The following is a 72089-nucleotide window of genomic DNA, read 5'->3' as shown; positions in this document are numbered from 1 at the left end:
ATTACACATCCTCAACAATAATACTTCAACAAATTATATATCCGCAACAACAAGCTCAATATTGATCAATCATAAGTTCCGCAGAAAGGCAATCAGAAGATCAGCAAAACACGATATCAAGTTCACTAATGATAAGTATGTGCAATGCAATGGAATGCAATGTCCAGGATAATGATGCATGTCTGACCTAGTGATACGCACCCGCTGTCTCTCAGCCCGGGACCCATGGGGGACATCTCTGTCCATGCATCTGTCGCGGCACACGACACGACCCTCGATAATAGTAACCATCGCGGCGCGCGATACGTCCCTCAAAATATAGTATCCATCGCGGCGCGCGATACGTCCCTCGAAATGGTACATCCTCTTAAGTACCCATTCTTTCTCAATGCACATAACACTTGTCACAACCAATGCCTCAGAATAATGCAGATGGCAAGCTCACACAAATAATGAGGAGATGACCATTTTCATAACATCGCACAGTTCACAACCACACAAACATGAAGTTACATCAACAATGATTCAACAAGACTTCAACCCTTTCTCAACACAACACACATAAACAATTAATCACATTGCCTTTTGTTATCTCCATTCTTTTCATCATTAGAATTAATCAATGTGGGCAAGTCAACCTATCACCAATCCCCTTGCTTCCAAACATATACCACAAGGACATACACGCATTTCATATACTTAACAAGAGTTTAGAAATCCACTTGCCTCAATTTATCGAACAATCACTTCGGGACTTTAGCCTTCCTCCTTTGTTGCACTTCCAAATAAAATCCAGTCTATTCATATAATTAAACACTATAAGGTTTCGAAGTTAACAAAACACATATTGCACGTGTCTAGACTAAACCAAAAAAAAAGTCACGCAAATTTATATTTAAGTTCTTAAGTTTCAAGATTAGGATTAAATTTTAATTTTTTTTCAATATCATAAATCTTAGGACATTCACTTAATACCATATACCTAATACTTTATTATATTATTAATATATCAAAACTTAAATGATAATATGAAAATTATTAAAAGGATCTCAAATTGATCCCAATTTATATCACCCATATTTGACCACCAAAATAAAGATATTTCATGAAATACTTTTATACGGAAGACTTCTTGTATGTCTATTTGCCTCCCTTCCCTATAATTGTTTCATGATCATCAACAATTGGTCATAATTACTTAATGACTAAGGTGAAATTTATGCTAAATAACATATGAATACATGTATACAAAATTAAAAATTAGTTTCACATATTAGTGTAAATGATACACGTTTTAATCTAAAAATCTACTTCTAATTACATAAAAACTTAATAGAAAGGATGAAAATAATTACCTTGACGCCTTGAGATTAAAATTTTGATTTTTCTCCTCCTTTTCCCTTTTCTTTTCTCCCTTTCTTTTCTTTTCTTCTATGCGTTTTCTTTTTCTTTTCAAATCGTTCTTTTTTTTTCTCTCTCATAAGCCGTGCGGCTTTTAACAGTTTAGGGAACTTTGCCCTTTTTTTTATTCTATTCATTTATTTAATTAATTCCTTTTCTATTTTTTTCTATTTTTTTAATTATTTTTTGCAATAAAATAATATTTTATTAAATCTAAAATCATGTTACTCATTGTTACAAGTCATATAAATTATTTATAAAATCTACTAAAAAGGTTAATATAAAAATAATAGTTGTAATTTCTAAAACGATTAAGAGGGTCGTTCCACAATTCATCTTGATAACGCTGGTGAATTTACATATCAGACATTTATTGGTTATTGCTTATTCACTGAAGTAACGGTTGAACATCCCGTTGCACATGTTCATGCTCAAAATGGTCTAGAAGAGTCATTTATTAAACGTTTCCAATTGATAGCTATACCATTGTTGATGAGGACAAAATTGTCCGTTACAGTTTGTAGGCATACTATTTTGCATGCAACAACACCTGTGCACATAAGGCCAACTAGTTATCATGACATCTCCCCATTGCAAGTGCTTTTTGGTCAGGAGCCAAACATTTCTCATCTTAGAATCTTTGATTGTGCAGTATATGTTCCTATTACTCCAACACAACGCACAAAGATATGTCCCCAAAGAAGGTTGGGGATATATGTTAGGTATGAATCTCGTTCTATTATTAAATACTTGGAAACTAGAAATGAAGTTTCATTTTCGACAAGGTTTGTTGATTGTCATTTTGATGAATCGGTATACCCAACTTAAGGGGAGAAAAAAAGCAGTTGAGAAATGAAAAGATTGGAATTCACTTTATCTGCCTCATTTAGATCCTCGAACAAATCAATGTGAGCAAGAGGTTTAATAGATAATTCATTTGCAGAATATTGTAAAACAACTGCGAAAGTATTTTCTAACCTTCTATTGATTTCTAAATCATATATCCCAGCTGTTAATGCTCAATTTCGAATTGATGACCAATTGATTTCAAGGATAAAAATTCTCAAAAAAAAGAAAAGGAATAAATGATCAAGATGATCATAATATGGAGGCAATAGCTCATGAATAGCCCCGAGACATAATAAATGATGACACCACAGAGGAGGTTCATGTACCTACAAATAATGAGAATGAAAAAATCTCTATAAATTATGTTTTGACGAGAAAAAGGTGAAATCGAAATATTATTATGTTGGATAATATTTTTAACTATAATATTGCAATTGAAATAATGCAACAAAATAAGGACTTAGAACCACGATTTGTCAATGAATGTAGATAGAGAAATGATTGGTCAAAATGGAAAGAAGCAATTCAGACAAAATTGACTTTACTTGAAAAATGTGAAGTTTTTGGACCAATAATTCGAACACCTGAAGGTGTCAACCTAGTGGGCACAAATTGATTTTTATGCGAAAACGCAATGAAAATGATAAAGTCGTAAGATATAAAACACGACTTGTGGCACAAGAATTTTCGGAAAGGCCTGCCATTAATTATGAGGACACATATTGTTCTGTGGTAGATGCAATTACCTTCTGGTATATAATAAATATGGCAATTCATGAAAAGCTTGAAATGCATCTAATGGATGTTCTCACAGCCTATTTGTAAAGCTCACTAGACCATAATATTTTTATGAACATCCCTGAAGCACTTAAAGTGCCCGAAGCATATAAAATTCAAAAGAATGTTGTTTAACAAAGCTTCAAAAATCTTTATATGAATTGAAACTATCAAGGCGAATGTGGTATAATCGTCTTAGCGAATACTTGCTAAATGAAAGATATAAAATGACTCTACTTGTTTTTATATTTTTATACGAAGGTTAAAATCTAAATTTGTGATAATATTTGTTTATGTTGATGACTTGGACATTATTGGAACTTCTAAAGAGCTTTCAAAAGTCATTGAGTGTTTGAAAAAAGAATTTGAAATGAAAGATCTTTGTAATATAAAATTTTGTCCTGGCCTTTAGATTGAACATTTGACAAATGAAATATTTATCCACCAATCAACATATACTGAAACTGTTTTAAAGAGATTTTACATGAATACATCATATCCATTGAGTATTTCGATGGTTGTGAGATCTCTTAATATGAATAAAGATCCATTTTGACCTGAAGAAAAGGATGAAGAAATTCTTGGTGATAAAACATCATATCTCAGTGCTATTGGGGGACTAATGTACCTTTTCAACAATATTCAGTTAGATATTTATTTCACAGTAAGTTTATTGGCAAGATTTAGCTCATGTCCAACAAGAAGACATTGGAAATGTGTTAAGCATATATTCATATATCTTTAAGGAACAATTGATATGGAACTTTTGTGTTCTAATTCATCCAAGTTAGATTTGATAGGTTATGCAGAATATTTGTGGGATCCACATAAATCTAGATCTCAAACAGGATATTTATTCACATATGGAGGTACATCTATATCATGACGTTCGATGAAGCAAACAATAGTTGCAACTTTTTCAAATCATGCAGAGATAATAGACATTCATGAAGTCAGTCGAGAGTGTGTATGGTCGAGATCAATGAATCAATATATTTTGTAATTATGCGGTGTTTCTGTGTAAATAAAAACTCCAGTAATATTGTCTGAAGATAATGTTGTTTGCATAGCTCAATTGAAGGAAGGATAGAAAATGAGTGTAATCTTTTTCCTTCACTAGACTTTTTCCCACTGAATTTGTCCTAACAAGGTTTTAAAGAGACACATTATCTATGGATATCCAACGGGGAGTGTTATAAATGCATTAATGTGCATGTTTTGTGTAACTCTTTTGTGAAGTTCATGTATAAAATAAATGAACTCTATTTAATTGACGTAACTTTCAAATACATGTTGTACTATAAATAGCGATGATTATATTATAAAAGAGACAATAAAAAAGAAAGTACAAAAGTAAGAAATATGAAAGCATTCTCCCATATATTTTATCTATATATTTATTGTCTGAGATAATTTTATATTGCTAATATTTCACAAAAAATCTTTATTAATTAACCCTTTAAAAAAAGGTTACATGAATTTTTAAGAAAGGGATTTTTTTAATTATTTAATTAACTTAATAAAAGATGACAACTACTTTTAAGGTAAGAAAATATATTATTATTGTTCAATTAACGTGTATTAATTATCAAATAATTGACAGTATTAAATAATATTATGAGACTGATTTTTATTAGAAACTTTAATAATACATATACATAAATTGTACAATAATTAAAGTTGCAATTACATAATGTTACATAAAAAAGTACTATATATATATACACAAAATTATTCATAAAAGTAGGGTGTAAAAATTTAGCATGTATAAATAAACTTTGTAACGTATACATAAGAATATTACCTACAATGGAAAAGGATAAAAGAAAATACCCTTAAACTATCTGAAATAGCTTATATATGTACCCTTAAACTATATTTCTGGTCAACTACCCTTCCAATCAAACTATTGAGCCAAAAGTGCTCTTCTTATTAACGGAAGTTATTAAATGCCATGTGGACGCCACATGGATGTCACATGGCATGCAAATAAAAATCCACTGTCACATAGGCAAAAATAGAAAGAGTCAAACGTATCCTTAAACTATTTAAAATAGCTCATATATACCCTTATACTGTATTTCAACTCAAAACTACCCTTCTCGTCAAACTATTGAATCAAAAGTGATCTTCTTATTAACGGAAGTTGTTAAACGCCACATGGATGCCACATTGCACGCCAATAGGGTTCCACTACACATTGGCTAAATGCCTAAATCATAATTACTCGATTTCCCCTCAATTTATTATTTTTCATAAACAATTTCACATCTTCTCCCTTATTTTGTGGCTAGGATTTCATAGTATTCTTCGTCGCTGGGTTTGTAAATGGATATTTGTGGTTGTAGTTTAGTATATTTTTTTCCTTTTTCTATTGTGTTTACAACAACAAAAATCCACTTTGAAGCTGCGAAGAAAGTTACGAAATCTTAGACGCAAAATGAGGAGAAAGTTGTGAAATCCTAACTGTTATACTTTGAAATCGTAACATAATAAAATAAAAAAAATATTTTGGATCCAACAAACATGAATATCCATTTTGAAACTCATCCTCGAAGAAAGCTACGAAACCCTAGCCGCGAAATAAGGGGAAAATTGTGAAATCCTAACTATTATAATTTGAAACCGTTAAAATAATAAAATAAGAAAAAATATTTACTAACCTACAACCATCAATATCCACTTTGAAACCAAGCCACGAAGAAAACTATTAAATCCTAGCTAAGAAATAAGGGAGAACGAGTGAATCATTTCGGGAAAATAATGAAATAAGGGGGGGGGGGGAGTAATTATATTTCAGGGATTTAGTCTATGTGAAAGTGAAACCTTATTGGCAATGCAATGTGGCATCCACATGGCATTTAACAACTAATGTTAATAAGAAGGGTACTTTTGACCCAATAGTTTGACGGAAAGGGTAATTTTGAGCCAAAATATAGTTTAAGGGTAAATATGAGCTATTTTGGATAGTTTAAGGGTACTTTTGACCCTATTCTGTTTAGTCAACGTGGTAGTGGAATCCTATTGACATGCAATGTGGCATCCGTATGGCATTTAACAACTTCCGTTAATAAGAAGGATACTTTTGACCAATAGCATGACAGAAAGGATAGTTTTGAGCCGAAATATAGTTTAAGGGTAAATTTGAGCTATTTCGAATAGTTTAGGGGTATTTTGAGCCTTCTCCTTACCTATAATTATATCTATTAGTTATTATTATAATGAATACAAGAGCGAGATCAATATGATACATGTATAAATTAATTTTATTCATAAATTATACATATTATTTTGTTCAAGTATACAGTGATTGCACTATGTATACATTGATTCATATTCTTTCATGCATTCATTGATCTGTATTCACCTAATAAGTTTATATACTTTTATTCAAATTGAGATTGATATTCATTGATATACATGAATTGAGCCGTATTCATCGAAATCAATATTTCAATTTTCTTACAAGAATATTACTAAACCTTTCTTTCCCATGAAGTTGAAAATAATTTTTTTTGGTAACTTTAACTTTATTACCTGATATGTCAATTTGTACGAGATTAGGATTCTGGATATGGACAGGTTCCATTCTCAGTGTACTACTGAAACTCAAAATAAACTACTTATAATCTAGCCTAAGGATAAAAATTGAGATTCTTCACATATCCTGCTAATCTAGGAATCATGCTACCTCATGATGTATCTCTTCCTCTCCTGCCATATGTAGTATAATGTTGCTGCCAGTGCCATTCTGTAAACGTCTGCTTTGATAGACTTCTGTGTAGCATACCTTATGGCCCATTCCAATTCTTCATTCTAGCCTTCACACCCCTTAGCAATGAGTAGCCAGTTGAGCATTTTTTTCCACATTATTTCTGAGAAATTACAGGTGAAAAACAAGTGATGATGAGTCTCAACTTCATCCTTGCATAATGCACATACATCATCATCTATAATTCCAGTTACTTAATTTATACTTAGTGTACAACCTTCTATGTATAGCCGCAGATAATGCAAACACCCATTTAGGACTTCCGAGATTATTACAAGTCAATCTTCTCCATGACACCTTATTGTACTCCCTTTTAGCACCTGGTACATTTCCTTAATGCTAAAATTTGGTTTCTCCATGATCACACTTACCTGCAGGACCTTTTCTGTTAACCAATGACCTACTTTCAGTATTTTCTTCACCATCGATGATGCTTGCCTGATTTCAACTCCCCATGGATCCCTTCCCTTTAGCTAAAAGGTATGAAACCATACAATCCATAATTTATCTTTCTTCTTGCAGCGATTCCACAAATGTTTTAAGATAGCTTCTTTGTTCCATACATACATGTTTGTGATATTAAGTCCACCAGCAACCTTTGGCAAACACAGTGTTTCCCAAGCAATGAGTGTTTTCCCTTTACCTTGTTTTTCACCATTTCATAAAAACCTCCTACACATGGACTCTATTTTTTGTAGGACTTTCTTAGGCATTAGGAATATTTGTGACCAAAATCCTTGCATGGCCGAGAGGACACTATTCACCAGTTGAAGTCTTACTACATAGAATAAAAACTTAATTGTCCACGTATTGATTCTACCCATTATTTTATCTATGAGAGGTTGGCATTGACTTATGGATAGCTTTTTGGAACTCAAAGGCACCCAAGACATCTAAATGGAAGTTCTCCCTTACTAAAACTTGTGTGATGCAGTATTTCCTGTTGTACATCCTCTGACACTCCTCCAAACTAAACACAACTCTTTGTCTGATTAGTTATTAGTCCAGCCACTTTTGAGAATTGCTGGAAACATTCATACAATAAGGTGGTGGAAGCAATACCACCTCTGCTAAACAACAAGAGATCCTCAGCAAAGCTTAACTGTACAATCTGTTGTTTGTGACATCTAGGGTGATATTTGAAGTTTGTTTTGTCTTTTAGAGTCTTCAAAAGTCTGGTGAGGTAATCCATAGCAAGAACAAAAAGGTAAGTTGAAATGAGATCCCCTTATCTCACCCCTCTCTTTGCTTGTAATGCTGGACTAAGACTTCCATTTATCATAATTGAGTATGACACTGTCCTTACACAACTCATTACCCAACCTACAAACTTTGGTGGAATCCGCATACCTACTAGAACATCCTCCAAAAATTATCATTCCAAGGAATCATACGCCTTTTGCATATCAATTTTAAACATACATCTTGGAGAAACACCTTTCCTACAATATCCTTTGACCAATTCATGACTCATAATCACATTATCATGCAACATTCTACCAGGCACAAAAGCAGGCTGACTTGGGTGTACTAGATCTTCTATTACAGCCTGTAGTCTGTGTGAGCATTTTTTACATGATTTTATACATGGTGGTGCAACAAGATATAGGCCTATACTCCTTAATATAGGTAGGGTGTTTTACTTGAAGAATAAGTGTGACAACAGTCTTGTTCACAGGGCCATACATGCTATTTGTTTGGAAAAAGTGTAATATGACTGTAGTTACCTCTTCCTCTACGTCTTGCCAAAATTTTTTTTAAAAAAATAAGCATTAAAACCATCCTCACCTGGAGATTTAGAGTACCTTATACTATCCAGAGCTGCTTTGACTTCATTTGCTGTGAAAGGTAGAATAAGCTTGAGCTGCTGCATCTTGTTTAGTCTGTATCCAGCTTTGAACACATCTGTTGAGCAACTGGCATATGTGTTGTGTTCTGCCCCAACAACTTTTGGTATAATCCCACAACTTCTTATTTATTTCACCCATTTATCTAATGTTTGTGCCATCCTCTTTTGTTAGCATTGTGATTTGATTTTGTGCTTTCCTGTTCTTCATACTAACAAAAAAAAAAGTATTAACATCTCCTAGCTTGAGCAATTGTACTCTTGACTTCTATCTAGAAATGCTCTCCTCAATTTGTCTCCATTTGATTATTTCAGTTCTCATTTTTTTCTCCTCTTCAATCCTGACTTGATGCATTATGATTTCCCTCATGTCATTTTGCATAAACATAAGTCCCCCATTCTTTGCACTCTATCAACAACACCATTAAATTCCTTTGTGTTCAATTTTTGCATTTCTCTTCTTACCACTTTCAAGTTCTTCCAAATTCCTTTCAGACCATCACCTGTTATATGCCAGCCTGCTTGAACCTTTTCTTTGAATTTTTGTTGTTTAACTAAGCAATTGTAAAATCTGAATGGTCTTTTCTGAGTGTACTCTTGGTCCTCTAATATCAAACCCAATAGTGAGTCATCTGAAAATAACGGTTCCATGGCCATGACTTTTGTTGGAATTACATTCATCCATGCATCATTAACTATTGCTTCATCAATTTGACTATACACATGTTCATTTGTCCAGGTGTATTCCCTTCCTCCTAAATATAATTCTTCCAGGTTGCAATCCAGTATGCATTGTCTGAAATCCCTTGTCTCTGTGTATTATACTTGACTCCCAAATGGCCTATCTTCCTGAGTTAAAATTGAATTGAAGTCCCCCATAATCAACCAAAAGTTCACTTATAGTATTATTTAGATGTTTAATTGCAATCCACAAAGGTAATCTAGTGGCTATTGTGTGGAGACCATAGACTGTAGTGAATTGAAAATTGAATGTTATTGTTCTTAATCATCACTTGACCATGAATTTATTGAGTTGCATCTTCCTTCCTTGTAAAAGTAACTTCGTTTGGATTCCATATCACCCATATCCTCCTTATCACATTAGTACTATCATTTGTGCACCAATTCCATCCAGCATGTTTTTCCTAATGATAAAACTCATTTTCTCAGCTCTGACTCTATGTTCATAAATTACTATAAGATTAACTTTATTCCTTTTAATAAACCACTTCAACTTTTTGTGGTTAACCTATTGAATGAAGCCTCTTACATTTCATGTTACTATCATTGATCAAAAGGAGGTTTCATTGGTATCTCCCTGCATCCTCCACCTACTTCTCCACTTTGCTGTCCATTATTACAACCCTGCTCCCCTGTATCATTATTTTTAGCAACATATTTATGTCTTCGTATGGTACTTTTGTTATTTACAGTTTGCCAATCCCCTGCTCTTTTATTCCATCTTCATTTATTTGTGCCCTTTATTCTTGCATTTAGACAGTGTCCTACCCGATATCATTGATATTCTCCTTATCTCCTTTATTAACAGGAATCCATTCTTTTTTCTTACCTTGATTCACTTTTTTCTTTTGTATCTGTGCATCTGGCTTTTCCACAAAGGAGTGTCCTACTTGGAGACACTTCTGCAGAATATAGGCTTCCTTTCACACCATATTTGTTGTTATATAACTTTTTCTTTAGGATCATGCATATTAATCACTTTTGGCAATGGTCTTGTGATATCCACTTCAACTAGTATTCTAGCAAATGAAATCCTATTCACTTGGGATGTACATTTCATCTACATACAATGGCTTCCCCAGACTACTTCCAGTTTTACTCAGAACTACTGCATTTCAACGGTTAAGGGAAAGGTTTGGGACTTTTACCCATAGTGGAATGATGGTCAATATCTCCTCTTTGAAGTTAAATTCAGGCACCCACGGTTTCATTATAACTGCCCTTCACATTATGTAATGAGGCCCTAAACATAGTACCCTATCTCTCTCTCCTTCATTCACAAATATAATCACAAAGTAACCATCCTTATGATATAGTATTACAGGTTTGGTGGTGAAGGTACCATGTTCAAGTGTAAATCTATCCATAGCTCCAATCTATGGTGCACTTCCTACCTCATAAATAACAGTAGACGGAACCCATTTGTTATTGTCACTTGCCACATCCTCCACAACTTCCTCTCCATTAATGATTACAGGGGAGATATAGTTGAGGTTCATACCTTTTGTTGCCAATCGGTTGGTAGCAAATAGATTAGCTCAGGGTGTCGCTGGTGCCATCCCATTTAGCTCAAGCTTCCTCTGAGCTGTTGAGATTTCTTCTTGTGTTACTATTACATTGCCTCCCACCGGAGTTTTTACTTGCCCAGCTCTATTTCAACTTCCCTTAGCGATTCCGATTGAAACTTCTTCATGTGTTTGGAATTGGGGTTTTATAATCGTCCTCCTCTCAATTGAAGAAGTGCCTGCATTTGAACTACTCGCAATACCCTAAATTATTTCACCTCTCTATTTCGTTGAATCTCCCTGCGTGGTCGTCCCCTCCCTATTCTGGCGAAGTGCAAGTTAGTTCACACTAACGTGCGCCAAAAGAAGAAGAAGATTATTATTATTATAGGGTAGTATACTTTTTAAAAATTTTAAATATTATAACCTGAATTTTTGATAATTTTCTTTTAAAAAATTTAATTCCATAAACCACGAAATTTAAAAAATAACTAGGCAAGAAATGCTACAGAATTATATTAAAGTGTTGGGAATAAACCTGCAAAAAAATAATATTTATGGTAATAAAAGCAAAAAAAATGATACAAAAAAATACTGTTAATCCACGAGAATAAAAGAACAATAATGATACCAAGATTTTACGTGAAAACCCTCCTGAATAAGGAAAAAACCGCGACCCAAAAGGAGTAACAAATATCACTATAGTAAGGATTTTTACACTTGTAGGTTTGAGTAAAACTCTAGAGACCACTACACACTCAAAAGAAATAACCCTTTTTTGATTTTTTTCACCTCACTACAATATCGCTCACACTCTCTATTTTTCCTCACAGACTATTTCCTCTCTGATGCCTCACTCTACTTTTCTCTTCTTTATTTTTGGTGCATTTAAGAATGAAGAATGACCCTCCCTTTTATAGAGAACAAATGTAGTACCCTCCAAATGTGCTACAAAAGAAAAATAATTTTTTCTTCTTCTTCAAAGCTTACCAACATTTGACTTTTGAGGAAAGCTGAAAAATAAATCAGGACGTGTATATCCAAATCTGCCAACCTTTGAAATTGTGAGAATTTTTCAAAGTTTGGCACATGGGGATGGACCTCACAATCTCCCCCTCAAGACCTATTCATTTGAAGAAGGTATCTCTAAGTTTCTAGCTTGAGTGCATGCCCACAAGTTCTTTGCAGAGCTCGAAGTTGTCTCTTGATACCACCTTGGTCAGCATATCTGAAGGGTTTTCACTAGTAGGGATCTTCATAACCTACACAAATTCGTCCTCTATCTTTTCACGAATTCAGTGATCTCACGTCTATATCTTTCATCTTTGCATGATACATGGTTTTCTTACTCAAGTCTATTACACTTCGATTGTCACAACAAACGACATACTCCTTTTGATGCAATCCAAGTTCTTAAAGAAATCGCTTCAGCCATACCATCTCTTTGCCAACTTTAGTAGTTACAATATACTTTGTCTCTATTGTAGAGAGTGTGTGTGACACACTTCTGCAACTGTTATGATATTGCTCCCCTTGAAAATGTAAACAAATATCCACTAGTGGATTTTTCTGTCATCGAGGTCACCTGTCATATCAGCATCTGTATAGCCCTTCAAGATTGGATCAGATCCTTCAAAACACAAGTAGTCTCTTGTGGTACCTTTTAGGAACTTGAGTATCCACTTAACTGCCTCCTAGTGTTCTTTTCCAGGATTTTCATAGAATCTGCTCCAAAACACCTACTACATGAGCAATATCAGATTTTGTACACACCATTGCATACTTCAAACTCCCCACTGCTAAAGAATAAGAAACTTTGGTCATTCCCTCTTTCTTCTTTTTTGTGTAGGACACATATGTTTGCTCAACTTCGTATGAATCGCAAGAGGGGTGCTAACATATTTATCACTCTTCATGTTGAATAGTTCTAGTACATATCCAATGTAATTCCTTTGAGATAGCCAGAACTTTCTTTTAGTTCGTTCTCGAATAGTTTTCATCCTTAAAATTTGGTGTTAGGCCCAAGTCATTCATGTCAAATGACTAGACAAATCTCTCTTCAACCTTGCAATCATCTCTTTGTCTTTTCCTACAATTAACATGTCATCCACATACAATAACAAAATAATAAAATTATTGTGAGAAAATCTTTTAAAGTATACACATGGATCAGAATAGGTCTTTGTGTATATTTGACTTTTAATGAAAGAGTTAAATTTTTTGTACCATTGCCTTGGTGCTTGTTTCAACCCATAAAGACTCATATTAAATTTGCACACTACATATTTCTTTCCAGATACTTCAAATCCCTCTAGATGCTCCATATAAATCTCCTCTATCTCTATGAAGAAATGCAGTTTTTACGTCTAATTGCTCCACTTCAAGATCTAGGTTGGCTGCTAGGCTCAAAATAGTTCGAATAGAAGTCATTTTCACAACAGTTGAAAAGATTTCATCAAAATCAATGTATTTCTTTTGTCCAAAGCCTTTACAACCAATCGAGCTTTGTACCTAACCAATTTTCCATTTCCATCTTTCTTGAGTTTAAAAACTCACATGCACTTAAGTGGTGTTTCACCTTTTGGAAGTTCAACTAACTGGTTGTGCCATTTTTCTGTAGAGATTCCATCTCTTCTCGCATGACTTTCATCCGGCATCTCTTTCTGAATTAGACAACATCTTTTTAAGACTTTCTACCCTTTTACCATTGATGAAGACATAATCTGAGGAAGAGTACTTAGATGACTCTACCCTTGTCTTTCTAATCTCCTCATAGGTTGAGATTGTTCTTATTCTTCTAGGTAATCTACTTGCTCGGTATTATCACCATGTTGCTCTCCTTGCTCAATAATCTCATTAGGTTGCTCTTATTGTTTAGCAAATTCATCAATCATACTGTCTGCACTTATGGGATGGTTAGAAGAGGAAGGAATGATAACAAGATTAGGTACTATACAATTCATTATTTTTCCTTCTCGAATTAATCGTCAGCAGTTCCAACTTCACTTCCTGAGATACCGTGGTTTCACGGTATTATTAATACTTTTTCCTTAAAGTTTAGTGTGTCCAAAAGCCTTTTTGTGCTAATTTTTATATAAGTTTCTCTTTATTTTGCAGGAAATCTGTCCAAAGATGAATGCGGAGATTTTGAGCGAAGAAATGCAGAAGAGACAACCTACGGAGCTTATGACGGTCCGTTGTGCTTGTGACGGTCCGTAGGTGACAGCTTAGTGCAGCTGCTGAAGGAAGATGAGAAAGTCCGACCAAGTGTGGGGTTACGAAGCTTGTGACGGCCCGTCGTGTCTATGATGGTCCGTCCTGCATATTCGTCATGAAGTTCAGAGAAGTAATCCCAATACCCATATTCCAAGAGTTGAAGTGTTTTGGAACGAAGACCCTCGACGGACCGTTGTGCCTATGACGGTCCGTCATACTTGCCGTCGAGGGTAATAAAGAGAGCAGCAGAAGAAATTGCATAAGTATGGGACGACGAAGTCCATGACGGTCCGTCGTGACCACGACGATCCGTCGCGAGGTCCGTCGACCCAGCCGCGTCTTGGCAGATTTTCAACAAATAGAGTCCCTGTTTAATTCGGTTTTTATTTTTTATATAGTTCGAAAAACCTCGTTTTTGAGGTTAGACTCTGTTAGTTTAGACTCGGGATCATTTTTTAGACTCCGTATTGTTAGACATCATATTAGTAGACACTGTATTGTTAGACTTTTGATAATCATTAGACTTTTTGTGAGATTATTGATTACTTTGAGATTCTTGCAAGTGATTATTGGTGATTAATCAAGCAAACTTTCGAATTTTACTCTTTCTCATTGAAGTAAGTACATGAATTCTTATTTAATATATTTGAATATTGTGATTATGACTATGACTAACTAAACTCCATAACTAGGGTTGTGGGAACCATAGGCAAATAATGAGATAAAACCTAACTAAAATTATAATTCTAGAATAGTGTCTTGCATGTATTAATAATTCTTTCACTTATAACTCTTTTTAACGGATGCCAACGTTAGAACTCGCCTTAATGCTACTTGCCGGACAAAGGAGGTAGATAATAGGAAAAGAATTATCAACATAGATTTAGTGTATACTATCTAATAGGCTAGTATTGATTGGTACGAGGTAATAACTTAGTCAAATATCGAATACGATGCTCAATATGAGGTAAAGATAAGGGTTAGGATAGCAACACACGTAGCCGGTCCAAGGTGCGGAGTGAGATTTTCTAGATACCGGACCAAGGATTTAGAAATACATAACTTATCACTTTGCATGTAAGATACTAGGAAAGAATTGTTATTGTTAGAATTATCAAGTTATGAACTTGTGGGGAACACGTAAACCCTAGTTACTTTGATTAATTGATTAAAATCTAACATTCAAAGCTGTTAAATGTCTCTTTCAATTTAGGTAGTAATTTTCATTCATTTTGAATAGAAACCCCCCTTTTATTGTTTTTACTTTCCAAGGAAGTAAGTGACTAAACAAAAGTAATAATAGATTGAAGTTAAGTCTAGACTATTTTCCTCGTGGGAACGATCCCAACCTCACTAGTTGGGTTTTTTACTTGACACGACCGCTTTACTTCTTATTTGAGCGTATCAAATTGTGGCGCCGCTGCTGGGGAATATAGTTTTTAGATTAACTTGAACTTATTACTATAGTTTAGTTGATATTTTCTTGATTTTACTTTGTTTTATTGTTTTTGATTTTTTTAGAACTATCCTCCTTGTATGCCAAATACACGGAGAGAAAGAGAACACTTGTTTCCCTACGATCACGAATTAGAGCGTACACTACGTAATATGAATCGAAAGTTGGGAATAAATGATGATGATCCACCAGAACATCCCAGCTCCGGTTGATGTTCATGGTTAGTTGTTACCCGATGCTCAGGGTGAACACCAACAGATGGGACAAAATCCCACTCCACGGCCCCGGGCATACTACAGAGGCTATGATAACATAGCAGACTCCGATGGGCCACTGGTTTTGCCTCCTCTACCCACAGGCCATACTTTTGTGGTAACTAGTAGCCTGATGCAAATACTCACTGCTTGAGGTTTGTTTTCAGGGCTACCTTCTGAGGATCCACATGCCCATATAGCTAAGGTAAGGGCAGTGTGTAAAAGCTGTGTAGGGAGGGCTGATTTGGATTTAGATGTAATAGGGCTCAGAGTGTTTCCTCTCTCACTGACGGGAGAGGCTGCTATATGGTTCACTGAGCTCCTATACAACTCAATCTTCACTTGAGACCAACTAAGGGATGTTTTCTTAGCACGCTACTATCCGGTCTCCAAAAAACTAAACCACAAAGACAGAGTGAACAACTTTGTGGCACTACCAGGACAACCAGTTAGTAGTTCTTGGGATAGATTCACCTCATTCTTGAGAAGTTCTCCAAATCACCGTATAGATGATGAATCACTAAAGGAATACTTCTATCGGGGACAGGATGATGATAATAAAGCGGTGTTGGACACTATAGCAGGTGGATCTTATGGGGAGTGTCCTTATGTTGAGATTGTTGAAAAATTAGAGAAAATCTCCCGGAATAATAAAGCTTGGAGTACTAGGAAGTCTGATACAGGGAGAAACACCTTCGCAGTGCAGTCTACTCACAACCCAGCCAAAGATGAGATTCGTGAAGAAATGGCTCAGATGAGAACTGAGCTTGGGTTGGTACTAAAACATGTCACTGGGGGTGCAGAAAAGATAAATGCAGTCAACTACTTGTCTAAACCACAACCTCCTAATGATAAATGCTATTATGCGGAGGAAACTTATGCAGTAAATGAGCAGACGGGGGTTTCCGACCGAGCGCCCAAGGCTCAAATCATGATAACTGGTACCAAGGTCAAGGGAACCAAGGTCGGAACTACGGTAACTACAATCGTGAGGGTCATTATGTCCGAGATGGAAACTACAACCGCGACAACAACTTTAATAGGGGTAACTATTCTAATAGAAACGACAGGAATGGGCCCTATGCCCCTCCTCAAAATCGTAAAGTTACTCCTAGGGATAGTGGAGATAGTATGGCGCGAGTTGAGGATATGTTGCACAAAATGATGAGGAGGTTCGATTCTAGTGATGAGCACATTAAAGAGTTAACGTGTGATTTAGCTAGTATTGGGCAAAAAGTTGATACACATGCAATATCGATTAAGCAGATCGAGTTGCAAATGGCCCAATTATCTGCGACAGTGAACACACGGCAACCGGGCACTCTTCCTAGCAACACTGTCAAAAATCCAAAGAATGATGCGCACTGTATGGCAATCACTACTCGGGTTGGTAAACAAACCATTGACCCACCTATGCCGTCTACTGAGGAAAATGTGAGAAACGATAATGATAATGTGGTAAAGAGTAGTGGTGAAGCAGAGGAAAGTAATGGAAAAGATGCAGAAGTACCTATGAAGGTAATTCCCAAGCCTAGGCCACCACCACCCTTCCCTCAGAGATTAGTGAAAAAGACCGAGGATGGTAAATATCGGCGTTTCATAACAATGTTGAAGCAGCTTTCTATCAATGTCCCTTTGGTAGAATCTTTAGAACAAAGGCCCGGTTATGCCAAATTTATGAAAGATCTGGTCACCAAGAAAAGATCGGTCACTTTTTAGGATAATGATAGAATACAGTATTGTAGTGCTATTGCTATAAGATCTCTGGTCTAAAAGAAAGAACATCCGGGTTCGTTCACTATCCTTGTACAGTTGGGTCATTACATTTTGCGAAAGCATTTTGTGATCTGGGGTCAAGCATAAATCTCATACCCCTCTCGATTTACAAGAAGTTGGGTTTGGGGGATCCAAAACTCATTGCGATGCGGCTACTGATGGCTGATCGGACAGTGAAACGGCCTATAGGGATACTCCATGATGTGCTAGTAAAAGTGGAGTCATTCATCTTTCCGAATGATTTTGTTATTCTTGATTGTGAGGTCGATTTTGAAGTGCCTATTATTCTTGGGAGGCCATTCTTTGCTACAGGTAAAGCCTTAGTTGATATGGAGAAGGAACAGATGACATTTTGGTTGAATAATGAAGAAGCGACCTTCAACATTTGTAGGTTCATGAGGCTGAGTGGTGAGCTCCAATCGGTATCTGCCATATCCCACAAAGAAAAGATGAAGAAGGAAAATGAACAAAAAAGTGAAAAACAAGAGTTTATGGTTGGGGATTTTGTGCTTTTAGACAGTTCTGGGTCGCCTTGTCTTCCGGGCAAGCTCAAGTCCAAATAGACTGGCCCTTAATTGATTACCCAAGTATTCCCTCATGGAGCATTTGAGTTAAAAGCCAAGGAGAAAGTGCGGTTTGAGGTTAATAGAGAACGAATAAAACTCTATTTTGGGCATAAAGCATCGGGGAATAAAGTAATAGAGGCAAACCATCTTGATGAAGGTTGAGTAATCAAGTGTCCCCAGTCGTGCCGCGACATTAAATCAGGCGTTTGTTGGGAGGCAACCCAATACTTTTAGTTTTTTTAGTAATGGTAGCATTTTTCTACTAATGGGTTTTTAAATTTGCAGGCACATCACCAGGAAATTCTGCAGAAAGTTACTCTGCAGCAGTCACTGACGGATACATCGACGGACCGTTGCGCCTGTGACAGACCGTTGCGCCTGCGACGAACCTTCGTATGCCTCCATCGTACCAGGTACGTCTTTCTATTATTTTGAAACTAGGGCACACACGATGGTTCATCACAACTGATACGGACCATCGTTGGGGAGTCGTTGCGTCATTAATGAGTCGTACCCGACCCGACCCGTCTGGAGTATTTTCAAAATCAGACCGTTTAAACCCCCCAACCCCTCATTTCACCCCATTCCTTCATTATTCCTCCCATTTCCCTCTCTTTTCAACTTCCACATTCTCTCCCTCGATCATTGTTCCCCCAAATTCTCCAAAGCCCTAAAAGTTATAATCTACTAGTCGGAGTTGCTGTTGTAGGTGTCTTCCTGGTCACCGAGTACTTGTCCATCTTGTTTTTCTCCAATTCTAAGGTATGTGTCTCTAATTTCTACTCATTTATCTTGCATTTTTGTTTATTAATTAGTATTAGCTTAGTTCTTCGTCATATGTTCATTTCTTTTATATAAGATTCTGTCTAACCTGGGTTATAAATGTTCGAAATTGCCGTGTTTACAACCCTAGACATAGGTGCTTTTGCATTGCTAGTTTCCTAGGTAGTTGGGTTAGACAAATGTAGGTCCAAAACACTACAAGTTTGATTTGGGTTCATCATGGATGCATGGGGTACCCCCATTTCTGTCACTGATATACAGAACGAGACCCTGATGATGGACCGTCGTACCCACGATGGACTGTCGTAGGGTCCGTTCCAAAAGCCCTAGCACCTTGTTCCAACTGACACATGTGACGGATCGTCGTCTTTACGATGGTCTGTCCTGCACAACCGTCCTGGTTGTCAGAGACCCCGTTTCTCAGGTCTCTCTCCATTTCTCTAAGTGTCCTCAAATGGACGAGTACGACGGACCGTCATACCCACGACGGTCCGTCCTGCATGACCGTTATGACGGTCAGAGACCCCTCACCTAAGGGTCTCCATATTTTTTCAAATGTCCTCTGACAGACACCTACGACGGACCGTCGTACCTGTGATGGTCCGTTCTGCACATACCGTCATACTTATCAGAGACTCTCCTTCAGGGTTCTCCATATATTCATAGACTAAGTAAGACACGACAGACCCCATGACGGTCTGTCATAGTCACAATGAGCCGTCACCAGGCCCGTCGTGTGTCACTGTTACTATAGAAATGACATACTATTTTTAATTTTTTTTAGTATGGTTATGCTAGTCTTGTTTGCCACTACTCGTACTAATATTGATCCTTTACAGGTACTATCTACTATGGCACCCAAGCAAGATCGAATCTATGCACGCGGGTGATCGAAGTCTGTCGCCTTGTCTGCCTGCATGGTCATTGGCTTTGATGATGAGCGTGACCCCGAGTATGTGCCCCAAGGCACTTCCACCCCTTCCCGTGTTGCATATGCTCCCAGAGCCACACCCAAAAAGGTGGCCTCCCAGTCTTATAAGGAGCACACACTGACTGGCATACCCTCTGGGTCAGCCACAAATGAAGAAGGAGCGTCTGGCTCCTTAGGAGTATCGTGGTCAGAGGAAGCCCCCGGCTCCGCTGAGGTTCCCGCACCCGCCACCACTGCAGCGTCCGCCTCGTCTGATGAGGCTGACAGTTCAGAATTCACAGCAGGTTCACCAGCTCAGGCCCCCACCCCAGCCACTGACCAGCCCAACCGGTGGTGTGTCAACGGGCAATTTCAAGTCTACTCCGACGCCAATTCCTGACTGACAAAGGAGTTATGACTCGAACACTCACCTTGGAGTGGAGGGTCCTTACAGGGAGTCTCTCGACGATGCCTGAGATCCACAATCCCTTCACCAGGCATCGCCTGGAGTGGACAGCACGTCCGTTGGGACGTTACAGTGAAGAAATGGTCCGAGAGTTCTACACATCCTACGTAGCGACTCTCCGATCACAGATAGACAGGCGGGCTGCCCCCGCCAAACAGGCCCCACTGGAGAAGGTCCGAGTACGGGGCGTGCAGGTTGACATTTCCCTGCCTGCCATCCGTCGGTTTCTATACGGCGAGGGTGTTGATGCTACTCGGACCCCTCTCACTGCCGAGTTTGACTACCGCTGGCAGATTGTTAAAGATGGCCAGTTCCTGTACGAGCCATCGCTGAGAAAGACCACCAAGAGGTGGATGGCCCTGCACCTGCCAGTTGATGGAGAGGGTGCCGACTGGGTGACCGAGCCAAAGGGGGCCATCAAGAAGGCCAACCTCACTTTCACAGCAAAGTTCTTGTGGCTAATTGTCTGCCACTGTCTTTCTCCCACAGCCGCTGATAATATCGTTACATGGGATCAAGCAGTGTTGATGGCGGCGATGATAGTCGGGTTCGAGGTGGATTTTGCGTGGCTTCTACAGGCAGTCATGCACGAGAGGGCTTTCAAGGTCACTACTACTTACCCTTTCCCGTGCATGATCTTTTCTCTCTCCAGGTCCGCAGGTGTGCCTATATGGAACGTAGATTAGCTCAAGACCCCGCAAGGCACTGTTTACGTCGGCCTCATCAGAAATGAGGCCAATGAGTTGGCTCCACGCAGAGGGCCCCGTCCAGAGCTGTCCCCACTTGCTGATGATCTTACTGATACGGTAGCCCAGGCCCGCACGACTACACAGGTGGCGTCCACTAACACTACCCCAATCGATTCTATCATAGGTAGTAGCACTGCCCCGAGCTCCTCTCGCACAGTCCCTCTACCGGCGCGGTCCCGCTTGCTAGGGTCCAAAAATTAGAGGCGCAAATGGCTACGCTTCTGCATCATATACAGCCATGGATGTAGAAGTCTATTAATGAGTCAGAAGAGCGCCTAGAGCGGAAAATGGTCCAGTATATAGAGCGGAAGATCGCTGAGGTTCACCAGCGCTTGGACGCCTTTGAGTTGAGGGTGCTAGCACGGCCAGCTCCTCCGGTGGATGTGTCGATTCTTTAGGCTGCGGTCGACAGCCTTCGCACAGATATTGACACGATCTTAGAGTCTAGGGTGTCTGAGTCTGAGGCCCCTTTTGTCGAACCTGCTGAAGACACAGTGTTGGCGGCCCTATTCGCCACCTCAGAGATTCCACCACCTCCCCATCGAGAGCATGCCAAAAGGCGTAGGGGTCGAGAGTAGGACGAGGCGCAAGCACGGAAGAAGGAGCGCTGAGAGATGGAGGCTGCGAGGAGAGCCTCACTTGCTGAGGAGGAGGCGCACCAAATGAGAGCATCAGAGTTGGCGGCTGGGGCATCTAGCTCCCGAACTGTGGAGATAGCAGGAGGCACTACTGATAGTGCGGTTTTTGCTGAGGACACCACTGAGGGTGTCCAGATTGCAGAGGACGTGGGTTCCGGTGAACCGGACCCACCAGCTTGCTGATCGACAGCGCTTTGCGCCACAGGTTTATTTCACCTACCACTCTAGTATTTACATTTTTATGCATTGGGGACAATTGCATGTCTTTTTGTTGGGGGTGAGGTAAATGGAAAGTGAGTGTTAGGGTGAAGTCTGAGTAGCCCAATTCACTATCCTCTTTTGGGGTTTTCTTGCCTGTGTTCTTTTTCCCCAAAAGACTGATTACTTTTCCTGTTGAACCGGCATGTCTATATCTTTTGTACATAGTTTAATTCTGGAGCATGATGGCTAAAATGACATAGAGTTACACCATTGCATTACCCTAAGTCTAAAATTCGAACTAAGTGTCTGATAATCTGGTAGAGTGATGAGATGTCAAGTGAGTGTGAGGAAGATTTGAATAGTCCACTATTTGTACTGAGCTAGAACTTGCCTGGTTAGTCCTGCTAAAAGTAAGATGTAATAGACAATTAGGAAAGGATCATAGGCCCTTATTCAATATAGCCCATCTTTAGCCTAAATAAAAGAAACCAAATGAAATTTATCTTTCTTTGATCCAAATGATCTGAGCTTAAATTAGACCTTTCTTTTTCACCCCAACTGATATTTTCTGGGAATAATATGTTGGCCCTGGTCCCTCCTTGGGCATGTGCAGCTCAGCTTATGCCAAAAGCATAAGTTGAGGGTGGCTAATGCAGTAAACACCCTTCGTTATGGCCCTGACCCAACTTTGGGTATTGTGTACCTTGACTCATGGCAAAGCCATGGTTGAGGGTGGCTATTGTGAGGAATACTCTGGAAAGTAGGGTTGAAAGAACAAAGAGAGAGAAAGAAAAAAGTAAAATGACTCAAGAGTTAGTTGAAAGAAAAAGAAAAATATACAAGAAATACAAGCAAGAAAAGAAGAGAGTCATTTACACAAATGAAGAAAGAAAAGAAAATAGCAAGGTGAAAGAATATGAGAAACTGGGCGAGATAAAATGATAGAAAGTGGAAGGTTTAGCCGATATGTCAAGGAGGGCAAAAATTCACTAAAGTATACCTAAATATACCTACCTGACCCTGAGCCTATGTTACTAGCTAAGAAAGTCCTATCGTGATCCTAAGGGTTGTATAGCAAACTTAAGGCAGTGAAAATAAGGGCAAGCTTATGGCAATAGGTATGAATGAGTGTGACTTTGTTCTGAGAGCGAGTGTTGAAAATTAATCCTTATACTCAAACTGAAATCATTGTGTGAAAAATGAGGATTTTGTTTTAAAGTGAGGACACTAGTTGCAATACCGGAATTGTTAGCACCTCGGTCAGAAATTGAAGAGGATAGATTTAGTGCATGGTGAGTCTGTGTCATGTTCTGATCCCACATAATTCAAGCTTAATAGTGATAGCATGCATATATTTGATGAGATTAATCGAGATTGATAGTCAAATGATTGCAAAGGATGAAACATGGATACTATTGTACAAAGATTTTGTATTGAGTCATAGTGCGTCGCTTGAGGACAAACAACGAATTTAAGTTGAGGGTGTTGATATACCGTGGTTTCACGGTGTTATTAATACTTTTTCCTTAAAGTTTAGTGTATCCAAAAGCCTTTTTGTGCTAATTTTTATATAAGTTTCTCTTTATTTTGCAGGAAATCTGTCCAAAGATGAATGCGGAGGTTTTGAGAGAAGAAATGCAGAAGAGACCACCTACGGAGCTTATGACGGTCTGTCGTGCTTGTGACGGTCCGTAGGTGGCAGCATAGTGCAGCTGCTGAAGGAAGATGGAGAAGTCTGACCAAGTGTGGGGTTACGAAGCTTGTGACGGTCCATCGTGTCTATGATGGTCCGTCCTGCAGGTTCGTCATGAAGTTCAGAGAAGTAATCCCAGTACCCATATTTCAAGAGTTGAAGTGTTTTGGAACGAAGACCCTCGACGGACTGTTGTGCCTGTGGCGGTCCGTCATACTTGCCGTCGAGGGTAATAAAGAGAGCAGCAGAAGAAATTGCATAAGTATGGGACTACGGAGTCCATGACGGTCCGTCGTGACCACGACGATCCGTCGCGAGGTCCGTCGACCCAGCCGCGTCTTGGCAGATTTCCAGTAAATAGACTCCTTGTTTAATTAGGTTTTTATTTTTTATAAATAGTTCAAGAAACCTCATTTTTTAGGTTAGACTCTGTTAGGTTAGACTCGGGATCATTGTTAGACTCCGTATTGTTAGACATCACATTAGTAAACACTATATTGTTAGACTTTTGATAATCATTAGACTTTTTGTGAGATTATTGATTACTTTGAGATTCTTGCCAGTGATTATTGGTGATTAATCAAGCAAACTTTCGGATTTTTACAATTTCTCATTGAAGTAAGTACATGAATTCTTATTTAATATATTTGAATATTGTGATTATGACTATGAGTAACTAAACTCCATAACTAGGGTTGTGGGAACCATAGGCAAATAATGAGAAAAAACCTAACTAAAATAACAATTCTAGAATAGTTTCTTGCATGTATTAATTATTCTTTCGCTTAGAACTCTTTTAACGGATGACCAACGTTAGAACTCATCTTAATGCTACTTGCCGTACCAAGGAGGTAGATAATAGGAAAAGAATTATCAACATAGATTTAGTGTATACTATCTAATATTCTAGTATTGATTGGTACGAGGTATTAACTTAGTCAAATATCGAATACGATGCTTAATATGAGGTAAATATAAGGGTTAGGATAGCAACACACGTAGCCGGACCAAGGTGCGGACTGAGATTTTCTAGATGCCGGACCAAGGATTTAGAAATACATAACTTTTTACTTTGCATGCAAGATACTAGGAAAAAATTGTTATAGTTAGAATTATCAAGTTATGAACCTGTGGAGAACACGTAAACCCTAGTTCGATTAATTGATTAAAATCCAACATTCAAAGCTGTTAAGTGTCTCTTTCAATTTAGGTAGTTATTTTCATTCATTTAGAAATAGAAACCCCCCTTTTATTGTTTTTACTTTCCAAGGAAGTAAGTGACTAAACAAAAGTAATAATAGATTGAAGTTAAGTCTAGACTATTTTCCTCGTGGGAACGATCCCAACCTCACTAGTTGGGTTATTACTTGACACGACCACTTTACTTCTTATTTGAGAAGTAAGTTTGAGTGTATCACTTTCTCGGAAGATTACATCTCAGCTTCTGATGACCTTCTTCATTATAGGATCCCACTTTTTACACTTATGGGATGGTTAGAAGAACAAGAAATGATAATAATATTAGGGACTATACCATTCTTTTTTTGGGCCTTCTTGGATAGATCATGAGCAGTTACAACTTTACTTTCTCGGAAGATTACATCTCTGCTACTGTTGACCTTCTTCTTTATAGGATTCCACAGTCTGTTCCTGAACTCTTCATCTCTATATTCGATGAATATGCAAGGAACTGACTTATCATCTAGCTTGGTTCTCTGCGCCTTCGATACATATGCAAAAGTTTTACAGCCGAAGACCTTTAAGGCGAGTAAGACATTTCCTTGTTGGTCCAAACTCTCTCCGAAATGTTAAACTCCAATGGAACTGATGGACTACAATTGATAAGATAACATGTTATCTGAACTGCCTCACCCCATAATGACTTAGGTAATTTAGCCATTATGAGCATATTTCTCGTCTTCTCAACAATGGTGTGATTCATTCTCTCAGCTACACCATTGTGTTGTGGGGTTTCAGGAACTGTCTTTTCATGTCTGATTCTGTTGTTTGAATAGTACTCTTCAAATTCTCTTAAAGTGTACTCATCTCTATTGTTAGTTCGAAGAGATTTTAACTTCTGACTCGTCTCTCTTTCTATCAGAGCATGAAGCTTTTGAAATACTTGAAACACCTTATCTTTGGTTTTCAAGATATAAACACACAATTTTTGTGAAGCATCATCAATAAAGGTAACAAAGTATTTATAACTCTCATCGATTCTATCTCCATTATTTCACAAACATCAGAATATACCAAATCAACTATATTCAACTTTCTTTCAGATGATGTCTGAAAGGAGACTCTATGTTGCTTACCCAATAAGCAGTAGTTACAAGGTTTAATCGTTGCACCATGTAAAATGGTTGTTGCCAAATTATCGTAGGAAAATGACAACGAGTGTAGGAGCACTATGGATTTATCTTCCTCCTCGACCTTTACTCCGAGGTTTGCTAGCTGTGTGATTACTCCATTAATCACATTTAAATGGGACAAAAATTGTAGTTTCACCAATATGTAGGGTGTATAATTGCTTATTTAGGTATAATTTATTTGGCAGCGTTTTGGACATGTATAGATTTTCTAACTTTGTCCAAATGCCACATGCACTCTCTTCATCGATGATGTTATCAACCATATCATCTATTAAGTGCAATCTGATTGCACTAGCATCCTTTTCATCCATTTCTTTTCGATCCCCAAGTTTCGTGAATTCGGGCTTTTTGGATTTGTCGCCTAGTGCCTTGTGCAAATTCTGTTGGATGAGCAAGTCTCTCATCCTTCTCTGCCACATTGAGAATCCGCTATCACTATTGAATTTTGCTACCTCGTACTTTACTACAAATATTTTTTTGACTTAGTATTGTATGATAAGGTGCAAAAAATATTTCTGTAAATGAGCAGAACCTTTGCTCTGATACCGATTGTTATAAATAAACCCGTAACAAAAATAATATTTATGGTAATAAAAGCAATAAAAGTAGAACACAATAATACAATTAATCAACCAGAATAAAAGAGCAATAGTGACACCAAGCTTTTACGTAGAAAACCTCATGAATAAAGGAAAAATCACGACCCGAGGAAGCAACTGATATCACTATAGTAAGAATTTTTACACTTGTAGGTCTGATTAAAACTCCAAAGATCACTACACACTCAAAAGAAATAACCCTCTTTTGATTTTTCCACCTCACTATAATATCGCTCACACTTTCTATTTTTCCTCATAGACTATTTTCCTTTGTGATGTCTCACTCTTCTTTTCTCTTCTTTGTTTTTTGTGCATTTAAGAATGAAGAATGACCCTCCTTTTTATAGAGAACAAATGTAGTACCCTCCAAATGTGCTAGAAAAGAAAAACAATTTTTTTCTTCTTTATAGTTTACCAACATTTGACTTTTGGGAAAAGCTGAAAAATAAATCAGCACATGTATATCTAAATCTGCTAATCTTTGAAATTGTGAGAGTTGTTCAAAGTTTAGCCCATGGGGATGACCTCCAAAAAAAGAAATCTTTGAGGGGATCAATTGAAATACATATAAATTATCTGATTTGCATAAACGTAATGAATTAAGAAGAATAAGAGAAAATTTAGAAGAGAAGCAAATATACATTTGAAAAGGATATTAGGAAAAGAAAAGATGAATAACCTAAAATTTCATAAAAACAAAAAAAAATTAATTTCACAAATCATGAAATTCAACAATAAATTGGACAAATACAAAATTATATAGAAAATATGATTTTAAGAAGTATGCATGAATAAACATATTGTTATATGTAATTTTCATAACAGGGTGAATTAAGGAGAATAATTAAAAAGTTGAGAGAGAAACAAATATACGTATATGAAAAGAATTCTAGAAAGAGAAAAAAGAGACAAGTAATAGAAGAAGAACTCTATTTTAAAATGGTTAACAAATAAAAAAGAGAAATAAAATAGAAATAATAAAACAATATTTTTTTTCACACCAATCAAATGTATTCAGAGAAAAATAAAGAAAACAAACATACAATTTTTTAGAAGGAAAAAATAATTATTGAATGTCAAATAGATAAAACAAAGTTTTTTTTACTAAAAAATTAAAAAGGAGTTCTTTATTGCCAATTTAATCTACAGAAAAAGGTCAAAAATACCCTTGTTCTTTGAGAAATGGTTCATAAATATCCTCCATCCATCTTTGTATCCAAAAAATACCCTCAATGTTTATTTTTTGGATAAACTTACCCCTCAAACTAACAGAACTAAGGTCAAGTTTTGACTCTATTAAAAAGAGTCACATGGCAAATTCTAATTGCTTCACAAAATTTTAATTTCAAATAAAATATATATACCCTCCACTCAATTTTTAAGATCCAACCCACAAACTCATTTTAAGGAACCTAGCGGGTTCTGCATCTCTTTGAGTCTTTGTTCTTCCTTCAATCTATTGACTCATTAAAAATATACATGACAAATACTAAACTGTTGAACGTTATATTGCTGAAACATGAAGTCCTTGAAAATGACATTTCACAAATGTAGAATTCAACTATTACTTGACCAACATATAAAAGCAATTTCTTATCGCTAATTATTCAAAATCGCCATAAAAGCATAGTTATTCCCATAACATTTGGAAGAACAGATTCAACAAAAAAATCATCAAAAATAGTCATTTTTTATTTCTTACAAAATATTATAATAACTCAAACATCAAAATATAATTATATACATTATTGCTTTCATGAACCAGTAACCAGCGAAAAGTTCAACTTTTAAAGCCTATCCTTTTAGTTTTCAATTGAACTAAAAGAAGATGCAGAACTTACAAGAAGAGTTCTATGTACTTTAAAATGGATCAGTGGGTTTTTTTTTTTTTTTGCTTTTATTTTTTTGAAAAATATGATAAAGAAATGGCTCACAGTTTATTCAAAATTCTTATTAATAATATCCCTTTACTTCCCTCCCCCGTCCGGCATTTTTCATTTTTTAATTTTCCATAGTTTTTTCGCGAGAACCCAAAAATTCTTTGATCTCTAAAGTGGACGTCCTAAAAATTGAATGGGTGAGTTTTTATATAATCATTTTGAAATTAAATTTATAGATCAATTAGAAAATGTCACATCACTCTTTTTAATAGAGTCAAAACTTGACCTTACATCTGTTAGTTTGAGGGGTAAGTTTGATCCAATAGATAAACATTAGAGGTAACCCAAAGATGAAGGAGGGTATTTACTAGAGCCGTCAATATGGGCTAGGCTCGTTGGGCTGGGCTAAGCTAAGATTTTTGGAACCCATTTACGAAAATGGTTTTTTAGCCCAGCCTGAATAAGTCAGCTCATTTGGGGGGCTTGAGAAATATTGGTAGGGCTGGCCCGCGGGTCAATAAAAATTAATTTTAAAATATATTATAATATTAAAATTTAAATAAAAATTCAAAATCAAAATAATTAGGTTAATATTTCTTTTTAGATATTTATACTTTTAGTTGGAAAAAAAACTTAATAAATATTAAGGAAAACGCACAAGTACCTCCTAGACTATGACTAAAATTCCAGAGAAACACCTTAATTAAATTAAGGTCTTATTACCCCTGAACTTTTTTTTTGTAATTTTATACACCTTTTGTCTTGTGTGGCACTCTATGTGACTCCACTCAATTGAGGCGCGTCAGAAATATTTGGATGTCACGTAAGCTAAAGAGGTACACAAAATTATAAAAAAAAAATAATAATAAGTTCAGGGGGTTAATACGACCTTAGTAAGGTGTGTCTTTGGGATTTCGGTCATAGTCTAGGGGGTACTTGTGCATTTTCCCTAAATATTATAAAGATTATTATATTTGTGAAATCGATTAACAAGTAGTGACAAGGTCTAATTTGTTTCCATTAAGATTAAGACGTTTGAATTTGAATACACATTTAAATATTAAGATATGCATTAAGATCTAGATGTGTAAATCTGAATAAACATCTGAATATTAAAATATTGTCTCTAAATCTGAACACTAAATTATTGGGGCAATTTGTTTTCAATATCTGAATGCACATATGAAATTAAACGTTATATCAATTAAATATTATAAAAACCTTGTTAGTAAATAATTTTTTTCATATAAAATAATATTTTGAACATTTTTACCTTAACAAGGTAATATGATTTATCTTTTAAGAACTCAACATTAAGTTACATCATTAATATGACTATTTTTTGCACTCAAATACTTTGAGAATCTAATATAATGCAATTTAAAATAGTTTATATAGAGTAGTAAATATAGTTTAGGAAAATATTTTATTTTATTTTATTTTATTTTTTCATAGAAATTTTTTATTGTTATCGATCAAATAACTAATATTTTCTTATTTTTTAAAATCGTGTTAAATATTATATCATGGGAATACTTATCAATTCAAATATATTGATTAATTTAGAAAGTAAAAGATGTATATTAAGTTAAATATGAATAAAGGAAATTATAATGACAAACATGTAATTAATATTAATTAAATAAGAAAATATTTTTTATGAGTTATCGTGATTTAGTTGAATTAAGATAGGAGTCTTATTTTTTAGTCTGAATAGTGTTAAGGGTGTGTTACAGATTTGATTCATTTAAATATATCCAGACTCATTAAGAGGCTTATAAGAAAATAAAACAAACGAACTTAATGAATTGAATCTGAATAATTAAAATCCAGTTCTTAAAAACAAACACACTTAATGAGGCAAATTTGAATGATTAAGATTCAAACCCCATTAAGTGCAAACAAATGAGAACTAACATAATGTAATAATGTTTTGTTCATATTTATGATGATATTTTAAATTATAATTTATAATTTAATTTAATAATTATAAAAAAATATTTTTTAAAAAAAAGTGGGCTGGCCCGGCAAGCCTGTAGCCCACGTACTTGTGGGCTGGGCCGACCATTTTTTAGCCCACACAAAAAATTGGGTAGCCCGGCCTGGCCCCTAAAATATCAAAGTCTGTATGGATTAGCCCGGATGGGGTGGGCTAGCCCATATGTATAGCTCTATTATTTATGAACCATTTCTCAAAGGTAGGAGTATTTTTTTAACCCTTTTCTGTTTAATTTACAAATCGTACGATGTGGCAATTTATTTTTAAAAATATATGAAAAAATTACCTAACTACACATTCTTTCTTTCCATAATTTCTAAAATTCCCTACCATTTTAAAATATTTCAAAAATTCCTCTTTCCCTCTTTTTCTCTCATTTCCACATACATCATTTACATCCCTTACAAGCCAACATTTTTTTTTTCTATTTTTACGCCTAAAATCACTCCCACATATCAACAGTTACATCAATCACTCAATTTTTTAATTTCAAATCTATTCTCTCTCATGTTCATCAATTTCAAGTTCCTAAAGAGGTAAAACTAATTCTTCATCAGTTTTTTATTTTCAATTCTTTAGATTTCATTTTTTTTATTCAAAAAAATAACGTTTTAATTTACAATTTTCTTATACATATGAATTCTGCTCCATCTTTTTAGTATGATACCGTGTGTATTTTGTTTTGACGATGAAAACTTTCATGAAATAGATCTATTCAACTCATTATGATTCCGAAGATGATGATTGGGCTGAAAATAGATCCAAAAGCTTGTAGGATCTATTAACAATGAAGATGATAATATTTAGAAGACGAAATCGAAGAAGAATGAAACTTCATCTTTAAAGCGAATGTGGAAGACCCCCCAAAAAGGATAGAATTATTGCATTTGCGATGTGATGTATTTTTTTTAAGAAAATGATCTAAGATTAACAATCTTAGGAGGTTCGTTTCTGGATAATTGGTTATTTCTCTAAAAAATTTATTATTTTGAATTTAAATTTTAATGTATTTTAATTTTGATCTTAGTATGTATATTTTTTTTTAGTTTTTGGTTATAATTATAGTGGTTGTGGTATACAATACAAAATAAAATACTTTTAAAAATTATCTGATACAAATAAATTTTATAAATTTAAGTATCACACAATTTTATCATTCAAGAGGTCGTTTATTAAGTCAAGGATACGCTTTATATCTAACCACAAAAATATATATTTGAACATCTACCAATTACATAAATTAATGTATCGAATATACTATTTTATCTTCCTTTTATAAGTGATACTTAACATAAAGTTACAGTAAATATGGTGGTTCAAAATCATGATGTATCATATACAGTATTATTAAAATAAATATATATATTATATAAATATTTTATCATATTTATAAAATTTAATAGTTTAAAAGTGTTAGTAAATTATTTTCCAGCAAAAATGTACACAAAGTTGAACAAATTTTTATTTATTAATTTAACAGGAACACTTCACTTAATTGGAAGTTGAATGTATTTTTCTTAGAAGAATCTATCACTTTTCTTTGGGTGAGAAAGTACAAGATCGCGTGTTGTGACTTTCATGTCTATAACGTCCACAACGATTTCTGCTCATAGTTAGCTTAACACTTGAGTTTTTTTTTTTGGTGACCGTCAAAATATTCTTTTGTATCGAGATGGCAAGACAATTTCTTATCTGGTAATGGAACCATTGAATCTTTAAAAATTACTTATTTACCTTTCAAGGTAAACAACATAACATTCATCAGTTGGCTTATTGTTTTTATTAAGTATCAATTTGACTGATTTATAATATGTAGTAATTATGTATCTAGTATAATTTTACATTTTTATGTATCATATTAAAGCTTATTGTTTCTATTAAGTATCAATTTAACTGACCTATAATAATTAGAATTATGTATTAAGTACAATTTTACATTTTTATGTATCATATTAAAGCTTATTATTTATATTGAGTATCAACATTATTTTTTTTCAATTGCAGAATATCCGATATTTTATTATTAGTAGATACAAAATTTCAAAAAAAGATATAATGTATATGATATATCGTTGCTTCAAATGATACCTTTTTACATGTCATTTCTTTTAACTTTGGCACACATCACATTTATTGATACTATTACTCTATCCAATACAAAATTTACAAACAATTAAGTATCAGACACACAAATGTATACCAAACTAACTTTATCAAAAATTAAGAATCAAAAAATGTAACAGAGAACTGTAACCGTAACATTTTTTCATTTATCACATCATAAAATAGTAACCTAAAAGTACTTCATAAAGTATCTAATTTGAGAATTATTAGACATGAAGCAGAAAAGTACTTCTGAAAAGCAAGCATCAAGAATCTTTCGGGAAGAAAGTGTTTGCGACCCTTTTTTCACCTTCAGCACACACAAATTTCACCGGTTATTGCATCAAAATTTTGTATCTCTTTATCACTTTTATCTGATGTATCAATGCATAGTGAATACATAGCGAATCCTACCTCATGTTTCTACATTCCTATGTATAAAATTTCACCCCCATATCATTCTGAATATATAATGGAGACAAATTACCTTCAACAATATATCTGATCTTGATGTGTTTTTTTCAATTCATCAATACCCAATTCAGCTGCAATTGTTGAAATAAGATTTATGAATGAAATATTTTCTCCAACCACTATCACATCACTTCTGTATCGCTCGTATATAACATCACTTTTCTATAATCCAAAATGTCTATTTGAATCAAACTTTTAATGTTTTTCCGAAGAACGGGAAGAAAATTTCATAATTTGAAATTTAAAAATTATAATTGAGTTAGAGATTTATGACTGATTGGTTGAAGGAAGAAACGTACGCGTGATTTGTGAGAATCAATTAATTTCTGTTTTTAATCTCTTATTTAATGCTTAAACTGATAACAATAACTTAATAATTTTAGTATCCGAACAACACTAAAAAAAGAGATTTTTAGTAATTAATGAAATAGTATGTGATTTGCCTAATTTTTACATGGATCCAATAATCGAGATTAGGGCCCAAACTATCATAAGCGTGTCAATTGAGGAAGCCCAGCATGAGCACGTGCTTCAAATTTTGCGGTACGCGTCTCCCGGAAGGAGACTTAGACTTGCAATATCTGCAATCTGCAGATTTGTTGGAAAAAGTAAACAAATAATCTGCATAATATTATTGGAGCCCCATTATATTTGTTGATCAATGAGCAAGTAGACATTATTTTTTTTTATTTTTTTTGTTTAAAAGGAATGAAAGATCAATCTTGGAGATGGGTTTTGGGTTTGGTTTATATAATTACTGTTGCATCTATATGGATTGCTGCTAGTTTTGTTGTTCAATCTGTTGTCGATGCCGGTGTTTCACCTTTTCTTGTTACATATCTCTGCAATTCTTTGTTCATAGTATATATTCCCTTTATTGAAATTGTTCATTTTCTAGAGGATAAATATGGTACCGTGTTGTTTTGGCGAAACAACAAAGATAATACCTCTGATTCACCAGAATCAGAGGAGGTTGTTCTTCTGGATGAGACAAGCGAACAAATTATTGATGAAAATGTTGATATGGGTCTTGATGCAAAAGGGCGTTGGACACGCTCTAGAGTAGCAAAAGTTAGCTTGTTGATATGCCCTTTTTGGTTTCTAGCTCAGCTTACATTTAATCTATCACTCAAATATACAACTGTTACGGTAAGCATAACTATCCAATTTTTTTTAATCACATTTAGTTTGGTGATGTGTTGTATGTGTAATGTGGTTATGCTTTTTTTTTTTTTTTTTACAGTCGAATACCATCTTAAGCAGTTCCTCCAGCTTGTTTACTTTTTTGGTGTCTCTTGTATTCTTGGGAGAAGTTTTTACTTGGGTGAAGCTGTTCAGTGTTCTACTTTGTATGGGAGGAACAATCATTGTGAGCTTGGGTGACTCAAAATCAGGGTCTAGCAAAGTGGCTTTGAATCCCGTTCTTGGTGACATTCTTTCTCTTGTCTCAGCTGCTATGTATGCTGTTTATATAACCCTTATTCGTAAAAAGTTACCTGATGATGATGGGAAAAGTGGTCATGCTAGTATGGCACAGTTTCTTGGATATTTGGGTTTATTCAACATGCTCATATTCTTACCCATACCTCTTGTACTCAACTTTGCTAACCTTGAGCCATTTAACACGCTCACTTGGAAGCAACTTGGCTTGATAGTTGGTAAAGGTATTTACCTATCTATATCCTGTTTCTTCCCTTGCACATTTAAGTATTTATCGATTTGTGTGCATATTTTTATGGTGGGTCACTTTAGGGGCAAACCAAGTGAGCTTCGGCTAATTTGGGACAAACAAATAGCACAAATGACCCATAAAGCAACTTCTCTTTGTTTGATATGTAAATATAACCTGTCCAAATTCAGCAAAATCTGCTCATTTAAAAACCTTAATTTCAAGTAACTCTGCGGAAACCCAAGATAATCCTAGTTGGAGAGGTACGTAATACTCATGAGTTAGCTATATCTATGCTTGTAAAATGGAAATGCTACACCTAAGTACTTGGTCTGTTACTTGAGAGAAGTTCTTGAGGAACTACAAAGATGGTGAACTGAGGAAAAGGAGAAACATTATAGTATCTTGTTATTGGTTTGTGCACAAGGCATGAAAAATGTATGGACCATCTCTTGCAACATTGCGTCTTTACTTTAGGTATACGGGTCTAAGTTTAGTATATCTTAGACATAACTTAGAACGGTGATGGATGTTGTAGCAAGCTAGGAGGTGGAAATGTAAAGAGAAATAGAAAAGATGCTTAAGGTAAGGATTGTTCAAGACCATATAAAGAGACTACACATATCCTTACTTAATGTAGGACTTAAACACCCTATGTACGCCCATATTCGAATATCTGGAATGCTGATAACATACAATAGGGTCTCAGGCGCTCCGATTGGGTAATAAAACAGTAGGGATATGTCTGATCTGATACGACGTGGAGAAAAATAGACTTAGGACCTAGCTTAACCCCAACATCCAACTTAAGAGGTGAAGATTGTTTAAGATCATACAAAAAGACGACAACCAATACCCTCAAATGATGTTGACGTTAAGATAAAGCATGAAAGCTAAGAAGAGAGAAAGATGGCGTCTGTCAGTCTGTTATGCCTGTTCTGGACGATTTGGTGAGAGAACTATATTAGATATTTCGAGACACTAGAGAAGCCAATCTGTGAAGTCAAAACCAATATCTTTTTACAATATTTTTGCGTGAAGAAAATACTCCTTGTATAGATAGGTGGATAGAGTTTTTTTGAGAGTCCAATGTAAAATCTGCATGATTAGATGATACTGTCTTGGTGCGAGATTGAAAGAAAATGATTTTAACTTATGAAAGAAGATTTTGTTTCTATTTAATAAAAAGGAGAAAAACATAGGCCAGATACACATCGAGGACCCCTTGAAGTTTGAACTTGACTCTATTAATTCATTTGTACACCTAGTTTTTCATCGACATCTTAAACTAGGCCATTCCTGCAAATTCTTCTTCGTCTTCTTTCTTGCAAAACCTATAATGCTGTGTCTGATTCTTCTTTCTTATTTCAAACACCATAAATAGCTTTGTTTTCAAAATTATACCAGATTCAAATGCCATTTGCTTAAACTGTTACCAGATTTTTCTTCGTCTTTCTTATTTGCTCAAACCCATACCATAGTTTCTTCTTTGTCTTTGTTATTTATTCAAAGGCCATCTATATAAAACTTATTCTAGATGCAAACACCATGGATAGCCATTTTTGTAAAGAAGTGTTTAGGCTTTTGCAGTTGGAAAGAAACTTGATGTTATATGTCCCTAACTAAGCTGCTGGATGGTATAACAAAAACAAAAGTAAAAATGGATCCCTCTTTTTTACTCTACATTGCCGAGTTGAGAAGATGTCTGAGGTTCTAGGTTGAAGTAGGTTGTTCCATACAAGTCAGTTAGAAAGAACATATGACGATATATTTTTTAGGATAAGCTGCTGGAAGGAAAAAACAGTGGCAAAACTAAAATTGGAGGCCTCTTTTAAGGTAGTGGTGAGTTTCATTCACTCTAAGCCGACTCCTAGAATATGGTGCCCTTGGGGCTTTCTATTAATTTTTTTAACTGTGAACAACAAATTTTTAACTATATATGTTATGATTTATCGTGATTTCTTTTTTGTATTCTATCTGCATCTGATAATTGAGATTAGAAGAAGCGACAACTTGGAAGCGTAGATTTTAAGCTTCAGTGATGTAATGATGAGTCCTTCCTGTAGGAGCAAATTAAGTGACATGCCCTTAGATCACATCAGGTCAACTTTAAAAGAGATCCTTTATCAGCTAGTATTATGAGATATCATTTTTAGATGTTCATCAATCATCCAGTGCACAGGAATCATGTACCTTAAATACTTGAATTGTGAAAGTTAATCTTTACATTTCTTCGCTCCTCTCTATTTCTCCTTTTCTTCGGATGGGCTTTGGCCATATGGCCAGCTTTTGGTTTTTGCTACTTTATCTAGTTTGGGGCCGCATACTACATGTAGCTAACTTCAAATAACCACATTTAGGTATGTTTGATAATGTGCTGAGCGATTTACTGTGGGCCAAGGCTATTCTGTTGACCTCCACAACAGTAGCGACAGCAGGACTGACCATTCAGGTTCCTCTAGCAGCAATTGTGGATTCACTGACAGGAAATGCACCCCCCATCATGGATTACATTGGAGCTGCAGCTGTCATGGTTGGTTTTGCAGGCATTAACATCCCTTCAGATTCATGTTCAGTACCAAAAGAAGCAAGCATTGAACTAGAAAATGGGAAAATTCAGTCCACAGAACAGGATCACCTATCTCCCAGGTAGATTGGAGAGCTCTTTTTGCACCACAGCGCCACTAGTTCAGGTGTATCTTAGGTTAAACTAACTCTGTGCGGTCTTCCCTGTGCATGTTGTGACACCCAAATGTTCGGTCGGTACAGGTGTGTGCAGATAACAATTTGTATACTTTGAAATGTGTATAACACTTGATATCGGTTGATCTTTATTACATCTTATATTATTTTTGTAGCTGAAAGCTTTAAAATACTCTTGTTTGTTCAAACTAGAATGTATACCTAAACGAATCCTTTTCCTTTCCAATTTTTGAGTGACCAATAACCTGCCTCTCCATCCAACTCTCAAACATAAGTGCAAGGGGCGTTCAGAATTTGGTAAAAAATCGATTTATCAAACTAAATCGATATGAATTTTGGATTGTGATTTCAAAAAAAAATATAATTTAGTTTGCATTTCGGTTTTATAGAAGAAGATTTACCAAAAACACTGTTTTTATTTATACTGTGACATAATCACAAATTTAAATATTATTTACAAGTGTAACTCCTTTATCCATTTTTTAGTTCTTTAATTTTCAACATAGTTTGTACATGAGAGAACATGATATATCAAGTAACAATGTAACGATTCAAAAAAAAAAAGAATTATATAAATAAGAATAAATAGGTATTTAAGGGCATAATTGTCCTTTCACGTTTTAAATGAATAAATAAATAAATCAAAAACAGATTTGTATTTATTTATTTTAAATGTTATTTGACTAATTCTTGAATTAGTCTCCTAATCCCAATAGTCCTCTCTCTCTCACGCTTCTTTAACTCCCTCTCTCACGTTCTCCATCTTCCTCACATTATTTCTGCCAAAATATCAACAGTTTTCATGCTTGAAGAACTCACAAAAATTTTTTAAGCAAAAGAAAAAGTAATCAAAACGTCAAGGCTAAGAGAGGTTCGTCGAGAGAGGTATACGTTGAAGTGAATTGGGAGTGGTTTGGAGGAGTTTTCCAGGCAGCAACATTAAAGTTTGAACATCGATTAAGGTATGGGTTTCTCTTATGGAATTCTTTCTCCAAGAGTACTTTCTTTTGAATGTTTCTTAAACTCTTGAAACTAAGGTTGTTCCCCTTCGTATGTCCTTGTCCTTAGCTCCCTAACGAATTTGTAGGATGGGTATGTTGTGCTGCTAGATTTTTACATGAATGATGTGCTTAAATTAAATATGAATGTGTTTATGTGCGAAAAATCACGATAATGATCATTAAAATATGACCGGAAAAGTTGATGTATGGGTGTGTATAGGGCAGTGTTTTTAGGCATTGTTTTGGGGTGTATAAGTTGTATATTTATCATGTATTTTATGTGTGAAATGGGTGTACAATGTGATGTTCATTTTGACGAAGCGTAGTGAATTGAATGAACCATGAAATCTCCCTAAGAACTAATGTGAAACTTGATGAAAAAGTGCAAAAAAATAGTGGAATAAATTTCCAAAAACTTAGAAATAGGTTTAAAAAGAATCTGAAAATTTTTGGATGTCAAAGAAATAAAAAAAAAACGTTTTGAGGCCTGCAGGGATCGAACCCAGGACCTCCCTGCAGCTGCCTTAACAAAAAAAAAAAGATTAAAAAAGGGAATGCTAGGGGCGGGGATCGAACCCACGACCCCCATTCGCGAAAAGGAAAAAAAAGATTTAAAAGGGAATGCTGGGGGCGGGGATCGAACCCACGACCCCAGTTCGCGGAAAAAAAAAAGAATAAAAGGGGATGCGAGGTGTGGGGATCGAACCCACGACCTCAGAGTTGAAGGGAGGGGTACAAATATTAAGGGAATAAAGGTGAGGCTGTGGGGGTTCGAACCCACCACCTCACAGCCTCCATTCCCAGCGAAAATGGGTGAAAAATAAGGGGGCTGTGGGGGTTCGAACCCACAACCTCCCTATTCAAGCGAATTTAATTAAAAATAATAATAATAATAAATTAAAATTCTAATTAAAGTTGGAAAATTAGTTCTCTTATGTAAATATTGAGATTTAATTTAGAATTTTAATTAAAAATAGAATATTAATTCTTTTATGTAAATATTGAGATTTAAATTAGAATTCTAATCAAATTAGAAAATTAATTTTTCATGTAAATGATTGAAATTTAATTTAGAATTCTAATTAATATAGAAAATTTATTATGTCATGAAAATGTTGAGATTTAATTTAGAGTTCTAAATTTATGAATATTAGAACTAAAATCAATGAAAAATATAAATGATATCCAAATAATTCAAGATTTGGATTTCCGTGTCCAAACCTCCGTATTGATACATAACTCATACATGAGTAAATCATTCAAGGATAATGCCATCTACTTAGATCAAAAATTTAGATCTCGGTATATATATATATATACAAGATACATAAGTCTTGTGATACATAAGTCTTGTAACACATAATCTTAGGAAAATAAGAATCACTTAACGAATTATAAATGAAGCCCCATGGCTTGTATGTATAGGCACATAAGTTTAACATACGTTCAAAAATAAGTGAACCTAAAATATACGTAATGAAATGAAGAATGTGGTGACAACCATGATGTGAGGCTAATGTATATGATGAGAGCAATCTCAAATGAGCCTAAGTAAATGTTACCAATACGTACTTACCAATGTGAGTGTAAGATAATGAACAGACCAGTCTCTATGAACACTCTAATGAAAATATTGAGTTTAAAACACTTAATACTAATGATGAGATGAGAAATCATCTATTGAGCTATGATGTCCTCATACTAGAAGCCAACTTCTATGATGTATGAGTTGAATGTAATGGAACTTTATACCGAGCACCGATAGGCTAGCTATGAGTGGTGATGCCTTCTTTCGGGAAGGGCGGAGGTTCACGTAATTCTCATGAGATGAGACTGTCCGGCTTGCCGGGTATGGGTCTCCATACATCTCCTAGTCCTTGAACCTATATTGCCACTATAGGGATCTGGCGGGGTCAAATTCCCATATACGCTAGCATGTTATTGAATCGCTTTGGCCGGTGATTCCACCTCTTTTCAGTGTGGGGGAGACACTGGATTTCATGATGCTCACATGATCTATGTCGGGTAAAGTTAAAGTTCCTAATGAATGAATGAGGTCAGCCTCAAATGAATCATATAAAGAAATGAATGATACCGAAGGTGTTAGGATAGGATAATCAAGAGGTGAGCTAGATTCAGGCAATGACATTAGGTTATTCTTGATCATTGCACAGCAAACCCGATGAAAGTCTTAAACTACATCCTAGGCATAGCTGGTGTTCGCACTGGCCTATAAATGAATTGAAATGAAATATGTATGAATGAATGAAGCAGACTCTGTGTTTGCTAAAGAAGGCTCCCTAGTTGAGGTCCCATATGTTAAGCCCTCATTTTGGAAAGTCTTAAGGTTAAGTCTATGATAATAAGGTCTCATGGTATATGAATGAATAATATGAAAGAAACTATGTGTTATATGTTATGTGCTATGTGAAGATGTTATGTGTTGTGTGCAATACGATGATTATAATGTTGCATGTCACTCTCATGGCATAACTTTCCTAATCTCATTTTAGCAAGTCCACTGATTTGACTTCCAAACATCATGTTGTTAGGAAAGAGCTCTTCTTCCTCATGCATGTCCCTGGTGTGTGCTTGCATATACCCATACTTAGTACAAGTGTGTACTAATTCCATACAAACATATACTTTTAGGTGCAGGCACAGGTGGACGACAGAGCTACAGGTTCGTTGTTGCAGCTATCCGGACGTCAGCATTCATCCGGAGTTTGGTAGGTCCTTATGCTTTCGAGGATGCTACTGTTTTACATTCTAGCGTAGTTTTAGAGTTGAGCTAGTGGAGCATGTTCCACTAGCGTTTCTTTCCTGTTTTGGTTCAGACTTTGTATTGGTGCTATTTTGGACGATATACAATTAATACTTAATGAATTATTTCTTTCAGTTGCTTATCTCTTAAATATTAGAAGGTTGATGATGAACGATTACGAAATATTAAGAATATTTAGCAAGTATGATTGAAGAATCAAAAATTTCAAATTTTCCGCTAAAATTAACATATGTAAGGTAAGAATGACGTAAGTAGGCTTGTTTGCGACCTCTGAGAGGTCAACGACGCCGGTCACATCTGGGGTCTAGATTTCGATCGTGAAAAAGTTGGTATCAGAGCGCTAGGTTAAATTCCTAGAATAATGAGTTCACATCAACCACATTGAGTAGTTTCTAAGTCATGGTAGTGAAGTGCACCACTATCCTGGATTAGAGACTGCATGATGCGTAGGAAAAATTTCCCTTTTTCTGATCTTATCGTGCTTTTCTTAATGTTTGAATTCTTGGTGTTATGAACGTGTCTAACATCAATCTTGTTGTTTTTCAGAGAATGAACACTTGGAGGACTAAGGGTCGGAGGACGGGAGGAGCTGCAGCTAGGGGTACTTAGAATCCACCCCAGGCTCCAGCTGAAGGAGTGGCTATGCCAGTTAACCCAGCTGGGTTGACTGATGCGGAGGTGAGGGCATCTCTAGCCCAGATGGCACAGGTCATCATGATGCAAGCCCAAGCTATGACTGCCTAAGTCAACCGGCAGAATGTTCTGAGGGAAAACCCACCGGTTCGCAGCATGGCTGACAGACTGCGAGACTTCACGAGGATGAATCCTCCAATTTTCACAGGGGCTAAGACTTCGGAAGATCCTCAGGAATTTATAGACGAGTTGCATATGATCCTGGTGGCCATGGGGGCTACTAATATTGAGAAGGCTGAGCTGGCTTCCTACCAGCTCAAAGATGTTGCACAGAGTTGGTGCAAAATGTGGCGAGATAGCCGTGTCCTAGGAGGGGTGCCAGTCACCTGGGAGCTATTCAAGACATCATTTTTGGAAAGGTTCTTCCCTAGAGAGATGAAAGAGGCCAAGGTTGAGGAGTTCATCAACCTCAAGCTAGGATCTATGACTGTCAGGGAGTATTCCCTGAAGTTTGTGAAGCTATCAAGGTATGTACTTCCCTTAGTATTTGATAACAAGAATGATGAGAGTACTTAACTTTGTTGAAATTATCCAGGTATGCTACTCCCTTGGTTTCTACCAGCAGGGAGGAGATGAGCAGGTTCCTCACAGGAATCAATGGAGAACTGGAGGATGAGTGTCGGGCTGCGATGCTCCATGATAATATGGACCTTTCTAGATTAATGGTGCATGTCCAGCAGGTAGAGGACAGCCAAAAGAGGAGAGGTGTACGTGATGTTAGGAGGCCTAGGCCTCAAGATCAGGCAGGTCCCAGCCATGGAGGCCATAGAAACAATTTTGGCATCCGCGAGCAGCCCAAATTCAAGAAGGGGCAACAGAGTGCTGGTAATTCTGACCCTTAGAGAAGTACAACACCTAGAGGAGGCAGACCCAAACCCAAGAGGGGCAATGGAGGTGAGATGCAGCATCCAAAGAAGACTTGTACTAAGTGTGGCCGAACTCACCTTTCAGACAGGGCACTAATGCCTGCTTTGGTTGTGGTAAGAGTGGACACATGGTCAGAGATTGTCCCCAGAACAGAGGTCAGGCTGGGGGTAATGCTCAGCCTAGGCCTACCCCACAGAGTGCAGGAGCAGCCGAGCCTCCCAAGAGGAACAGATTTTATGCCTTGAAAGGTAGGGAGGAGCAGGAGAAGTCCGCTGATGTGGTCACAGGTATGATGCAAGTATTCTCAACTTCTGTTTATGCTTTACTTGATCCAGGGTCTACGCTTTCCTTTGTGACTCCTCTACTTGCCCTTAATTTTGAAGTACTACCTGAAGTCCTGCATAATCCTATAGTGGTTAGTACGCCTTTAGGAGAAAATATGAGAACTGATAGGGTATACCAGAATTGCCCAATAGTTGTGAGTGGCAGGGCTATGTGTGCAAACTTGATTGAGTTACCCATGCATGATTTTGACATTATTCTTGGCATGGACTGACTTCACAGCCATTATGCTTGCTTGAACTGTCGTAGTAGAGTGGTGAGGTTTCACTTCCCTAATGAAGAAGAGTTAGTCTGGGAGGGGTACAATCCGACTCGCCCTAACCCCTTGATTTCAAATCTTAAGGACAATAAAATGATGGCCAAAGGGTTACTATGTTATCTTGTGAGTGTTAATGACTTAGATCATGACGTTCCTTCCATAGACTCGGTGCCTGTAGTAAATGAATTCCTAGATGTGTTTCCTGAAGATTTGCCTGGAGTCCTTCCCCTTCGAGAGATTGACTTTGGTATCGACTTAGAACCCGATACTAAACCAATCCCAATTCCTCCTTATAGAATGGCTCCAGCAGAACTCAAGGAGTTGAAGCTGCAGTTAAAAGATCTCACTGATAAGGGTTTCATTCAGCCGAGCATATCCCCTTGGGGCGCTCCAGTGTTGTTTGTAAAGAAAAAGGATGGGACCCTTAGAATGTGTATCGATTATCGGCAGCTCAACAAAGTCATTATAAAGAATAAGTATCCACTTCCCAGAATTGATGATTTGTTCGATCAGCTCCAAGGGTCTAGTTTCTTCTCTAAGATTGATCTTCGTTCAGGGTATCACCAGCTTAGGGTTAGGGATGGGGATGTCCCAAAAACAGCTTTTTGTACCCGTTATGGTCATTATGAGTTCTTGGTTATGTCATTCGGTCTCACGAATGCACCTGCTGCATTTATGGACCTCATGAACAGAGTCTTCCATGAATACCTTGACTCTTTCGTCATAGTATTCATTGATGACATTCTCATCTACTCTAAGACCAAGGAAGAGCATGAACAACATTTGAGACTAACCTTGCAGGTACTTAGACGGCATCAGTTGTATGCCAAATTCAGCAAGTGTGAATTCTGGCTGAGATCAGTGACCTTCCTGGGCCATGTTGTGTCCGATCAAGGTGTAGAAGTGGACCCCAGAAAGACTGAAGCCGTTAAGAAATGGCCAAATCCTCTTACACCCACTGATATCCGTAGCTTTCTGGGATTGGCTGGTTACTACCGCAGGTTCGTGGAGGGATTTTCTTCCATTGCTGCCCCACTTACAGCCTTGATAAAGAAGAAATCCAAGTATGAATGGACGGAGACTTGTGAGAAGAGTTTCCAGGAGCTCAAGGACAGACTCACTTCAGCCCCAGTGCTTACTCTGCCTAAGAGTGGCGAGAATTACACTGTCTATTGTGATGCATCTAGGGTTGGTTTGGGATGTGTTCTTATGAAGGCTGGTAAGGTGATAGCCTATGCTTCCAGACAGCTCAAGGTTCATGAAAAGAATTATCCCACTCATTACTTGGAGTTGGCAGCTGTGGTGTTTGCATTGAAGCTGTTGAGGCATTACCTGTATGGAGTACATGTGGATGTGTTCACGGATCATAAGAGTCTCCAGTACGTGTTCACGCAGAGGGAGCTGAATCTACGGCAACGCAGATGGTTGGAGCTGCTGAAGGATTATGACATGAATGTGCACTACCATCCAAGTAAGGCTAATGTTGTGGCTAATGCTTTGAGCAGGATGAGCATGGGAAGTACAGCCCACGTGGAGGAGGAGAAGAAGGAGCTAGTGAAAGAGGTACACAGACTGGCCAGACTGGGTGTGCGGTTGGTTGACTCTACTAGTGGAGGTGTTTCAGTTCACTCTAGTTCTGAATCATCCCTGATAGTGGAAGTCAAAAAGGGTCAGCATCTTGACCCTGTGTTGATGGAGATGAAGGACTCAGTGTTGTTAAAAATGAACGAGTCTTTCGCTTTGGGAGATGACGGCATACATAGATACCAGAACCGGTTGTGCGTAGAAGATGTAGATGATTTACGGACCAGGATTGTTAGAGAGGCCCATGGTTCCAGATATTCCATACATCCAGGTTCCACAAAAATGTATCATGATCTTAAGCAGATTTATTGGTGGGATGGCATGAAGAAGGCTATTGCAGACTATGTGGCTAAGTGCCCTAATTGTTAGCAGGTTAAGGCAGAGCATCTTAAGCCTGGTGGTCTGACTCAGATTATTGAGGTTCCGACTTGGAAATGGGAGGCCATTAATATGGACTTCGTAGTTGGTCTTCCGAGGACTAGGAGGCAGCATGACTCTATATGGGTTATTGTGGACAGATTGACTAAGTCTGCTCACTTTATCCCTGTGAAGTCTACTTACAGGGCCGAGGATTATGCGAGACTCTACATTGATGAGATTGTGAGATGGCATGGGATCCCTTTGTCTATTATTTCAGATAGAGGAGCTCAGTTTACTTCGCATTTTTGGAGATCTTTCCAGAAAAGCTTAGGCACGCAGGTGAAACTTAGCACTGCCTTTCATCCTCAGACAGATGGGCAGGCAGAGCGCACTATTCAGACATTGGAGGACATGTTAAGAGCGTGTGTGATTGACTTTAGAGGTAATTGGGATGACCATCTACCTTTGATAGAGTTCTCGTATAATAATAGCTATCACTCCAGCATTGGGATGGCACCATTTGAGGCATTGTATGGTAGGAGGTGTAGATCTCCAGTTGGGTGGTTCGAGGTTGGAGAGTCATCTATTTTGGGTCCAGAGATCATTCATGAGGCCTTGGAGAAAGTTAGACTGATTAGGGACAGGTTGTCTACTGCTTACAGCCGACAAAAATCATATGCAGACAACAGAAAGCGACCCTTAGAATTTAACATTGGTGACCTGGTCTACCTGAAGATATCTCCTATGAAAGGGGTGATGAGATTTGGTAGAAAAGGGAAGCTGAGTCCGAGGTATGTAGGTCCATATGAGATCCTACAGCGTGTGGGTGAGGTGACCTATGAGTTAGCATTGCCGGCGGAGCTAGCTTCTGTTCATCCGGTCTTTCATGTCTCTATGTTGAAGAAGTGCCTAGGTGATCCAGCATCAATCCCACCTGTAGAAGGTTTGGGGGTTGGTGAAGACTTGTCCTATGAGGAAATACCTATTGAGATCTTAGACAGACAGGTCAAGCGGCTGAGGAACAAGGAGATTGCCACAGTGAAGGTACTGTGGAGAAATCATCTTGTTGAGGGTGCTACGTGGGAGGCTGAGGCCGACATGAGATCCCGATATCCACATCTTTTCAACTCTTGAGGTTAGGTTTCCTACTCATACGACTATAGTTCCTTATCTCTTCGTATTTGTTGCTATTGGCTGATTGTACATAGCAATTAAGTTATGATCTGATTGGCATTATGAGGTGTAATGGTAGTGTCATTCGGGGACGAATGTTCCTAAGGGGGGATAATGTAACGATTCAAAAAAAAAGAATTATATAAATAAGAATAAATAGGTATTTAAGGGCATAATTATCCTTTCACGTTTTAAATAAATAAATAAATCAAAAACAGATTTGTATTTATTTATTTTAAATTTTATTTGACTAATTCTTGAATTAGTCTCCTAATCCCAATAGTCCTCTCTCTCTCACGCTTCTTAACTCCCTCTCTCACGTTCTCCATCTTCCTCACATTATTTCTGCCAAAATATCAACAGTTTTCATGCTTGAAGAACTCACAAAAAATTTTTAAGCAAAAGAAAAAGTAATCAAAACGTCAAGGCTAAGAGAGGTTCGTCGAGAGAGGTATACGTTGAAGTGAATTGGGAGTGGTTTGGAGGAGTTTTCCGGGCAGCAACATTAAAGTTTGAACATCGATTAAGGTATGGGTTTCTCTCATGGAATTCTTTCTCCAAGAGTACTTTCTTTCGAACGTTTCTTAAACTCTTGAAACTGAGGTTGTTCCCCTTCGTATGTCCTTGTCCTTAGCTCCCTAACGAATTTGTAGGATGGGTATGTTGTGCTGCTAGATTTTTACATGAATGATGTGCTTAAATTAAATATGAATGTGTTTATGTGCGAAAAATCACGATAATGATCATTAAAATATGACCGGAAAAGTTGATGTATGGGTATGTATAGGGCAGTGTTTTTAGGCATTGTTTTGGGGTGTATAAGTTGTATATTTATCATGTATTTTATGTGTGAAATGGGTGTACAATGTGATGTTCCTTTTGACGAAGCGTAGTGAATTGAATGAACCATGAAATCTCCCTAAGAACTAATGTGAAACTTGATGAAAAAGTGCAGAAAAATAGTGGAATAAATTTCCAAAAACTTAGAAATAGGTTTAAAAAGAATCTGGAAATTTTTGGATGACAAAGAAATTAAAAAAAACGTTTTGAGGCCTGCAGGGATCGAACCCAGGACCTCCCTGCAGCTGCCTTAACAAAAAAAAAGATTAAAAAGGGGAATGCTGGGGGCGGGGATCGAACCCACGACCCCCATTCGCGAAAAGGAAAAAAAAAGATTTAACAGGGAATGCTGGGGGCGGGGATCGAACCCACGACCCCAGTTCGCAAAAAAAAAAGAATAAAAGGGGATGCGAGGCGTGGGGATCGAACCCACGACCTCAGAGTTGAAGGGAGGGGTACAAATATTAAGGGAATAAAGGTGAGGCTGTGGGGGTTCGAACCCACCACCTCACAGCTCCATTCCCAGCGAAAATGGGTGAAAAATAAGGGGGACTGTGGGGGTTCGAACCCACAACCTCCCTATTCAAGCGAATTTAATTAAAAATAATAATAATAATAAATTAAAATTCTAATTAAAGTTGGAAAATTAGTTCTCTTATGTAAATATTGAGATTTAATTTAGAATTTTAATTAAAAATAGAATATTAATTCTTTTATGTAAATATTGAGATTTAAATTAGAATTCTAATCAAATTAGAAAATTAATTTTTCATGTAAATGATTGAAATTTAATTTAGAATTCTAATTAAAATAGAAAATTTATTATGTCATGAAAATGTTGAGATTTAATTTAGAGTTCTAAATTTATGAATATTAGAGCTAAAATCAATGAAAAATATAAATGATATCCAAATAATTCAAGATTTGGGTTTCCGTGTCCAAACCTCCGTATTGATACATAATTCATACGTGAGTAAATCATTCAAGGATAATGCCATCTACTTAGATCAAAAATTTAGATCTCGGTATATATATATATACAAGATACATAAGTCTTGTAATACATAATCTTAGGAAAATAAGAATCACTTAACGAATTATAAATGAAGCTCAATGGCTTGTATGTATAGACACATAAGTTTAACATACGTTCAAAAATAAGTGAACCTAAGATATACGTAATGAAATGAAGAATGTGGTGACAACCATGATGTGAGGCTAATGTATATGATGAGAGCAATCTCAAATGAGCCTAAGTAAATGTTACCAATACGTACTTACCAATGTGAGTGTAAGATAATGAAGAGACCAGTCTCTATGAACACTCTAATGAAAATATTGAGTTTAAAACACTTAATACTAATGATGAGATGAGAAATCATCTATTGAGCTATGATGTCCTCATACTAGAAGCCAACTTCTATGATGTATGAGTTGAATGTAATGGAACTTTATACCGAGCACCGATAGGCTAGCTATGAGTGGTGATGCCTTCTTTCGGGAAGGGCGGAGGTTCACGTAATTCTCATGAGATGAGACTGTCCGGCTTGCTGAGTATGGGTCTCCATACATCTCCTAGTCTTTGAACCTATATTGCCACTATAGGGATCTGGCGGGGTTAAATTCCCATATACGCTAGCATGTTATTGAATCGCTTTGGCCGGTGATTCCACCTCTTTTCAGTGTGGGGGAGACACTGGATTTCATGATGCTCACATGATCTATGTCGGGTAAAGTTAAAGTTCCTAATGAATGAATGAGGTCAGCCTCAAATGAATCATATAAAGAAATGAATGATACCGAAGGTGTTAGGATAGGATAATCAAGAGGTGAGCTAGATTCAGGCAATGACATTAGGTTATTCTTGATCATTGCACAGCAAACCCGATGAAAGTCTTAAACTACATCCTAGGCATAGCTGGTGTTCGCACTGGCCTATAAATGAATTGAAATGAAATATGTATGAATGAATGAAGCAGACTCTGTGTTTGCTAAAGAAGGCTCCCTAGTTGAGGTCTCATATGTTGAGCCCTCATTTTGGAAAGTCTTATGGTTAAGCCTATGATAATAAGGTCTCATGGTATATGAATGAATAATATGAAAGAAACTATGTGTTATATGTTATGTACTATGTGAAGATGTTATGCGTTGTGTGCAATACGATGATTATAATGATGCATGTCACTCTCATGGCATAACTTTCCTAATCTCATTTTAGCAAGTCCACTGATTTGACTTCCAAACATCATGTTGTTAGGAAAGAGCTCTTCTTCCTCATGCATGTCCCTGGTGTGTGCTTGCATATACCCATACTTAGTACAAGTGTGTACTAATTCCATACAAACATATACTTTTAGGTGCAGGCACAGGTGGACGGTAGAGCTACAGGTTCGCTGTTGCAGCTATCCGGACGTTAGCATTCATCCGGAGTTTGGTAGGTCCTCATGCTTTCGAGGATGCTACTGTTTTACATTCTAGCTGAGCTAGTGGAGCATGTTCCACTAGTGCTTCTTTCCTGTTTTGGTTCAGACTTTGTATTGGTGCTATTTTGGCCGATATACAATTAATACTTAATGAATTATTTTTTTCAGTTGCTTATCTCTTAAATGTTAGAAGGTTGATGATGAACGATTACGAAATATTAAGAATATTTAGCAAGTATGATTGAAGAATCAAAAATTTCAAATTTTCCGCTAAAATTAACATATGTAAGGTAAGAATGACGTAAGTAGGCTTGTTTGCGACCTCTGAGAGGTCAACGACGCCGGTCACGTCTGGGGTCTAGATTCCGGTCGTGACAAACAACCTCCAAAATTTGTTAAGAAGAATAAAAAGACAATTATATGACATTCTGTTTCAAGGACAAACTTTTTCAATCTGTCAAGTAAGTTCTAACCAGTTTGAGAATTTCTCATTCACAAACTACATTCACTCTTATTTCATTTCCTCAATATAATATCTGCAAGTTAACACTCCAACAAAAGACACAAAAGGAGGTTGACACCGAGATAGAAACGCCAACTTAACCCCCAAACAGAAGCAAAACTACACCAATCAAGTGTTTATCCAGGTTCAGCTTCAATTTTCAATTTCGAGAAAGAGTAGAGTATGTGTTATCTCTTTCAAGGAAAAGGATTCATAAACACAAGTCGTAGTTGTAAAAAGTGAACTTATTCAATGTATGAAGTCCAGAAAGAGTACAATAATGCGGATCTCTTTCAAGGAAGAATGTTTGCTCATCTCCTACTAAGCATCCAATAAGTCTACCTTACATCAAATCAGTTGGATATTAAATTTCCAATACAGATGAATTTATAAAGACAACTTCGTTGTCATTAGTTCATAGCAGCAAATGTATCTCCATATCTTTGCATAACTTTTTTAGTTGCTAAAGCAGCAGCCTCACTTGCACGCAATGTCCCAGTAGCCATGATTGCAGCAAATTCACGGGTGATTTCCTCTTGTACCTTGTTCCGAGCATCACCAAGAGGATCTTTCACAACCGCATTAGCAGGCGTCTTCTCCTGCTCTTCCACAGGTTTGACCGCAGAGGGCACATTAACATTCTTCTTCTCTCCATCTTGGCTCTCGGGCTTTTTGGATTGATTAATACCGCTACTAGAGGACTTCCCAACAGAAAGTGTCGGCTGGGAAGCAGGAGCAACAGTAGCTGGTCGGAACTGGGGTGCTTGTGGTACTGCATTAGCCCTCAACGTTGATTCCAGTTGTTGTATCATAGGCACTGCATCAAGATAATACCAGGAGTAAGTTCCAAGAACTGGACATTTCACTAAATTTTCTCCAAATATTACTTTCAATCCAAATGAGGAGCACTGTACATTTCTTTTTTTAATAAGTAATGAGTAACTTCACATACATAAATACAAACCTAACGTCGGGAGAAGTCACAATCAGAAAAGTGAGGCCAAAGCACCATAGGTATATATCTCAAATGTGCTTTCAAGTAGAGCACTATTTTGAATATCTAAGAACCCTATCTCAAATTATGTAAGCAGTCAAAACATATTAACTTGTTTGAAAAAGCATCATGCAATTAGTCGGCATGTCCTACACTTCACCACAGAACTTATAAAGCACTACACTTGACTCGCAAGAAAAAGCATCATAATCCTGAAATTTCTAGATGATAAAGACAAAAAGGACAGGAAGGAACCGGCACAGAACACCAATTATCATATCAACATTAAAAACAGAATCAGGTATTTATGTCAGTCATACAAGTTTTATGGAGGGGTTCAACAAAGGAAGTGCAAAGAAAGACTTACTTATAAGGGCACCCATCGGGCTATTTGTAACCTCATTAGGAAGATTCAAAATATATTCTGGAATGGTTGCACCGACCAAAAATTGAGCAATCTCATTGCTGAAATTGTTGCAGTTGTGGGTAAGCAAACTGTATGTCTCTGCAGTATACCGAGGGCTTATCTCTTGCAAATACATTTCAAAGACATCCTTTGGTATGTGGGTGACACCCAGATCTACAACTTTAATAGGAGTCCCATATGGTGTCGTCCCAGCTGGAGCATGTTGTATACCGCCTCCAAAATAATATTCATGACCATAAACCACTACTCCTGTGTGCCTACAGAAAGGATACACAACAATCTGACTTGAATAGGGAGAGAAGGAAAGCTACTAATTTTACTGTTATGATGGACAAGAACGTATCGGGATCCACAAGAAAACACAAAAATGTAACCTAGCTAACATGTTTAAGATATGCTCTTAAAGAGTCTAACAGGGCATAAGTTCCAATCATACTTAATATTACTAATTAGACAACCCCTCAAAAGAAAAGAATGTCCTTCAAATAGATGCAACTTACCATATTCCTTCAATAGCTTTTCCCAGAAAAGTAGTAGATAACTGTCGAGCTAAACCTTGACTCAAGTCATAGACGTTTAAGATAACCTTGTGACCGTCCTGCCACAATCAAAGATTATAATCATAAATACATGAGCCTCCAACACAGCAAGGTAGATCAAACGCGATATTGATAAAGATTAATAAACCAGCATCTGAGAAAAGGTTACAATACCTCAGCCATCTCCAAATAAAAAGTTTTCTTGGAAAGAAATTCACTACACAACCAAGTGGAGCTGGAAAGATGACCTAAACCATGAAAGTCAAGTTGAACATTAGACACAGTACTACTACAACAACAACATATCTAGTAAAATCCCACAAGTGTGGTCTGGGAAGTTAGACACCATCGAGATGTAAAAAGGGAAAGATCAACTAATTGGGGATTTAACTTGAAAAGCAAGAAAGACCAAGCTAGAAAAACAAACATGTGAAACAACAAATCAAAAACACACATCAGTACCGCATTATTATCCTTATCAACCAAACAGTAGCTTAACTTGCCAACCAAGAAATCATTGAAACATCACAATACTGAGATGAGATGCATATTTCTTCCCCAATCATCAATCCCATTAGAAACACAAAGTCAACCTTGAATTCCCAGAAAACTAAAACACCAAATACTTTACCTTCTTCAACTATCCTAACCAAAATTAACAAATCAGTGTCGCAATAAACAATTGTGACAGAGTAATTGCTTACAATTGGAAAAAAGAGAGCCCTAATCGAGCAATTCCTTCAAGCGGACACTAATTTACAGATAAAAATCAAATACATGCAGATCAAAGCAAGAGAATTTGATAAGTTACCTGAGAATTAGGCAAATCGAAGGAAAATTGTATTGTTGTTTGGCGTCGATAAAAAGAATGCAAATTCCAGAAAATTTGGGACTTTTATATTGCTGCGAGATCTTCTACCATAACCCAAACACACTATTCCATACCCTTCTAGAAACTACTAACCAATAGAATTTTGACACGTTGCTTTATGTCGGACTATGTGCCCAACCATTCAACCGTAAGCGCCCTCGTATTCATTAGTCACAAAGGGTCGGTATTAACCATTATTTACCTTTATTAATATTTATATTAATAATTAATGCATAGCATTTATTAAATAAAAAGTATATACACTAAAACCTTAACAAATTAAAACTCGATTTATTAATTACATTTTAACGATACTTCCTCGATTTCATCTTAAGTTATTTTTTAAGGAATTTTTCTTTTCTCAAATTAAATTAATTGGTCAGTTTTCAAGACTATTTTTTTGAGTATTTTTTGTAATTTTACTCTTCATTAGTTAGCATTAGAATTAGTAATTAATTAATATTTAGTTATTTTAATAATAAATTTGACAATAGTTAATAAAGATAAAAATGTTATAAATCCATTGAATTGTGTGGATTGTCCATTTGCTTTCTTCATGAATTTATCCTATCATGTATCTACATTTCCAATGTGACATGAACCTTTATAGATAACTATGTACTTATTAATTGAGCATTTATCATGGTGGCCTTTGGGTGATATTTCTACTCTATAAATAGAGATATCATTCACCTTTTGTAAAATACACTTGAATAAGAATAAAATCTTATCTTCCATCTTACTCCTCTTGTTTTCATCTCTTTATATTTATATTGCCATGAGCTTGATTTTATAACACGTTATCAGCACGAGTCTCTAGCCAATTAAGATTGAGTTTTAGTTTTTCTTTAACTCATGTTTTGGTTGATCTCGTTATGAGAATCAAGGTATTATTATATGCATAAAATCAGGTATGTATTTTCTAGAATATTTTATGATTTAGAATAAAAATAATATTCAGTCACTAACAATTATCAAGAACCGAAGACATATACTACTATTGGTTGAATATAACATGCTATACAAAACTTCTTAAATAGAAGAAGGTATAAAATTTTAATAGCATGAGTTTGAATGTTGTTTTGATTGTTTTGAAAGACTGAAAGGGTGAGTCATGTTGTACTTCGGTCTATTATACGTTGGTTAAGGGTAAGACGATGTATTCAAGTTTCATCGCACCAAAAGGGTAAGACATCAGGTTAAATTCCGGATGCACCATAATGAAAAATCTTTGAGGATAAGACGATAGATTCAAGTTATATCGCACCAAAAGGATAAGACATCAATTTGAGTTTTGATGCACCGTGATTGAGTTCAAGTCCCACAGAATTATGGCGTAATACACCTTATATGGATAAGACATTGAGTTTGAGTCAATGCACCATAGTGCTGATATAATGATGACTAAGGCTTTGATGAAAAGTCTTGAAATTCGTCCTATTGAATTTGCTCCATTCCTTGAAAAGAATGTGGTAGCAACATATGATAATTTTGAAATCTCATGTTCACTTGCTCCATTCTATCGTATGAATGTGGTAAAGTAAATAGTTAGTCTGAAAGATGACAAATGATTAACGATATGAAAAAAGGCATGAAGGGACGGAATTATAATAGTCATCATTGTGGTAATTATAAAAGGAAGAACACTATGGGTTCTCCAAATAGTCCTTCGAAATGTGAAGGCAGTTTTCATTATCAAAATGGTATGAAAGGTCATTAGACTTGTGAATGTTGTCAACCCAATAATTTGACAAATTTATAAATCTTCTATCATGATACAAGAAGATAAAGTGATGGTACACTTAATCTTTCAAAGTGATGTTGAGGTGTGTCATGGAAATATGATGAATTTTAAAGCCATGACAATGTGCTTATAATGCAAATTTATAAAGTACATATAAATAATTAGTTCAATCCTTGAAGAGAATGTGACTTGTAATGAGTATCGTGAATGCTCAACCATTCTATAAGAGAATGGGTCCAGATGTGATAAAATCATTATGGGTTGGATATACGTCACAACTCACCTCTATAGAAGGTTTGAGAAAAAAAAAATGATACATGTCACTTCTCATCTCTACGAGAGATTTGAGAGGAAATAAATTTTATTTGGTAGAAATGGCTAATTGTATTGTACGTTTTATACGTCACTATGATATAAACTACCGAAAGGGCAAAAGAAAGAAATAGTTCTTGCCTATAAGGGTTGTGGTCATTATTGTGTGGCAATATAAATTTGTCATTGGTTGTGTACCTATGGTACAACAAAAGTAAAGCAAGAAAGACGTCTTGCTCGTAATGATTTTGACCATGACAATAATAATATAATTTCCTCCTTGAAGGAGATGCTCACCATAGGGATGGTGTCATGCAATATGTCATAGTACACAAAATTAATTGCAAGCCCTAACGACTTGTGCTATTATCAAAGGAATAATATTGGGGTTGTAGTAAGTCTCAAAAGAAACTTTTTAAGTTTCGGATGAATGAAAATAAATATTGAGACTATAAATCACTACAACCGAAAAGGGTTGTAATGTTTATGTAAAAGATTACCCCACTTTTCCTCCTGTTTGTTCCATACAAACATGTACATGCTGATGAAATCACATGTAAAAGTAAATTATAAGTGTACTAAAATAAAGATCAGTTGGCATGATTGGTTGACCATTTCGATTAAATGTAATGCGAACATGATTGAGAATTCAGGTGATTTATATGATGAAGAAATAAAGATTCTTCAAGAATTCTCTTGTGTTGCTTGTTCTCTTGATAAAATGATCATTGTACCAGCTAAGGTCGGGACTGTAATCCCCTAAAATTTTTTGGAGCACATAAAAGGGTGAATATGGACCCGTTCACCTGTCATGTGGATCATTTGCAACTATATGATTGATGCATCTATGCGATGGTCACACGTATTTTGTTGTCAACTTACTAATTGGTTTTTGTAAGGTTGGTTGCTCAAATTGTTAAAATTAAGAGCATAGTTCCAAACTATGAAATTATATTGATAATGTTGGTTGATTTTAGCAGAAATTGTATGCCTCCAATTATAGCTAAATCATGGTTATGAGAACAAAACTCTCAAATAAGATTTGGTCTGAGATAATTTTATTTAACATGTAGCAACACATGTATGCATCAAACCAACAATGTTTCCCCATTAAAATTGGTTCAGGGTCAGGAACCATATAATTTCATCTAAAATGTTGAATGTGCGGTTATGATTTTAATTGCTCCACTACGCACAAAGATGAACTTCCAAATAAGGTTGGAATGAATTTTAGATTTTCTAAAATTAGGAGGAGAGATGATTGACAGCTGAAAATTATGTGTGAGGTTAATTATGAATTATCTAGATCCTCGTTAAATAAATATATGAACTTAAAGTTCAAGGGATAATTCAGTTGCATAATGTTGCAAATTAGTTGCCAGATGAATGCACTGACCCTATGATATAATTCAGCTGCAAATGCTCCAATGTGAAGTCCTTGAAGGACAGAGTCTATGATACGCCGAAAGCGTAATAGACAAATCGATTCCAAATATAAAATTCCTTGAAGAAGGAAAGAGCAAATAATCAATATGTTCATGATAATGAGGCAAGTGCTATAAAGGAGCACATTGACATAACACTTCATAAAATCTTGAAAAGGGTTCAGGTACCTGAAATAATGAAAAATGAAGAGATCTCGATAAGTTATGTCTTGTTGGAATCGATATCAAATAACCGTCGACGGTATCTTTGATATGAGGTAGCGCTCAATGATATAAATTATGATGAGGATCTTGAATTCAAATTTGTCATATAGTGTGAAGAGATAAATGGTTGGCCAAGTAAAATGCACAATTCAAGTATATTTTGTTTCACTTAGAAAAGTGACATTTTGGACTAGTAGTCCATAAATCAAGAAATAATGTCAGTGGGGTACAAATAAATTATTATGCGATACTATAACCGTAAGATATCAAATACGGTTTGTGCCTTGGGGCATAAAGGTTTATCGCAAAAATCCTGATATTAGTGGAGATGTTTTCTCCTTTGGTGGATGAAATGAGGTTTGTTTTGATCTGGCAACATATGAAAAACTTGAATGCATGTAATGAATAATTGTAATGTCTAGCTAGAGAATGAAGGTTATATGAAAATCCTTGAAACAATCGAGGTGTCTGAAGCATATAAGAGTTTGAAAGAAACTTTTTCAATAAAGCTTCAAGAATCCTTATATGGATTGAAATGGTCAAGGAAGAAAAAGAGTACAAAAGAATGACCCTAATTGTCCTTGTATTTTTATGAAAAGGTTTTGGTAAGACAAAATTTTGTCTTGACCTACAGATTGATAATTTGACAAATGAAATATTTGTTTAACAGTGCACATACACTGAAAAGTTTTGATGCAATTTAATAAGGATAAATCACATTCATTGAGTACCCCAATGAGTATGAGATCACTTGACATAAATGATGATTCAGTTTGATCTCAAAAGAAGGATGAAGAGTTTCTTGGTGATGAAACTCTATCTTGGTGCAATCAGGGCACTAGTGCATCTTACTAACAATATTATTCCAGATATTTGTTTTGCAGTAAATTTACTGGCAAGATTCAGTTTCTCCCCGATAAAAGGACATTGAAATGGTGTTGAGCACATGATTGAATATCCTCAAAGGACCATAGTTATGGGTTTATTCTATTCCGAGGAATCCAAGACAAAATTGATTGGTTACGCAAATGCAGAATATTTATCTGATCCGTATAAAGCTCTATCTCAACCACGCTATGTGTATTCATGTGGAGGCACAATAATATCCTGACGATCAATGAAGCAAACAAATGTTGCTATGCAGAAATAAAAGTCCTCCATGAAGCAAGTTGAAAGTGTGTTTGGTTAAGATAAATGACACACCATATTCAAGAAATGTGTGGTTTTTCTTTAAAAAAGAATATACCAACCACAATGTACGAAGATTGGAGACATCATCACAAGAAATTAAGTGATGTTTAAATCAGGGGGAGTATAATACGGGTTGCACTCTTTTTCCCTTGACCGAGGTTTTTTCCCCACTGGGTTTTCCTAGCAAGGTTTTTATTGAGGCAACAAATAGTGCGTATCAAAAGATATGTGTACTCTTTTTCCTTCACTAGAATTTTTTTCCACGGGGTTTTTCCTAGTAAGGTTTTAACGAGGCACATTATCTATGGACATCCAAGGGGGAGTGTTATAAATCCATTGAATTGTGTGGATTGTCCATTTGCTTCCTTCATGAACTTATCCTATCATGTCTCTACATTTCCAAGGTGACATGAACCTTTATAGATAACTATGTACTTATTAATTGAGCATTTATCATGGTGGCCTTTGGGTGATATTTCTACTCTATAAATAGAGATATCATTCACCTTTTGTAAAATACACTTGAATAAGAAGAAAATCTTATCTTCCATCTTACTCCTCTTGTTTTCATCTCTTTATATTTATATTGCCATGAGCTTGATTTTATAACAAAAAATGGAAAACTATGTTCAATTATGTCTTAATCTATTTTTCTAAAGGGCGTGAAACATCTCAAAAATTAACTTAATATGGAATGAAGAAAGTAATATTTTCTTTTGTTTCGATTTGGGTCAATCGCCATGTCCGATAAGATAATATATTTTCAGAGATATCTGTATAAATATATGGTCCTTATTAATATTATAAACTAATAATTCTTTAAATGTACAAACATATGTAAGACAATTTAGTGAAATATGTTTTTTTTTGTGTGTTCTATTTTTTTTGTTAAAATTTAAATCTATTTGAAGTTCATCTATAACTTTTCTTATTGCATCCAAAAGTTTTAGTGTTGTCTTTCTGAATCGCGCCATAGCATTGTGAAGAATTCTAAATGTGATAAGTGTTTTCTTATGCGTAATCAGTTCCAAAGGTACTGTATCATCTTCAACTTTATTATCAACATTATTATGTTTAGTGGTATCCACAAACTCTTCTAAGCTCTGGACCTCTGAACATGCATCATATTCACTCATTCAACAGGTTAATAATGTTCATTTTATTGTGGTAGCCAAGATTATTAATCATGAATGGCGTTTTTACAAGTGGGTTCATTTTAAATCTTTGAGATTTCATCCCCGAACGATTTGCATTATAAAAATACTCTTTAAATTAATAAATATTAATTATCAATTAAATATTACATCTATAAAATAATAACATTTAATGGTCTCACCTATATTAATTTAGTGAAATTTTACTATAGTTATACACAAGTTAAAATTTTGTGATAAATAAAAGTATTATAATACATAAAATTAAGTATAACTTACATAAATCCCATAGTGTAAGACCTAAATTACATTTTATTTATATTTTTTTTCTATTTTACAAAAATCCCTTAAAATATCAGTCATTCAGATACATAAGTTTCATCCGGATACACTAATTGTGATACATTATAAAACTTTGTCAATTGCGCTTAATATGGAATATCAACGTAAAATTTATTTTTTTCTCCCACAGATCACACAAAATTGATTTTCTTTCCCACAAAATTATGCCTAACCGATTAATATCTATCCATTCCAATCTGTAACAACTTCACAAAATTCAAAAATTAAATTATCATCTTCTCTATCAATTTGAAATTTTGAATCTCAAATCCGTCATTGTTGATGACTGGACATACGATTCACAATTTTAAATCATTAATTCAAAAGTGTCGAGTATAAACAACCGTTCAAAGCATAACAAAGAGACAATAATTTCTTTTGGTGGTTTAAGCAATGGGGTCGAATCAAATTTCAAGAAACAATTTTGTGAATACAATTGTTGGAGAAAGAGAGGGGAGATATTGCTGCAAATGGAATTCAACACTAAAATAGAGTCAACTTTTTGTGCATATGAAGAATACATCAGGTGTTTCAGTTACCAAATTTCATGAAGTGAAGTTGATGAAGGAATCATTGATACAATAAATATGGAGAAACGAATTGAGTCTTACATTATCAACGAATTAATAATTCAAATTTATTCTCTTTATTCATCGAAGAATCTTTTAAACTTATCGACAACTTTACTGATACAACATAAACCTATCGATCTTGTTGAGACATTCCACAATATGAGAAATTGACGTAAGGTATGAACGACACAAAGTGATGAAATTATTGTTGGTTAAAATATTGATTTTGTGAATCTTAAATCAGTCACTGCAGTTGAGTTAGAGATCGATGAATTGAGGAAAATTTTGAAGATTTGATACATCGTTGATGTGAAGAAACAAACGATTGAATTTTCAATGTATCAGCTATGTATTGATATAACAGACAAAAAGGCTGAAGAGATACATAGTTTTGATGGATTATCCACATCATTTATAATGTTGTGCAATCATTTTTTGATTTGTGTTTTCGAGATGGCTAGATTTATCAATACATTACTATATATGTATCATGTTTAAATTGATTGTATTTCTACTAGATATATTAACTAAGTAATTGTTGCCTATAAGATGTTAGGTTTGAGATACATTACTATGTGAATTGTGATATTTGTCATGTATTAGATATATTTAGTATAAATTTAAATTTATGTATCATGCGACAAAAATTAGTGCATGATACATTACTATTTGTGTATCTTATTTTGTTTGAGAAATATTGTATTTTATAAAAAGATACATTATGCATGTAATCATGACAGGCCAATAACATTTTTTAGTGAGTTGATATGTATATGATACATGTAATAAAGTTTGAAAATTGTTGAATATGATATATATTGTGTATCATGTAATTATCAATTCATTTGATACACGATGCTTTATCTATAGAATAATAGTTTATGTATAAAGTGTATTTGTTGGTTAATATGTACAAGCACATAATCTTCAAATTAAAATAAGTCTAAGATTTAACACTATTAATACATAACAACAATTGATACACGATAGATTATACAATTTGGACACAATATATTGAACATGATGATTTGTAATGTATCACAATGTCAAAAGGAAGACATTATACATTAATTTAAGAAAGTAAAAATAACTAGATACATTAAAAATATGAATCCATATACATCAAAAAAAGATGAATAAGAAAAAATCAAAAAAATAAAATAAAACAATAATCTAATTTGTTCTCCTTCTCCATCTTTTTCTCAACATATCGATTGCTGGTAGTCCATGGAATGCACAAAAAAAACCTTGCCGATACATTGTCAATAGCACCGACATTTGGAGGAGAACGAGATGGACCCCAAGATCTCATATTAGTATTACAAGAATTTAATTGAGTAACCTCAATACTGAATGAATAGGATCTGACCCAAATGTATCGAGAAAAATCTTGAAAAAAATGGAATAAGACAACAATGGCAAAGAAAATCCTACCTATTCAGATGTTTGGAATTGATTGACCTGAGAGAGAGAATTCTTTTGAAAATCAAATTAATTTAAAAATTGTAACTGCTAAGAATGTGGAGTGAATTTAGGGAGAGAAAAGAGGAGTGAAAAGGAAATGATAAACGTGATTTTGGTTGAAGGGTCTTATGTATCTGAAAGTTTTAAGAATTGAGAGAAATAAGGGATTTATATAATATTTCAAAAAGATAGGGAAAAAAGGAGAATAAGGAAAGTAAAATTGTGTGTATAAGTAATTTTTTCTAAAATTAATGCATACATAGTTTTTTCTTAAAATATTAGCTAAAATATCCATCGAATCAAAATTTCTTATCTAAAATAATTCAATTATTATTATTAATTATATTCAAAATGATTGTTCAATCTGCTCTTTTACTAAAGAAATTCACCACTAGATATTTTGAAGCGGGAAATCACAAAAAAAAAAAAAAAGAGAAGAAGAGATGAGCATAACATGAAGAGAAAAACAAGGAAGAGGAGTAGAAAACCAACCATGGAAGAAGAAGAAAGAAAAAGCATGATAAAGAAAAATGAAATAATTCGTCATTCAAGATTTTCAAAGCTCAAAATTTAAAATTTAATTCACCGTAAATGTGAATGATTTTGAGTGAATTAAACATTAAAAGACTAAAAATATAAAGATCGACTTATATTTAAATTTTGGTGTTGTTTAGAGAAGATTTAAATTATTCCAAATTGATAAAAATTAACTCACCGAGAATGATGAACCGTTACAATGTATAGATAATGTATATAAATGTACATAAATCTCTCATATATATATAATTCTATGATTATACACTATTTATGTAATACTGATGCATTACATTTTATATGCAATCATTTTAGTTGAATGTTTTATTGCCTGTACTAAAAAGCCCATAGATGGAGAACAAGTAATTTAGTTATTCTTTACGTCAATAGAATAATAACACCCAAAAGATGATACCTCCACAAGTTCAAATACTCTCAAACATTTATCGGGATCAAAATGATAAAAGGTCCACATGACTGGAGCATACAAACAATATAGACCTCAATGATACCCCGACCCACATGCAATACACCTTTAATGCAACCATTGGACTCGTCATATGCAAAGAGATAATAAAGGAAGATGACATGCACACTGGGGTCATCTAAGATGTTTTTACATGCAAGATCACAACTAGGTTCAACGATCCTATCATTAATTGCATCATAAGTTGGAACACATAAATGCATCATGGAAAATTTAAGACGAACTTCACATTCGCTTGACAAGTAACTCTTTCCATTATAAGATGCACCATCAACCAGATCATACTCAAAGTGATAGTACAAAATATGGTTTAGAAAATTACCGTTTTCCGTACATAGTGTAGGCCCCTCAAATGAATGGTAAAATCTCAAGAAGAGTTTTCCTTCATAGGGAAAGGTATCAACAAATTCATTCAAATTATGCTTGTCATTTCGACCAAGCATCACTACACAAGTGTCACAATTCAATTCATTATCGGGGTTAAATGAAAAGTATGTCCTTTGTCCAAGTACACCCCTTTTTGTCTGATTGACGCTCGTACTCTCTAAAAATATATTTCATTCAAATGTGTGAGTATCATCATATGTAAAAAAGTAATAGAAAGACATCACTAAATAACCTTCAATCAAGGTGTTCTCAAGTTTAGCCTTCACTTTAGATACTAGAGAGTCACAACTTATACGAAGCATTAAAACACATAAGGAATAAGTAACAATTAACACATATGCAGCATCATCATCTTAACACTACCCTTCCTAATAAATGTACTATCATCTTCACAGAAGATATTTCCACCTTTAAGAAATGTGTCTGTAATCATTTAAAATTTATTAAATATAAATTTATAAAATAATTCGGATTATATTGAATTCTTAAATATGTTAATCCAAATAAATATTGTGAATTGATATAATTGAGTTAAATATTTAAGTCTAATAAATATGGATTTAATTAAAGTCTAAATTAATTGATTTGGACTACATTGGATGAACCCAATTTGTTAAAACCAATGTCATCTCATTCTAGAGCCGATCTTGGCGCCACGTGTGCAGATGATGTGGCATGTCAAGTCAAATAAGAAAACCAATAGAATCATGACATGTGCCAAAGATGACAAGCCCGCTCCATAAAGCCCAAATGCCATGTCACTTAAATCTGATTGGCTGAACGTAATCCTAATCCAATTGCCAACTCCTCTATTCTGAAACTATAAATAGGGGTCCTCATAACTCAGAAAAGAGACAGAAAATTCTAAACAAGAAGCTAGAGAAACTCCGTGGTACAAACGCCATTTAATTCTCTACAAAGCTACAAGTTTAAGAATTCAAGCATTCAAGTTCAAGAACGATCAAGATCACCGAATTCAAGAAAAAGCTCGAAGCCCTTGAATTCACATAAAAGTCAAGATCAAGATAAAGTTCAAGTTCAAGTTCATCATAGATTCAAGAACAAGCTTTAAAGCCCTTGAATTTATATTTGAAAAGGCGAATTCAGAGGAATTATAGAGATTGTAACACTCACATTTGAAATAATAAAATTGATTGTTGCTATAATTTTTCGTTCTTTATTATTGTTTTTTCGACACGAATTTTATTGTCTACAATGTCATTATACCACAATGGATTCCCAAACAATTTAGGAACAATTATGAGATTCCTACTCAATTTCATATTCATATATATGTTTTATTGCCCAAACCAAAAATACATTATAATTCAATTAGGAATTGTAATCCTACTCAATTTCATATTCATATATATGTTTTATTGCCCAAGCCAAAAAGAAATTATAATTGAACTAGGAGAAGGATTTTGTCCCACCACATGACATCTATAAATAGATACATTGTCTCTACAATTTTATCTTCAATTACAGATTGTGAGCCTACGACGAAAAGGGCATACTCAAGGTAATTTTCCTCCTTTTTTTATTGTTTTTCGTCATTTTTTTACAGCTTGACATGTTTGTGGTAAAAAATTCATATCTCATTGTAAAAAAATTGAAATCATGAACCGTTTAATTTTTCATAAACTAGACATTTCGATCTCTAGTATACCCGAAATTCAAAATTTAATACATTCAGAATCTTTCTAGATGATTTTTTGAAGTTAGCTCTAGATTCTGTCATGCTAAAAATTCGTCACTTTTTTTACAGCTTGACATGTTCGTCGTAGAAAATTCATATCTCATTGTAGAAAAATCAAAATCATGAACCATTTGATTTTTCAGAAACAAGACTTTTTGATATCTAACATATCCAAAATTCAAAATTTAATTCCTTCAGAATCTTTCTAGATGATTTTTTGAAGTTAGCTCTAGATTCTGTCATGCTAAAGATTCATCACTTTTTTTACAGCCTGACATGTTCGTCGTAGAAAATTCATATTTCATTGTAGAAAAATTAAAATCATAAACCGTTTGATATTTTAGAAAGTAGACTTTTTGATCTCTTACATATCCAAAATTCAAAAATTAATACCTTAAGAATCTTTTTATATGATTTTTCGAAATTATCTCTAGATTCTGCCATGCTAAAAATATCAGATTTTTGTGACTTACAAAAATCTCGTGTCTTGACGTAGGAACAATGAAATCACAATCTACTTGATGATTCCGAATCTAGACATAAAGGTATATAACACATCCAAGATTCAAGATTTAATACCTTCCGAGTCTCAAACATCTTGACGGGTAACAATCTCTCCTTCACTTGTATTTTTCTCCTCTTTTTTTTTGTAGATCAACAAAAGAAATTTTATATTTTACAGAGGCTACATAATGGAAGGATTTATCACATAAAAATGTATTTAACTTCCATGTCTTAACAAAATAAATAAATAATACTCTCAAGGTATTCCATGGCCCCAAATTCTTAATCGATTTGAAATTTTACTAGAATGTCGTGTAACGCTCCCGCCTTGAAAATAAACTCAAGGTGTTACAAGTCCCGAGTTTTTAACCATGAAGCTTTACTAGAATACCGTGTAACGCTCCCACCTCAAAAATAAACTCAAGGTGTTAAAAGTCCGAAATGCTTAACCAACTTGAAACTTTTATAGGATCCTGTGTAACGCTCCCGCCTTGAAAATAAAGTCAAGGTTTTACAAGGTCCTGAATGCTTAACCAACTTGAGACAGGATAAACCCGTGAAAAGACAAGTTTAAGGTGCAAAGGGACAAATATTGTCCTCCTTAAGGCATGAAAATTTAAAGATCCTTTTAAAGATAAATCCGTGGGAACTCTAGCTTAAGGTGCAAAGGGACAAGTTTGTCCACCTTAAGACTTAGAAATTTAAAGATTCGTTGAAGGATAAATTCACAACAAAGCTAGATTAAGGTGCAAAGGGACAAATATCGTCCACCTTAAGGCATGAAAAATTTAAAAATCCTTTTAAATATACACCAGTGAAAAGGTCAACTCAAGGTGTAAAGGGACAAATATTGTCCACCTTAAGACATGAAAATTTAAAAAGATTCTTTTAAGTATACACCCGTGAAAATGCCTAGCTTAAGGGGCAAAGGGACAAACCCCGCGCACCTTTAGGCATGGAATTCAATTACATATGCGTTTGGGGACTTCTACTTACATACTTGAAGTCTTACCTTCATACTTAGAGGATTTGAATACTTCAACCTGTATACTTAGAGAATTTGATACTTCAAATAATAAACTCGAAGAATATAAAGACTTCAATTTGCATACTTGATCTAATTTAAAGACTTCCACCGTACTAATAAGAGATTCATATTTTATATGGGTTTCCCCTTCCATAGACCCATCAATACTTCGTACAAGTCTAAAGTTTGATGAGACAAAAGATAAAATACATATCGCTTTGACTTTTCTTTGAATTTAAGTGGGAACATTTTTTATTTTTGACACTTATGCAACTGAACTTAGAATATGGTTCTAAGCTCCTACGTACCTCAATAAAAAGGATCAAGTCACAACGTAGTTTTGGGGATTTGAGTGATGGTTTTTGGTTGTGCCTTACACAGTTTATACTCTTGCGGGCCAGGAGTGACATGCATTTTAGGATCGTACCTTAAGGAGTATCATCTTACTTCAAGGATAGTATATCTTTAGAAATTTGACATTAATAGGACCGATCCTTAAGGTATCAGCATCAACAATCTTGTAAGCATCATTTGAATATGCTTCTTGTACGAAATATGGTCCATCCCACTTTGAGATAAATTTGCCCCCAGACTTGTGCGAAGTAATGATTGGTCTTCTTACCACGAAAACTTGATCTCCAACTTGAAAGCACCTCAAGTGAACATTCTTATTAAAAGCACGAGATAGACGAGCTTGATAACATTCAAGGTTTTGTTGGCTTCTAACCTCTTTTCATCAAGTGCTTCTAACTTAGCAAGACGCAATCGAGTATTTTCTTCCTCAGTGAGCCCTTCTTGAATAGCAAGTCTTAAGGAGGGTATTTGACGCTCGAGTGGCAGGACTGCTTCAACTTTAAAAGCAAGTGAATATGGTGTTGCTTGAGTTGGTGTGCAATATGTTGTCCTATATGCCAACAAAGCTTCTTCCATTCTTTCATGCCAATCCCGTTTGGATTTGGAAATAACTTTCTTGAGCAGGTTGCATAGAGTCTTATTGAATGCTTCAGCAAGACCATTAGCGGCAACTTGGTACATAGAAGATTTACGCTGCTTAAAGTCAAAAAGATCACAAATCTTGTTCATTAACTTGTTATCAAATGGTTTTCCATTGTCTGTTATTATATAGCGAGGGATGCAAAAGTGATAGATAATATTTACTCGGATAAAATTTGCAACATTCTCTTTCTTCATCTCTTTAAAAGCGACAGCTTCAGCCCATTTTGAAAAGTAATCAGTTGCAGCCAAGATGTACAAGTGTCCACCAGAAGACTTTGGTAATGGTCCTATAACATCCAGTCCCCAAGCGTCAAATGGCCAAGATGCGATGGTTGGGTGCAATAATTTAGGTGGCTGATGAATGAAATTCGCATGAAATTGACAAGCATCACATTTCCTGGCGTAATATATGCAATCTTTCACCATGGTTGGCCAGTAATACCCCATTCTCTTTATGTGAAAGTGAAGTTTTGGTCCAGATTGATGTGATCCACATACTTCTGAGTGTGCTTCTTGCAGAGCTTGAATCACTTCTTCCTCTCCCAAACATCATAATAACATACCCTCAAATGATCTTCTATATAATGTATCCTTGTAATGAAGGAAATGAGGTACACGACGACGTACATCAGTTCTTCTTCTTGGATTTTCTGGAAGTATCCCATAACATAGGTAGTCAATGATGGGTTGTATCCAATCTTCCTTCGCAGCTTCAACAATGGTGACGATATGATCAAGCTTATTTTCAATATATTCTTCCTCATTTAACGGTGATACTATCCATTTTTGACAGACAGTTACTTGTGTTTGATCAGGAAGGGTTAGCATTGAAGCTAGAGTAGCCAATGCATCGGCTTTCTTATTCTCTGTTCGACGCGCATGTTGAAGGGTTACATCCCCAAGCCATCTTATCAACTTTTGAGCATAATCATGATAAGGGCGCAATTCAAGCTTTTTTACCTCATAACTTCTTAAGAGTTGATTAATCACCAATTGAGAGTCACCAAAGATCTGTAAATGTAATTGTTTCATGTCAACGGCCATTTCAAGTCCAAGTATCAGTGCTTGATATTCAACGACATTATTGGAGAAACATTGTTTTAGAGTAAAAGAGAATGGTAGAATCTCTTTTTGTGAAGTGATGAACAACACGCCAGCACCAGCTCCGTCACGATGTGTAGCCCCATCAAAGTACATTTTCCAAGGAGGTTGAACTTCAATCAACATCACATCTTCATCAGGGAACTCATCAGTTAACTCCCAATCATTTGGTATAGGATGGTCTGCCAAGAAATCCGCTAGTGCTTGTCCCTTCACGGATTTTTGAGGGATGTACACTATCTCAAATTGTTGGAATTGAAGGTACCATCTTGCTAGTCGGTCACTAAGGACAGGTTTTGACATAACAAACTTGATGGAATTTGCTTTAGAAATAAGGCGGACAACATGAGCTTGAAAATAATGCTTCATCTTTTGAATTGAGAAGACCAGTGCCAAGCATAACTTTTCAATTGGCAAATAATTTAGCTAATTTGGCGTCATTGTTCTACTTATGTAATAAAGAGCATTTTCTTTGCCTTCACTATTCTCTTGAGCTAACAGGGTTCCTACAGACCTTTCTTGTGCTGAAATGTAGAGTATCAATGGTTTTCCAGGTATAGGGGCTGCCGAAATTGAAGGTTTCGCTAGATACGATTTGATACTTTTAAAGGCTTCGCTACATGTTTGATCCCAATTAAAAGCATCACCTTTCTTCATGAGATGACTGAATGGTTGACATCTCCCCGCTAGATTTGAGATGAACCTTCTCAAGTAGGCTAACTTTCCTTGGAGACTTTTTAACTCATAAATATCTCGAGGTTCAGGCATATTTGATATTGAATCAACTTTGGCTTGATCAATTTCAATTCCTCGATGTCTCACAATAAAGCCAAGGAACTTGCCGAAAGTAACTCCGAAGGCACATTTCAATGGATTCATCCTTAATTGATATCTTCGGTGTAACTCAAACACCATCCTTAAGTCTTTCAAATGATCACCCCTCTTCCTCGACTTTACTACCAAATCATCAACATAACATTCGACATTTTTATGGAGCAAGTCGTCAAAGATATTTTGCATAGCCCTTTGATAAGTGGCGCCAACATTCTTTAAACCAAATGGCAGCACTTTGTAGCAATAAATACCTTTTAACGTGCGAAATGCAGTGAGTTCTTTATCTTTTGGTGACATACGGATTTGATTATATCCAGAAGAACCATCCATGAACGACATTGCCTCATAACTAGTGGTGGCATTAATCATCAACTCTGGAATGAGAAGAGGAAATTCATCTTTAGGGCATGCATTATTGAGATCTCTAAAGTCAACGCAAACTTGAATTTGACCATTCTTCTTCCTCACATGAACAATACTTGAAATCCATATAGGATATTTGACCTCATGAATAAAGCCTGCCTCAATGAGTTTGTTAACTTCATTTTCTATCAACGGAATCAAGTCTGGTCTAAAACAACTTTGAGCTTGTTTAACAGGAGGAGAACCTTTTTTGACTGCCAATTGATGGACTGCTACTCTAGGATTCAATCCAGGCATTTCTTTATAACTCCAAGCGAAGACATCTCTATATTCTTTGAGTATATTGATGTAAGCGACTTCTTCATCACTTTCTAGAAACGCACTCAAGAAAGTTGGCTTCAGGTCTTCATCAGTGCCAAGGTTAACTTCCTTTAAAGGATCTATTATGATCTTTACTCCTTCTTCAAGTTCTGGTGGAGCATCTTTAGCATCTACCTCTTCCACAGGATCATTGTCATTGACCGATATATGACAACACGAGACAATATCTTCTACCTCTTACTCAATCTTCTTTTAAGGCAAAGAATCGTATTCATTTTGGATTGTAACATGATTTGAGGAACCTACACTTTCTTCATATTCCTTGCGCTCTTTGATGTAAACCACAGTATGAACCTTTGCCTTGAGTTCCTCTTTACAGGAAACCACAAGTTCCACTCGTCTCCTCATCCTAGAAGGAATCAAACTTCTGAAATCCTTTTGAATCAAATGTGAAGTAGGTGTTGTAACTTTTAAATAACTTTTCAGGTTCTTATTATTCTTATATAGAGGACCTAACCTCTCAAACACAGAAATTCTTGTTGTCGTTTCACCAAGTCGATCAAAGACGGAAGGTCTTTCATTGGGAGCACTGACATCATCTTCAAAAGTTATATTATTATTACTGGCCCTTCTTATGGAAATGTGAATTGGCGGCAGTTGGCTATAACCTAGGCCTTCACGCGCTTTCCTAGTTGTATCTTCTGACGGGAGTTTCCCTAGCGCTGATGGATCACTAGGGTTGTATCCTGCCTTCACAAATAACTTGTAGGCATTGGGATCAAAACCTTCTCTTGTGCGTTTTGTAGGGAGATCCATATCTAGCACTTGATCTTGAGCGACTGACTTTTCTGGCAACTTTGAAGACAAATTTATTGCATCAATTTGTCTGATAGGAAGAGTTAGCCCTCTTAATGCATTTTCTTCAAGGTTAGATGATTGATCTTGTTCTTTCTTTGCTTTTGGAACATAGCAAAGCCTAGAAGTCTGCTTCTTCTTTAAAGATAGGATCTTCCCTTCATTAAGAATGGGACAAGAGTCTTTAGTGTGAATTTTCACCTTTTCGATAGCCGCATCAATTCTTTTGCTTATGATCTTATCAATTTTGATTGATTTGACGTCATTAGAGTCGACCCCTTTAATAACATAACTTCTCAAATAGAATTTCGTATCCGCAAAGTGTGTCTCCACTTCGGTGAAAGAATTATCATCTGCAACTATCTTTCTTTCAATTCCACCTTCAAGATATTTCAAACATTGATAGTAAGAAGATGAGACAATTCTATTCCATGCGCTTGATCACAAATCTCCCATGTGGATCTCTAATTTAATAGAGCCTATGGATCTACCCGCCTTGATTAAATCCTTGTATCAACAGACGACTTTCACTAAGTGCCCCAGTCGTGATGCCAAGTTCCTTCAATGTGTGGATAGGCAAAATGTTGACTCCAGATCATTCATCTATAAGATTCTATTTATCTTCTTCTCTAGTACATGACCCACCATATACAAAGGACGATTGTGTAGTGTTTCACCAAATAGAAGATCGTTATCTGTAAATGTTATTTTAGAATCACAGACATGTGCTTCTTGAGAAGAAAGTTCAATAGATTTTTCAGAAGATGAAAGAGACATCATTTCTGAGATTTCTTGTTCTTCTTCCCCAGGAGACACTTTTGGTGAGGATTCACTCGTTGTTCCTTCTTTTACAGTAGGAGGCACCTTCATTGTTTGTTCTTTATCCACATTGAAACATAATCCCTCGACATTGCCTTGAGTAGACTTTGTGTCGAATGAGCTTGGCAAGAATTCCTCTAGAGTCACAAGACGTCGAGGTTTTTGGTAGTGTTGCACTTCAACCTTTGCCCTTTTGGGATGCTTGATTGATTTTTGCTTCTCTGATTTCTTCACCATTTTTCCTCTAACCGATTGCTCAAATAATTCTTTTCGTAAGCTTGACTTGTTGTGTCTTTACTTAGTTACAAGAATCCAACCCTCATCACCATCTATGTCAACGTTCTGGTCTACTGGCTCTTCTTCATGCTTTTCAGAGATATATATTTGGACCGGATCCAGTGATCCAAACGTGATAGAGGTATGTTAGAACTAGCCTTCTCATCATCAAGGATAATTTTATTTTCGTTAGCCAATCGCATCACTTTATCCTTAAAGACAAAACATTTTTTAAGAGGATGACTCACAAGTCTTTGATACTTGCAATAATTTGGGTCATCAGTTTTTCCAGCTTCATCGGGTCGCTTCATCTCTGGAAATTCAATGAGCTTTAACTCAAGCAATTCGTCAAAAATTTGAGAAACGTCAGAATCCAAGAAGGGATACTTTTTTCCTTGCA

General features: G+C 35.7%; 4 protein-coding genes and 1 long non-coding RNA gene across 5 annotated transcripts; 3 read left to right on the top strand and 2 right to left on the bottom strand.

Annotated features, from left to right (window-relative positions):
* The first annotated feature begins 30897 nt into the window (after positions 1-30897).
* Positions 30898-31475, top strand: LOC109121156 (uncharacterized). Its single transcript, XR_002028559.3, has 2 exons — positions 30898-30985; positions 31159-31475. It is a non-coding gene; the product is annotated as an uncharacterized lncRNA (long non-coding RNA).
* A 2007-nt stretch (positions 31476-33482) lies between these two features.
* Positions 33483-37568, top strand: LOC101258101 (uncharacterized vacuolar membrane protein YML018C). The gene is made up of 3 exons (XM_004247042.5): positions 33483-34175; positions 34270-34690; positions 37056-37568. Exons 1-3 carry the CDS (start codon positions 33735-33737, stop codon positions 37346-37348), a joined length of 1155 nt encoding a protein of 384 aa, XP_004247090.1. The 5' UTR covers positions 33483-33734; the 3' UTR covers positions 37349-37568.
* Positions 37569-41826: 4258 nt separating this feature from the next.
* LOC138338596 (uncharacterized) lies at positions 41827-43300 on the top strand. Its single transcript, XM_069289574.1, has 5 exons — positions 41827-41892; positions 41941-42344; positions 42413-42557; positions 42863-43031; positions 43080-43300. The coding sequence occupies exons 1-5, from the start codon at positions 41827-41829 to the stop codon at positions 43298-43300; spliced, it is 1005 nt and encodes a 334-aa protein (XP_069145675.1).
* Positions 43301-50454: 7154 nt separating this feature from the next.
* On the bottom strand, positions 50455-53244 carry LOC101257806 (uncharacterized). Its single transcript, XM_004247041.5, has 5 exons — positions 52999-53244; positions 52362-52435; positions 52149-52246; positions 51589-51905; positions 50455-51044 (listed from the first exon to the last, which is right to left on the bottom strand). The coding sequence occupies exons 2-5, from the start codon at positions 52368-52370 to the stop codon at positions 50638-50640; spliced, it is 831 nt and encodes a 276-aa protein (XP_004247089.1). The 5' UTR covers positions 52371-52435; positions 52999-53244; the 3' UTR covers positions 50455-50637.
* A 13534-nt stretch (positions 53245-66778) lies between these two features.
* Positions 66779-68590, bottom strand: LOC104649310 (uncharacterized). Its single transcript, XM_010328202.1, has 2 exons — positions 67748-68590; positions 66779-67657 (listed from the first exon to the last, which is right to left on the bottom strand). Exons 1-2 carry the CDS (start codon positions 68588-68590, stop codon positions 66779-66781), a joined length of 1722 nt encoding a protein of 573 aa, XP_010326504.1.
* Between the last annotated feature and the right edge of the window lie 3499 nt (positions 68591-72089).

The sequence above is a fragment of the Solanum lycopersicum genome, chromosome 9, assembly GCF_036512215.1.
Source record: "Solanum lycopersicum chromosome 9, SLM_r2.1".
NCBI lineage: Eukaryota > Viridiplantae > Streptophyta > Magnoliopsida > Solanales > Solanaceae > Solanum > Solanum lycopersicum.
The sequence above is the reverse complement of the archived record's forward strand: the minus strand, read 5'-3'. Positions and strand labels throughout refer to the sequence as shown.

Bases quoted from the DNA above. Each gene is read 5' to 3' on its own strand.
- LOC101258101 (XM_004247042.5), top strand. From the start codon at position 33,735: ATGAAAGATCAATCTTGGAGATGGGTTTTGGGTTTGGTTTATATAATT. The intron at 34,176-34,269 runs GTAAGCATAACT...TTTTTTTTACAG, and splicing joins TCAAATATACAACTGTTACG to TCGAATACCATCTTAAGCAG. The intron at 34,691-37,055 runs GTATTTACCTAT...AACCACATTTAG, and splicing joins TGGCTTGATAGTTGGTAAAG to GTATGTTTGATAATGTGCTG.
- LOC138338596 (XM_069289574.1), top strand. From the start codon at position 41,827: ATGCCAGTTAACCCAGCTGGGTTGACTGATGCGGAGGTGAGGGCATCT. The intron at 41,893-41,940 runs GTCATCATGATG...GTCAACCGGCAG, and splicing joins CTCTAGCCCAGATGGCACAG to AATGTTCTGAGGGAAAACCC. The intron at 42,558-42,862 runs GTAGAGGACAGC...GGTTGTGGTAAG, and splicing joins TAATGGTGCATGTCCAGCAG to AGTGGACACATGGTCAGAGA.
- LOC101257806 (XM_004247041.5), bottom strand. The intron at 51,906-52,148 runs GTAAGTTGCATC...TCCTTTCTGTAG, and splicing joins AAAGCTATTGAAGGAATATG to GCACACAGGAGTAGTGGTTT. The intron at 51,045-51,588 runs GTAAGTCTTTCT...ATCTTGATGCAG, and splicing joins CCCGATGGGTGCCCTTATAA to TGCCTATGATACAACAACTG.
- LOC104649310 (XM_010328202.1), bottom strand. From the start codon at position 68,590: ATGAAGCATTATTTTCAAGCTCATGTTGTCCGCCTTATTTCTAAAGCA. The intron at 67,658-67,747 runs GTACGTCGTCGT...TGTTTGGGAGAG, and splicing joins ATCCAAGAAGAAGAACTGAT to GAAGAAGTGATTCAAGCTCT.